Raw genomic sequence first — 71,934 nt, forward strand, 5'->3', positions numbered from 1 at the left:
CTCTCGGCAGAAACCTTCTATAAAAGTTTGTAGAATAGAACATGCCTAGATATCGCCGAAGATCTTTGGCTTTCCTTGGCATTTCGTATTGTCAAATAGCTTGCACTCACTCGGGCAATGGCCGAGTTCCTTCTCTTGTACCTCACTAGGTACCCGAGGAACTGTACTTCTGGCTGTCCAAATACGCATTTAACCGGGTTAATTACGATTCCATACTTCTGCCGTCGCTCAAACAGTATCTTTAGATGCTCTTTGTACTCTTCTTCCGTTGATGACGCGACCAGTATATCGTCGATATATGCAAAACTAAATTCCAGACCCTGAAGAACTTCGTCGATGGAACGCTGAAAGGTTTGCCCGGCATTGCGTAGCCCAAACAATATGTACGGAAATTCCTACATACCAAACGATGTTGTTATCGCAGTCTTTAGTATATCCTCTTCTGCTACCGGGATCTGATGATATACTCGAACGAGATCTAATGTTGTAAAGATCTTTCCCTGTAGGTCCTGTGTGTAATCCTGGATATGACGCACCGGATAGCAATCAGGGATCATTCGTGCGTTGAGCGTCTTGTAATCTTCGCAAGATCTTCATTCTTTTCCTTTCTGAGGCACCATATGCAAGGGCGAGGATCAACAGCTTTTAGATGGTCGTACAATTCTGAGTTCCATCATCTTCTGGAATTCTCTCTTCGCGGCTACCAACCGCTCCGGCGCGAGTCTTCGTGGCCGATCAACCACAGGCAGACCTGGCGTCGTTTTGATAAAATACCGCGTATCATGCTTGGTCTCTCTCGACCGTCTTTTTGGTCTTGTCATGTCAGGGTATTGCATCAGCAACTCGTGATACTGAATTGCTCCGGTTATCGTTTTAATGCTCGGAGTCTTGCATTGTGAACATCGTCCTTTCACTGTCCGACTCATCATTGCCTCTAATGGCAAGGATCAACTTGCAGCTAGCACAGATGTCGCGTCGTTCTGTCCTGCGCTGCGCAAAACCGAAGAAGACGCCGTTTCCGCGACCTACAACAACGGAGTACGTGTGCCTCTATAATCGTATCCGCGATATTTGCCATCTGATCCAGTGAATCTTTTGTTTGCGTCACTAGATGCGGCTGAATATGAGCATGTAGACGACTCAGCCAAATCGTTTGCAATACTTTATCGCCGACAACGTTGCCGGCGAGACTACGAAGATGACGCAAAAATTGTGATGGCTTGCGGTCACCGATCTCCTCATGCTCGAGTAAGCGACGCGTCTTATGCTTTTGCGACGAGCTGAGGCATTTGATCAGTTCCAATTTTAATATTTCATACGCACGTTTCTCCGGCGGATTCAATATGATGTCTCGAACCTCAGTATAACGCGAACCGACACGTATCCGAACTTTGTCGGGTCGACTGTTATTCCTGTGGCTTGAAAACTACGGTCTATGATGCTAAACCATAATTCAGGATCCGTGGGCGAAAACTCCGGCATTCGCATGCCCACGCGGCTCACCTCGGGTCCAGGGGTGTATTCTGTACTTGGCTTCCGATAACTGTCGGTTCGGTACGGTAACGACAGTTGTCGCTTGCGCGACCGACGGAGACAGATCAAGGCTATTCTGTAAGTTGCTCCTACCAACACTTATCGTTGCAAGCGATAGTCATCGGTATGGTTTTATCAATAAGGTACAGACAAATTAAAAGTTAAAAAAAAATTTATTTCAGCCAATAATATTATAGCTCTAAAAGAAACGCGTTTTAAATATGGTAATCTATTAATTTATGATTCATGACTATGTGCATGCTGTCACTAGCTGTCACATGCTGTCACATATTGCTTATTAGTGCGCAATAAGTATAATAGTTGTGCAATAATTAATTATAGTGCAATAATATATTAAAACGTGGACTCACAAGAAACGTAAGTATAATACGTAAGTAAAAAATATAACAAAAGACAGAAAAATATATAGCATAATAATTATAACTTTTTTAATCATCACTAATGTAAATTAAATATTTAAATATAATTAAATGCTAATTTAACCCTTAAACACGTAAGTGGGTCTGAGAGACCTCATATGAAGTTTTGAACGCTTGCTATGTGAAGACGGAATAAGATGGGAGGTTCGGACCAAGACGAAAAAAAGGTTGAAATCTCCTCTTTCGATTAATATGGTTGATCAACTTTTTTGGTCAACTAGAATTCGAACGACGCGGCAGCAAAGTTTTGTTAGGGTCAACCCATATAGTGTGTAAATGAAACTTTTTTGTGAGTATTTTACATAAAAAAGCTGGACAAAATACGTTCGAACAGGTCAGTTTGCGGATGTTACTCGCATATACTCTGTCTAAAGTTGGAATATTATGTGTAATGCTGTTGAAAAGGAAGTTTTTCCGAAATATATCATGAAACACATCAATTTTCAATTTTAGACACGATTTAATCAAAAATACCTTATATTCGCCTTGTTACATAAGTACATTTTTTAATAGAAATGACAATGATATAATTTTTTTTTTGAAAGTATGAATCTTTAGTTTTAAAACGCCGTATTGTAAAGTTCTTCAAAATTTTTTGTTGCAAAGATATGATTTTTTAAAAATATATTAATAATTTTTCGTTTGGAAGAGAGAGCCTCTCAAATAATAAATATTATAATTGTTAATCTTAAGATGGAAATTAGAGACCCAATCGATGAAATAATATTTCACCTAAGGAATGTGTCAGGATAATCTGAATATCGTCGAGGCATACCTCTGAGCCCAAGGAAATGTTGGGGGAAGAATGTTAAATTTACTCCGATGAATATAGATAAAAATTGAATATTTAAGTAGAAATTATTTAGAGAGTAACCTGAGATTAGTGGAAATCAATGAATAAATCTAGCGATAATAGCAAATATTCTCCATGTTACATAATTATACTTTTTAAAAAGAATGACTTTACCAAATTTTATTTTAAAAGTGTAACTCTTTAGCTTTAAAACTCCGTATTTGAAAGTCCTTAAATGTGTTTTGTTGCAAAGATATGATTTTTTGAAGGAAAAGTAGATTTTTGATCATTTTCTCATTTTTGCTTAATGGTTTTGCTTTTATAACTTTACAATAAATTATTTTTTGGCAATGTGTAGTCACACTCCGATTGTGTAGTCACACTTCTGAGATTTTGAACTTTTGTTAAAAAAAAATTGTAGAAAAATATTGCTTGTAATCAAAGTTATAACTTCTCAAAGTTGAAAAAGTCTTCCAGACCCAAAAATGTGTTTCCGTATTTTACAGGATCGGTGTGTTTAAGGGTTAAAATAAATATTATAATAGCATATTGTAGTCTCTGCCTTTATGGAAATATATTATTGCATTCGCGAAAAAGCTATTGGAATCTATAAAACCATTAGAAAACTAATCGCATTCAATAATTTCCACTATTAAAAATAATTGGAAAATTATTCACAATCAATAGTTTTCAATAATTTTTTCACGAGCGCAATAGTATTTTTTCATAAGGGTGAGAACATATTTAATATTGTACAAAGACAGTATATAAATGCATCAACTCTTGAGAAAAATTTCAAGAAATTGATCTCAAGAAATTGATAGCAAAAGCAAAGAGAAATCTATTCTCGTATACTATATGATACAGTATAATAGATTTTACTTTGCTTTTGCAGGACCTACCAAATGTGGTTATGGCAAACCACAAAAAAGTTGTAGCAAGTACATTGAAAATTCTGTTTCAACATATCATGCAACATATAATGGTAATAATTTTAAATTTAAAAAACAATTTCTTTTTATATATTATAACAGTTTTATGTGTTATAATATATAAAATATGTTTTATATGTTATCTACGATGTTTACTTTTTATAAAATTAAATATAAAAATATCTGTTAGTTCAAAAAAGAATCGTTCTACGCGAATCACAGCAGTTTAGTATAAAGAGCTTATGAAGTACATGGAGTTGCACACAGAGTTTGTCAAAAACAAGTTTCTAACAAAAGAGAGCAAAGTGCATCAAACGCAACAATGGCAACAATTAGCGACTATGTTAAATAGCTTGTCCAATGGTGCTGATAAAACAGTGAAGCAATGGCAAACTGTAAGTATTTTATTATAATATATTTTATAAATCTATTGTATATACAGTATTTAATAAGTGATCAATTTTATCGACAGATTTTATGAACAATTTTATAATCACTTTTTCACATTAATTAGAGTGAAGATTATCGTGCTGTGCGACTTTTTAATTTTCAAAATATTAATGTGTATATATGTGTATATTTTGAATAAGAAAAGGTTTAGCCTTAATTTCCAAAAAAATCTGTTTTCGAATATCTTATATGCTTGGATGCATACAACTGTAATTTTATTCAGATTTTCAGCAATTACAGTTAAATATTTTCTTGGCTAAAACGTATACACTTATACACATCAATATTCTTATATATTTATGTACATGTATATATTTTTATTGCAATTTAAACATATATATACTTAACCATCAGGTTTGGCGTGACTTAAAGAGTAACTCATCAAAAAAAGCTTCGAAATTAAGGAACGAGAGAAATAGGATTGGAAATTTTCCTGTCACTACAGAAGGCCTTGATGAGTTACAGAAGCGCATAATTGGATGCATAGGCCTAGAATACGTAGAGAGTAGCCATGAATGTGATAATAGTATGCCAGAGGAAGAGGTACGTGTTCATATTTTTGGTTTGCATTGTGTTCAGTTAATTTGGCTACTATATGGATTATTTTATTTCACTGCATTATGTTGTTTTTTTCTTTTATCAAGGAATATCAAGTTAGAAAACAGAAATGATAACGTTCTAGAAATTCCTCCAACAACGACGTCCATCTCAGAAATAATAAATCAGGACACGAATAGTAGTAATGATGAGAATATGCATATACATACATTTACAGGTGTGTGTATGTGTGTGTGTGTGTGTGTGTGTGTGTGTGTGTGTGTGCGCGCGCGCGCGCGCGTGTGTGTGCGTGTGTGTATACACCATTTATATATATATATATATATATATATATATATATATATATATATATATATAAATGGTGTATACACACATACACACACCTGTGAGTGTATGTATATGCATATTCTTATCATTACTACTATATATATATATATATATGGGAAATCGGGGCAAATCGTTAGACGGGGTAATTCGATAATTGGAAATATCTTTTTATGGGTACATATTAAAAATTTACTTGAAATACTGTAAACACGTCCTAATGTAACAATGTTGCTAACAAAGATTTGTTGATAACGGCGTCATATTGAAGTCGTAGTAATGAAAAATGTGTTTTGCGACAGTCGAAGTAATTTCTGATAGTCAGCATTTCTTCGAAATTTAAATAAGATAATAAGGTTTTTTTGAAAACTTTGAATGTATCGTGTCCAGTTGAACATATTTGAAACATTTCGTGTTTACTTTTTGCTGTGTGATGTCTATTTTTGTCGATCATACGCAATAACGCGCGCAGTTGATGTTGGGGCTATTCGTAATATCGAGCACCGGGGCGATTCGTTAATACTGATTGCAGCACCTAACCTAAGTTGGGTAATCCTAATCTTTCGGTTGTGTTACAAATGTCTGCGCTACGGAGAGTTAAACATTGAGGTAAAGTTCTTCATTGATTTAGTTCAAACATGATAATATTGTGTCTTTTAATACATAGAACATGAATATGAATATAAAATCGTCGCTCTTAAGCAGGTAAAAAGTTATAAAGCGTTAAAGATTGACACTTGTAAGGTTAGGAAATCTGTCACACCGATGGCATAAAAGAACATGCGAACGTGAATGTTTGCATTTGTTTTTTGTATACCTACATCCTTTTTTAAATAAAAGAAAGTTTAACAGCTTTTTTACAGACTTTCAACTTAAAATACAAATTTTGGAATATTCCCGGACTAGTTACGAATTATCCCGGGCTTGGGGCTATTCTTAATTCTTGACATTGGTCGACATTTTTATATGTACTTTAAAGCAAATACATTTGCATGTTCTATTTATATCGGCATTGTGAAGGGGAAGGTTCAACCTTTCAAACCGGCTCATGGTTTTTTTTTTATTTAATATAGGACTCAGGAGACACAAAAGTAAAAAAGGTCTAACGATTTGCCCCGGTTTCCCCTATATCTAAGTATATGTACACTCTGCCACCCCTTGAAAAAAGTTATATAGGCGCCCATGATTGAAATGTATCTTACACTTTGCAAAATAAGTAATGGAAATGCATTCTACATTTTTGCAGTAAAACAGAACAAATGCATTCAGCGATTTGCGCTGTTGACGTGCGGGCATGCGCGTGCGCGTGTGTGAGTGTGTGTAATATAGAAATGTACGCTCGGCTCACAAACCTGCATTCTGCATTTTGTGCAGTAAACGTTATTACATTAAAGAATTTATCATAAAATGTTTATATAAAAAAATTATATCTTGAGTCAAAGTATTTTTGTGTACAATATACACATCTAACGTCGTCCCATGCAGATATAATAAAGCTTCTACTTAAGTGTGCGCATGGGCGCATTTATATTTTATCATTACAGTGGAAAATTCATATTCTGTGACAAATGTAGTTGCAGTACGTGTGTACAATAACTGAGTAACAAATAACTGGAAATATTAATGTATTATAATTTTCAAAGACTTTTATACCTTTATACCGCTGACATTGACGACAGAAAACAATCTTACTTAAAATTCTTTGAATATAATCAACTAAATATTATTTCTGAAATACTCTTTTTAAATTTAAACTACTTCAGAAATAATATTTAAATTTATTATATTCAATTTATTTCTACAATCAGTTTAAATTTATTATGTTTTTTAAATTGTAAGAATACTTCAGAAGTAATATTTAAATTTTTTGTATTCAGAGGATTATGATCAGCAATACTTGAAAATGATTTCAGACTTTTTTTTATAACTTTTTAGCAATATTTCTGCGAGGTTATAAATGCAAGAATCGCAGATGTTTTGTTATCCCAGCAACATCTTTGAAACGTTGCAAACATATTTCGAAACTTTTCTAAAATATTTTATTTTTTTAATTATAAAATATTTTTGAGACATCTCTAAAAAATTGTAGTATTGTTTGAATATATAAACTCGTTATTACGAAATGCCAAAATAAAATGATAATACAATGATTTATTTATCACGCGAAATTTGCGGGAGCAAAACCCATGTGTCATCTTTACCATACGATAAGTATGAGAAAGAGGTTATAATTTCTACAGCGTTGACGATGGCTACTATGTTGCTACCGTCAACGCGGAGTTTGCAGATGAGGAGTCAGTCATTAAGGCAATTATACATTTTTTCAATAATACATATTAACTTAATCTATCAGTTTGAAACAACCGATATTTCGTTAAGCTGCGCTGGTTTAGCTCGCGGCTTGGTTTAACGCAATAGGTTCGTGGCGAGAAACAGAAAATAAATCGGTTTTCGACAGCACATGAGTTTGAGTTTATTACTAAATAGTACGTTTCATACAGTTATTTCTCACGATAATATAAATTAAAAACGAACAGAGTGCGCTACAAGAAGACTGCGTTGTGATACAGGTAATTTAATCAAAAAATGAGAAGCACGCGGAAAAAAATATGATGTCCTGATACAGGTATATTTCGCGGCAGTACAATAGAAGAACGCGGTAAAAGAATACAAAGGTTTCGGACGGTAGGCTATTTACGAGATATTTACAGACGGCCTTGACCGCGAAGCCGAGCGGGAATTTCGTGATTCTCGGAAACGAGGCCGGCGTTCCTAAATATTTTGGCTGGCCGAGTTTCCGGTCGCGGTTGCGCTGATATTCGGCGGGGTGCGGCGTATGGCGCAAACGCGCGGGCTAGCCCGGTGCGCTCTAATGTCTCGGAGACCGTGCTCGTGACGCGCATGGTGGAAGTAATAAGGTGTGCTTATGCGCACGTTTCTTGCAATATCCAATCACAGAACGTGACAGAAGTCCGCCATGTTTTGCACTTTTTACTGTGTACTAACTCACGGAAACACATCGACACAAGAATCTGTTTGTATGAGTTCAAAATGGACGATTTTTGTCACGATGCGCAGAACAGACGAAAATGTGTCCGCAATACGAGCACACCTTATTACTTTCACCATGGTGACGCGTCTGACTCATGGTGGAAGGATAACATGGTATGTGCAGTTCGCGCGTGTCTCTCTCTAAAAATTTGCCCTCTTCGTCTATCGGTGGGTTATAATTGACTAGACAGCCAACTGTGAAAAGCAAAATTAGCGTCAGCCTGTTGGTATGCCGAGTCATCTGTCCTTGTTTCATGCACTTATTCAAGTATCTGCTTTTCTTTCTATCGGGAACAGTTATGCACATGAAGTATTACACTAATTTTTGACCGAAGATTCGGTTCATTCGGTTAGTTTCCTCCATTTCCTCTTCATCGCGAGAACACGTGTGAAAGAAATAGGAAACAGCACAAGAGTTTGCAAGAAATTGACAAGCCTTTAATATGTTGTAAGTTGTAATACAGATAAAAATATGGGACACGTATTTTTATATATATTACAACGGGCCTACATGATTGTCAAGATGATGAAACACGCTCTTGAAATAAATTGATTTTTAAATTTCTGAAGTAATACCGTCGAAATGGTAAAAAATATAAAAAGAGTTTCAAATAAAAGTTTTATGTATTTCTATGTATTTTATAACACTTTGTTTAGATTTTTTTAAAATGTCATTTTTCTCGAAATTCTCCTCTCCTAAATTTCTGAAAAATTTAAAATTTATTTTATATCAAAACTTATAGCATATTTAACAACAAATTCAAACATGTATGATAAAGTTATAGTTCGAAGACACATTTTTCAGAAATAAACTAAAAATATCTATATCGCTATACACACGCCCCATCCATATCTGCTTTATGGCGTCTATTGTTAATATATACAGGGTGTCCCAGACCAATGTATAAAGATTATCACGATGAGGTAGAAGGGATCAAGATAAATAAAAAAGTCTAATATCATTTTGCGATATTTGCAATAATTTTTGAGTGATAAAATATTAAGTTCAGCCGAATAAGAGCGCGCGGAGAGACAAGCGGTTGTTCATCTGAGCCGTAGGATCGCCCACTGCGACCCGATTGTAGGCGACGGTAAGTGGCGCGCGGCGAGGGAAAGGATAGCTTGGCACTGCACCGCATCGAGCCGGGCAGTCTTATGGCTCAGACGACCAACCGTTTTCCTCTCCGCGCGCTCTTATTCGGCTGACTTTAATATTTTATTACACGAAAATTATTGCAAATATCGCAAATTGTTATTAGACTTTTTAATTAATTTCGATCCCTTCTACCTCTTGTAGTAATCTTTATACATTGGTCTGGGACACCCTGTATATTTTTTTTCATGACTACAAGACTCGTATTATTATATTTTTATATGTTTTTTAGGTTTAATTTTATTGTCTTTTTATTTTTTATTTATTTATTTATTTACTTACTTATTTTTTATCTATTTACTTTTTATTGCTAAAAATCTATACAATAATGAGGACGCTCAGAATTTAACTGAGCGAAAATAACTGTATTTGCTTGTCTTATTGTTAAGCCTTTCCAATTTAATATTTAATTTTGATATAACAACAAACTTGTTCAATTGTAAAATATTAAAAAATATCACTTACATGCAAATCATACCTTCCTTCTGACGTATGTAAATCGAGCCATGGAAATATACATACAAGGATAGAAAGAGAAACTAACATGAGTGAAACAAAGAAGGTAGATCCAGCATACCAACAGGCTGACACTAAATAATTTTACTTTTCACAATTGGCTGTCTGGTACATTGTAGCCCTTGCAGAGCAAAAGTGGGCGTGGTTTAGCCGAACTGCACACACCATGCTATCCCTTCCACCATGGTCTGGCTTAATACCGGTGCGGCGGTTCTAGCGTGCGTGGAGTCGCGAGCTTTCGGTCTGGACCGCCCGGAGCCACCAAGTACCTTGGTGGCGGCAAAGAACCTTTACCACCTTTAGTCTCTGGGGTGGTTGTGCGAAAGGAAGCTGTGCTCTCTCGAACGCCGGCTCAGTCGAGTATCTCGACAGCGGCAAAGTACTTTTACCGCTTGTTCTTGCCGGAGGAATTTCGGATCGGGATCAGGATCACGAAATGGATCCTGAGCGTGCGAGCGGAGGTCTTTTATACCCTCTGGGTCGCGCGCTCAGGTGTTTCCGTGCGTTTTCGTTATCCCTCGAGATTTCATCTCGGGATTCCCGTTTCTTTGCGGCCGCTGGTACAGGCGTGCTTTCGCTGATGATTTCTTCTCGCGGCTGGTCGGTGATGCGCGTGCGTATGGTCTTCTATCGCGCAAGGAATTGTCTCGTGCTAACGGCCGCCTTCGGCTGTTAGAGGCGTTGTCCTTATGGCAGCGTGTAGGCGCGAGCGCGTTTTCTGTTGTTTGAAACTGAACAGCTGCCTCCGGCTGGTGTTCGCCGGAAATGCAACGTGCATGCGTTGTTACAAGTTAGAGTAACATAAACGTATTAGAGTATAAAGTGTTCACACATCATTACAAGGGATCCAGTTTACAGCAGTCGTAGATGTCAAGCATCGTCCTGCATTTGTGTGATCCTTATTACGAGCTAGCGAATTAAATCGTTTTTGCTCGGGATCGGACCAAGTGGAATCTTGTTCGAGCGAAGGATCGGAGATGGTTTGATTAAATTAAAATTAGCATGGGTTAGATAAAAATCATAAATTTATTTTAACATTGAAAACTGAATGATTATAAAGATATCAAAATTATCATAAAGATTGATTATACAATTATCGATTATAAATTTATGTATTTTAAATTTACAATTGTGATTATTTCAAAGAGTATTTTGTGTAGGTGTGTGTGTGTGTGTGTGTGTGTGTTCTTATATGAAAGTATATCATGTATGTGTCGATTGAGAGGTAGCATTGGCGCAGATTATTTCCTCGGTTCAAGATTAACACGTCACTTTTTCGCATAATAAAGTTTCCAATGGAATACTGCATAAACGATTATATGGAAACAGAAAATCCAAGAGCTAAGTATTATCAAAATGACGTAAAACGGCATTGTTGGAAGGTCCATTGTTGAGAGAATCTTATTTGTTGAACTGAAGTAACAATAAATTTCAGAGCACGACAGATTAGGTCGATCAAGGTAGATCGCCTGCAATGTTCCTTCAAACATATATCTGCAATAAAATTTAATGTGTACTGAAAAAAACATGCTAAATTGAAACTATAATAAGGTACGTCTTTGCACATAAGCAACAATTTTAGTTTAATAAGTTTGTATGTACCTGTAGTAGCTTAGAAATGTTAATGGTTTTATATACATCGGCAATTCTGTTATTTTCACAAAAAATCCAGCAAGAATCATTAATGGTATATTAATTCCCGGTATCAAAAATACACCTAACTAAAAGAAATTATTTTCGATTAACTATAATATTATCTTTTACATTAAATAAGAATCGAAATAAAATTTAAATGAAAACCTAATCAATGAACTGGTATGTTTGATATATACAGGGTGTACCAGTAGAATCCGGAAAAATTCATTATAAGTTTTCAGAATCATTTATTTTGTTAAAAAATAACAATCGTATAAAAAATATTTTTATATTTGGTATATATATTTGGGTTAGGGCATTCCTAAAAAAAAACAATTTTATTCTATATTGTCCCCCTCTACTTCGATGACCGCTTCAATTTTGGGCCGGAAGCGCGCGCATGCTTTTGTCAAAAATTCCTTCACCATACACGCGAACGATGAATCAATAGCGGCTTTCAGCGGTGCAACGTTAGGATGTTAAATCTTGTTGGAGTGTTCCTCAAACACGCAGCACACGAAATAATCTAGCGGATAAAGTTCAGGCTGTTAGCCAGCCAAAATATCTTACTCCAACACATTTTCATAGTTTCGAAGAGCCGATTCGGCACTAAGTGGCCCTCTAAGAACCTTCTTCGGACCGTTTGAAAGCCGTATAGCGATGAATAATGTCGTAAACTGTTGATTTCGAGTAATCGGAAAACTTTACTATTTTTGACACGGTACGTCCCGCGCGAAGATTTTCAACAAACACGGCTCTCCGGTTATATTTTGGACACTGATTAACCAGCTCAGCCATGATAAAGTTATGTTTTTGTTCCCAATAAATGAGGCTTATTTGAATGCTATCTAGTTGCCGGCTTACAAGCTATTATATAGCAAAAATTTTAATTTGAAAATTGTCCGGATTCTACTGGCACACCTTGTGTGTGCGTGCGTGCGTGCGTGCGTGTATATATTATATATATATATATATATATATATATATATATATATATATATATATATCAAACATACCAGTTCATTGATTAGGTTTTCATTTAAATATATAATAATACCTTAATTTAATACTAGAAACATGTCAATATAATACCTTTATTTTAGAGGAGAAGAGGGTAATATGACACCTATTTTCATTTTATTGAATAATTTTGTTTATAATTAATATTTTCTATTAAAACTTGAACGATTACATTCGTCAAAGTATTGACAGATTCTAGGCTCAAAGTAATAAGACATTTATTATTTAGAACGTGATTTATAAAAATCTAATGCCCTGCATATTTGGTGGCAGAAAAAAAATGGTTGTAATATGGCTATCTATAAAAATAATTTTAAAAAATTAGTTTAATTTAAAAGAAACAGAGTATTTTGTTACAAAATTATGTATTTTTAATTTTCCATTGTTTAGAATTTTCTTGATTTAGAATTTTCCTGCGTTCAGAAACTTTAGAAATACCATTAGAAATTTTGTTAGAAATATCATTTTATCTCTGTTTAACATGAAACAACAAGCATAAAATGATGTCTTCAATGTTTCTAGAATGACGATCGATTTATCAAAGAAATATTTCGATATAAAAATTTCACTTAAAAAGCCATATTAAAAAATTCTATGTTATTGTTTTAACTTTGTATAACTCGAAATGTGTATAGTCGATTAAAAAGGTAAATAACAAAAAAACACTCAAGTGTATGTACATGCATTTGTTTGATAATACACTCAAGTTTAAGAATAATGAGAAAGTATGAGTAATTAAAAGATAAAGATGTATGTTGAAAAAATTTAGAAGTGCTCAAAAGTATAAATGCCTTATAATAATTGTCACTCATTATGTATTGCCATATTAGCATCACAAAAATACGGCGGGCTAGTAATGAATAACTCCATAAGCAATTATTAGAATACGTCACTTAATAACGGAGGTAATAGGGGTAATCATATTGTCGACAGTAACCATAATACCCTCTTCTCCTCTAGATAATAAATAAATCACCTGTTGATTTATTAACTTATTAATATTATAACAATTTTATTTAATTTTTTCATAATATTGTAATATATAATGTTGAATTTTTAAAACTTTCTAATACCGTGAATATTAATTAAAATAATAAAGGAAAATTCGATGTTTAAATACCTTGGTGCCAAAAGCTGTGCCTATAAATATTCCGAACGTTTGTCCAAGAATCACAGTTAACAGACAAATGCTCCAAACCTGTATAATTCTATTAAATACCATTGGCTGTCCTGTCATGTAATATGTTATTAACAAGAAAGATGTTGTGCAAAGTATCTAAAAATCAAACAAACTTTTACCTAATTTGTAAAGACAATGACATTTTTGAACTGACACTATAATGGGTTCACTCTTTTCAACTGAATTTTTTGTGTTATACGTTTTCTTTCTAACGAGAAAAAGAAAAAATATATAATTCAGCTGGAAAGTACTTTATATTTAGACTAAACTTTATGTTTAAACGAAATAATTAGCGACAAAATTGTGCATTACAATTTGAAACATACTTGCACCGGAATATCCGTTAATACTTTTACGCTATAGTAGGCTTTGAAAGAGTACCAATTATTTAAATGTTCCTGTAGAAATACCTTCGCTTCCGTGGGAACTACAATGAGATATGTTTAACATGTTATAATTATAATTTATGAACTTCAAAACTTATTTCTTCTTATTTTAAATAAGATAAATTGAAAATATTGCTATTGAGATTGCATTTTTATCGGTTTTTTTTTTTAAATTACCAGACTGTAGTAATATTTAATATAATTATTTACAAACATAAAGTACAACTGTTTATATATTATGTTTATATACAATATAAAAAGATACATATATGTATACATACATATAGTCATGTATGTGCATATGCAAGTATATATGTATATAATATGAAATATAAAGTATATTAAAAGAATCTATGTCACTTACTCATCTGCACTGTCTGTAGGGCATTTATTATAAATAAATACATTTGAACGATAAATAAGCAAGATATATTGCTTTGTACTTTTATGGCGTCGTCACCAAAATTATAAAATATTAATCCGAATAGAAGCCCAGCTGTGATGTGCGCTGCAATTCTTAGTTTTGTAAAGGTCTAAAAGATCGATCAAAATAACATTCTGATTTACCTAACAAATCATTTAAATATTACTTTAAACATTTGTACTTACATTATCTCGCATGATACAGATTAGAGCTCGTGAACATAAAATCTTTTGCTGCTGCCATGTTGATTTTTCGGGTCTTCTGATTTTTGTGGATGTGACTGTATTATCTGTTTCGAAATTTTGTTCGAAATCAATCGATGAATTCTGTTCTGTAAAATATTTATTAATTACGAGATGAAATCATAGAGTAAAATGAACTTATTTATTTTTCAAGCATAATGTTAGCAAAATATATACAACATTGTTTTTCAATAGCAGTCCAAAGGACCACGCACGATTTTTATGAAAAAAACTCGTTTGGTCGATTTGTTTGAATTTTTTATATGGTGTAATACTTGCATTCCGAATAAAAAAACCTCAATTTTTAAATTTTTAGAATAGGGTCCTTTTACATCTGTGAGCTACTCTTTTTAGTAGAGCAACTTCATGATCTATGTGACCTATGTACGTATAAGGTGTAAGAGAAAAAGTATAAAATGAGAAAAAATATGATTTAACCTTTTATTAAAAAATATGATTTAACCTTTTATTAATAGGGATAGGTGTTAAAACTACGAACAAATTAATAAGAAAAAGATTAATATAAAAATTATAAATTTTCTAATAGAATTCAAATAAAATACACATATAAACGTATGATAAAATTTAAAAAATAATATAAATAATATAAATATTTGACATTGCAATGATTTAGCAATTTTTTAAAAATTAGTATTATAAGAGGACAAAGATAATCTTAAATATTGATCATGATGTTCATTAATTAAAGAAAATATGTCTCTTTTTCAATTAAAACAGGTTTTAACTTTCTTCGCAGTATTATAATTCTATTCTATTTTAATAGTTTTTGCAATGCTGTAATTTTTTTAAATTTATTTGACTATGATCAACTAAAATAATAATTTTTAAGGTTTTTTTAATAGAAATGCACTACAACATATAAAAAATTTAAGCAAATCAACTGAGCACGTTTTTTTCATATAAATTGTGCGTGGTATTTTGCAAAAAATTTCCTCAAAGTTACGTGACACTTATTTCATTTTATTTTTTTAGATGGCATTAGAAGACTTGTAAATCCTTACACAAAATTTTTTTGTAATGTCTTGGACGATTATTGAATAATGTATAGATTTTGCTAACATGTATTGTTTATTAAAGAATAAATAAATTTACTTCTTTTCATATTGAGATTATTAGTATAACAATTGAATATTTTCTTTTTATATAAATTATAATTATAAAGGGCAGTATTAGTATAACTATTGAATATTTTCGTTTTATATAAATTATAATTATAAAATTATTTTATATAAATTATAATTATAAAATAATCATTATGAATAAAATGTTTAAATATTCAATTATATATAATATACGTAGTGTGTCTGGTAAGTAACGAGACTGAATTTTTCCTGTCAATAAGAAAAGGTGTAGGATTGATGGGGGCAGGGGATGTCACGCGAGCTAGGAAATTCGGTCGAATTGCCTTCGAGACTTTGAAATGTGTAGATGGCGCCTGAAGTGAAGGTGTGTTTATGATAAAAAGACAAAGGTAGAGGAGAAGAGGGTAATATGGCTTCCCCATTTACATTTTATTGAATAATTTTGTTCATAATTAATATTTTCCATTGAAACTTGAACAATTACATTCGACAGAGTGTTGTTTGACAGACTCTAGACTCAAAGTAATGAAATATTTATTATTTAGGACGTGATTTATAAAAATCTCATGCACTGCATAATCGGTGAAAGAAAAAAGTGGTTGTAATATGGCTATCTATGAAAATAATTTTAAAAAATTAGTTTAGTTTAAAAGAAACACAGCACCTTGTTACAAAATTATATATTTTTAATTTTCCATTGTTTAGAAATTTCTTGATTTAGAATTTTCCTGCGTTCATCACTTTGATGTCATTTTGACTTATTGTTTTGCTTAGGCCAACGTGCTCGATGGTTTGCTGCATTTTAAATCTCTACGCTAGCGTTAAAAACATCTTCATTTCAGATTTCAAGCGCCATCTAAACATTCCAAAGACTTGGAGGCAATTCAGCCGGATTTCCTAGCTCATGTAACATCCCCCACCGATCCTGCCCATAGACTACCCTCCACTTCTTCCTATTGACAGGAAAAAGTCGGTCCCGATACTTACCGGACACACCATGTACACATCATACTTACTACTTTTATATGTACTGCGCGATTTGAATTTTTCATATTCATCACGACAGATCTTATGTAAATTTTTTAAATCTTCATCTTTCTGTTCAGTTATCACCTCAAGAACTGCAATCAAAAAAGTACAATTAATACCGCAATTGTTCTTTGTGGTTAATAAAGAGTAATAATTTTATATTTTTTAAAATTAATGACAAAATCTACCTTTTAATGACTTTAAAAAATTTGCAGTGCAAAAATTAATAAAAAAAATTTATTTTAAAATTATAAAGAGATGTGTGAGTGAAATGTATATAGATTTCTAAAATACTTTATATCAATTTACTTTTCTTAATTTTAGTTTTCTTATAATTTATTTATCAGAGAGTGGTACAAAAAACATTACCAAATTCGGCTATGTTGTAAAAGCTAGGACGCGTGAATCCGGCAATGTTGTACGTGCTCAAGATCTCGCTTTTTGGTCCGCAATACATACATTTTCCTCGATTAAGTACCATGATGTCATCGAAAAGCGAAATCATACGACCACTAGGTTGATGTATTGCACAAACTACAGCGCAATTTGCTTTTGTCATATTGTGCAATATGCTAATTAACTATTTAACAGAAATTATATATTTCCATACAGTATATTAAAAACAATATTATAGGTAAAAGAAAATCATAACGTACAGCTTTTACAGACCAAAATTGCGTTTGGGGATAATGCAATTGATCAATCGATAAATTAAAAAACTTGCTTTATATTGTAACGTTACTGCCGTATAATTAGAATATTCTGCACTTGTACAACAGTGCTATCTAAAAGTTTTAAATTTGAATTTTGTATCGATTACTTAATGCTATCTTTTAGAATGCAGTAGAAATAAAAATCTTTGACATGTGTATGTGTCAATGTGTATTAATGTGATTTCAATACTGATTAAGGCCAGACTTTTCGAAGTTTATTGGTTATCCCTTGTCGCAACCATGAGATATAGATGTGCACCAGAAAATGTGTTTGAACGACTTAAGGAGATATCTCCGTAAGCCTTTTGAAACAATTTGACAGTTTTCGAAATTGACAAGAAAGTTTTGCAAGAAAATTATATTGCCACACGTTGGTCTTCACATTCATCTCTCACAGCGTACCGAGGAATATTTCTATTACGTATAAGTTTTATTGCATACCAGCATTAATTACGCAGTTACACAAAAAGTGTCATGTCCTTGAGATTAGACCCATGTTTTACTTTAGATTTTAGATACGTGGATGACATTGTATTCTCAGAGCCGTAGCCACGAGAGCGCCAGAGGGTGCGCGGCTCTCTAACATTCTTTTGGCACCCTAAACTAAAGTCCTATATGAAGAGAGAAGCGACATTGATGTCCGAAGCTCTGATTGGTAATCTGATTGATACTTGATTGGCTAAGCGAGCGGCCATATTGTGACCACAGCTGTTTGCAGAATGATACGAATGGTGTTTGATGACGTTAGAGCGGTCCCAAAATGGCGGTAGAGGACTCAATTGGATACTGAAGGTTGTGGTGCGGGTTCGATGTTGCTTCTCTCTTTATATAGGACTCTACTCTAAATAGAACAAATAACGACTAATGTACTTTTACACAATCTATTGCTTTTTTACCGTTAAGAGTGTATTATTTTATTTGTGTATTTAAATACAATGGAGGACGTTTTTTTGTTTATACATAGATATAATACATTATTATTTTTGTAATTTTTATATTAATATATTTTGTTTTTAGTTATCTAAGAAAGCTTTAAATTGATATCTTAAAATATTATTTTGATTAAATTGTAAGCACTCTCTACTTTTTCTCAGGTACTCTCACATAATTCGTTCTAGATACGATTGTGTGTACTTTCTACTACGTAGGTCAAGGATAAATATGATATTGAATGTTTTGTTTAATGTTTATCATCCAAGACTTACGGTTAAGGTGGAAGAGGAAAAAATAAATTTTCTAGATATAACTTTAATTAAGAAACACAATTTTATGATGTACGATTGGTACCAAAAACCGATTTTTTCCTCTCGATATCCCAATTTTTATCGAAGCGTTTATTGTACTTTTAATAATTAATTGTCAATATATATACTAATTACACACAAACATCCAGTGTTGACTCTTACGGCATTAATTTATATTCTGATTTTAGATAGCATTATTAGAAAGAAGTAAATTCAGTCAAACGTTTGAACCGCACTGTGTATAGAATTATTAGCAGCTTATAACAATATCGATCATTTTGATAAAACGATTGTTATTGATTGATAGCAGTATTAATAATTTATATCATACCTGGTAAGACGCCGCACTGTCAAGACCGCTTGTTGGCTCATCTAATAAGAAAACTGATGACTTGCTGATTATTTGCACGCCGATAGACAATCTTCTCCGTTCGCCACCACTTAATTTTATTACTAACGTGTCCAAGCAATTTGACAACCAAAGATTTTCTGCGATATTGTTCACCTGACAGAAATATTTGATGCATTGTACATTTTATATATATATATATGTGTGTGTGTGTGTGTGTGTGTGTGTGTGCGTGCGTGCGTGCGTGCGTGCGTGCGTGTGTGCGTGTGTGTGTGTGTGTGTGTGTACATATATATACAGGGTAGACAAAAAGTATTGGACCCCCCAATATTTCCGTTCCCTTGCATTTTACAAGAAAATGTTTCAGACAAAAGTTGTAGGGTTTAAAAAGATCTATTTATTCATCTTATCAGTTTGACCTTGGATGGCGTCGCCAAGGTCAGATCGAAATTACATTAACTTTTTTAAATGGAACACCTAACATTTTATTGCATATTCTTGTAGCTTATCTCAAGATCTTTCCAAAACACTACAAGAAAGTTTATTTTCGTTGAGTACTTTCCGAGTTGTGAGGCTTGAAAGCTACAGTGTACTGTAGTGTTGGTCCAGCCAGTTAAGGCAAGAGTGGCGTGTGAGTCCGGCTTGCCTTAACTGGCTGGACCCACACGCCACTCTTGCCTTAACTGGCTGGACCCATACTACATTACACTGTAGCTTTCAAGCCTCACAACTCGGGAAGTACTCAACGAAAATAAACTTTTTTGTAGTGTTTTGGAAAGGTCTCGAGATAAGCTACAAGAATATGCAATAAAAAGTTAGGTGTTCTATTCAAAAAAGTTAATGTAATTTCGATCTGACCTTGGCGACGCCATCCAAGGTCAAACTGATAAGATCAGTAAATAGATCTTTTCAAACCCTACAACTTTTGTCTGAAACATTTTCTTGTAAAATGCAAGGGAACGGAAATATTGGGGGGGTCCGATACTTTTTAACTACCCTGTGTATATATATATATATATGTAATTTGTACAATCGCACTTAAAATTTACATACTTACAATTGAATTAATCTCTTGTTTGTTCTGATTACCGTCGAGTTGTAATCGAGCCGCTATGTAGAGCGTTTCGCTCGTTGTGAGGAACGGCAATAAATCAAAGTGTTGCGGTACGTAACACACATGTTTACGGAACATTGCTCGATTCCACTTAACGTCGTTTATTGTGATAGTACCTTTAACATCTAGGGGTTGTTTTCCCGATATAATTTTCATCAAAGTAGTCTTTCCTGCACCGGAAGGACCAATTATTACTGTAAACTTCCCTGATTCAAAATGCCCCGTGACGTTATGTAAAATTGTTTTCTCAGCTCCTGCAGTAAACATTCATTAATTGATATTAACTATTTCTACGTAACAATGCGTACAACGCAACTTTTCTCTCGCGCGTACGTATCGCATTTACGGCGAGTCTCGATAACGCACATCCCGATAGCACACAAACCACTCACAATGGCAGATGCCTAGAGATTTTCCGTAGGTTGTGTTAGATAAGTCAAGATGATTGGTTGGTAGGCTATCGGGATGTGCGCTATCGGAACCCTCCCTCGTATTTACACATTTTAAGATCTACATATTCTTGTAAAACAATGGCGAAAGCTTTCTTAAATTAGTATGTGTAACACAAACTTGCCTTTGCGGTTGCGAACCGAGTAGGAAAGATCGTTGAATTGGATATACATTTTTGATTTCCACTTCTCGGCTTCCAGCAGTTGTTTTGATTCTTGCAACTCGATCTTGCACTCATTATCCAACATCGTCGCTGCGTTATTTTTAGTATTGCTTTCCGGCATCTTTCTGAGCATTTTGTAAAACAGTTAGTCAATATTTGATTAATTTAAATGTCTGTTTACAATCTCGTCCTACTTATTGTATGTTCAAAGTAAAAATTGTCTTTCATCTTCACAAAACGTCTAAAAGATTAAGTCTATCTGTGAAATGTATCGCATATGGAGCTGTCAGTTGCGACTGTCGAGTTCATACAATGAAAGAAACGATTTCTCTTAGTGTAGAACTCATGTTGCGATTGACTACAATCTTTAATGTATTCAATTCACCTTAATGTATTCATGTAATGTATGATCACAGGAAATTAACAATTATCACCGCGTAGAATTTTTTGCATTGGAATAGTTAATTTGAATATTTTATTTTGAATCAGCTAATATGCAATAGATTGTCATCACACAGATAGAGCGTTTAATGTATGAGGTGTGCTTGCGAAACAAAAAATTCATTCTACTTCGCTCTTAGGCTGTATGTTTACATGTTTTAAATTGCAAAAAGAGACGTTTCAAACAGCATAAACTTTCTCTATCGTTTTTGCATTCGTGAATAAAAAAGAATTATTTTAAAACAGTTCTTCTACTATAACAACTTCAGTATTTAGTTAGGTAAAACATGTATAAAACCTTTTTTATAGACCTTATTACAAACTTCATTTTTTGTTTGACACATATTTTTGTAAAATAAAGATTTTTTGAAATAATTAAGAAAAAATGTTTTTTCTTTCTTTAAGTATATTTCGAAAACTAGACGAGAACACCAATTAGTTTATAAGGAAAAGTTGTGCAGTATCCTTGCCTCTATAACATATGTCAAGGTCAACATGATTGGAGCTGGGTTACTTACAGTGCACAATTACTAAAAAATAGACTTTTAGGCGCGCGCGCACGAAAAGAGGCGCCTTTTTTTTACCTCTTTTTGAAAATATAATATACTCTGTTTTATTTTCTGCTTGTTATATCGGTCTTATTTCTTTTTGTTGAACGGTTTTTATATTTAACTAGAACTGTTTAACTATTTGTTAAATAAATCATCACAATATTAGTATACAAAATTACGTTTGTATTTATGATGAAAATATCATACATAAAATCAGTGAGATAGATAATAATAAATGATAATGAGGACTTCCGGTTGGACGGCGTTGGCGTGCATTCATGTAGACAACGCATGTGAGAATTTGATAGCAGATTGGTGTGATTGCGGAGAGTGGAAAAAGAGAAAATAAGAGGCGAGGGAAGAGGACGAAGGAGAGGTGTCGAGACGTTGGTAGAAACAAGAAATTGAGCAGGAGTGGACCACAAGGAAGGATCCAAAAGCTGACCAAAGAACAGGTTAGGAATCAACCGGAAGGAAAGAGAAGAAAGCGAGGAGAAGGAGCAAGCACGAAGAGACTACAGAGATAGTAAACAGATGGCGCCACCGGGAAGACCGGCAGGATGTAAGGTGAAAGAGGAAAGTAAATGCAATAGCATGGAAAAATACGTGACAGGAGGAGAAGAGATAATAATAAAAGAAATGAAAAAGATAGGAAGAGAGATTGAGGAAAATATAGGCAAGAGGATGGAGAAGATGATAATACAATTTGAACAAATTAGAGAAGAGTGGAAAGAAGAAAAACGGACAAGAGAAGAGGATAGGAAGAAAGACAAAGAAGAATGGAGAAAAGAGAAAAAGAACCTGGAGAAGAGAATAGAAATCCTGGAATGGTAGAGTGAGAAAAAAGATAGAGAGAAACGAAAAAACAACATAGTAATTAGAGGAGCGTTCAAATGGGAAGATAATAAAATGGAACAGGAAACAAAGGACTTCATAAGGGATAATCTGAGGATAGAAGCGAATATAAACAAAGCATTTAAGGTACAGAACAGAGGAGGTAAGTGCACAGTAGTAGCAGAAGTAGGAAGCTGGGAGCAAAAGAGAGAGATAATGGTCAAGAAGAAAGAGTTAAGGGCTGGAATTTTTATCGATTACGATCTGACAAGAATGGAAAGGGAAATGCAGTCGCAATTGAGGGTAAAAGCGAAGGAAGAAAGAGAAAAAGGAAAAAAGGTCAAGATGGGATACGGAAAGATCATGATAGATGACAGATGGTACCGATGGAGCGCAAGAGAGAAGAAACTGACAGAGGAGAAAAGAAGAGGAGAAGAATGAGACGCAGGCGGCGGGGATGGAACAGGGAAGGGAGGGGGGTTAAGAATTGGTTTTTGGAATGTAGCGGGATTAGCAAACAAATGTGAGGAGGCGTGGGAATACCTGGAGAGCTTCGACATATTAGGACTAACAGAAACGTGGGTGGACGAGGAAGGATGGAAGAAGATGGCAGACAAAGTCTCAAAGGAATACATCTGGAAATGCATACCGGCAAGAAGGGAACACAAAAAAGGAAGGGCAAAAGGCGGGATCTTGAAAGCAGTAAGAAAAAGTTTGGAGGAGGTGGAGATTAACGAAATAAACGGAGAGATGGCAGAGACTAAGCTGAAATACAACGGAAACAGATGGAGGATCATTACACTCTACAGCCAAAAAATTGAAGAAACGATGAAAACACTAACGGAATGGATACCAGAAGAAGAGGAAAACTATTTACTGATAGGAGGAGATTTCAACGCGAGAACTGGAAGCGAAGGAGGCCCGATTGAAGAAGAAGAAGCAGAAAAGAGAAGCAAAATCAGACGGTCCATAGACAAAGTGAGTAATAGAGAAGGACGAATATTGCTGAATAGAATAGAAGAAAGAGGTTGGTCAATTTTAAACGGAAGTTTTGACAAAGAAGGAGGATGGACATATATAGGAGGATCGGGGATGTCAGTCATAGATTACATAATAGGAAATGACAAAGCGTTAGGGGAAGTAAAATCGGTGGAAGAAGGAGAAAGAACAGAGTCGGACCACATGCCATTAGAAGCAGAATTAGTAGGAGCACAAACAAAGAAGAAAAACGACAGAAACAAGAAAAGGGAAATAGAGAAAAGCGTTTGGACAGAAGAAGGAATAGAAATGTACATGGAAATCTGCAAAGACTGGGCGAGCACACAGGAGGAAACGGAAGGAATATGGAAGGAGATAAGTGACAAGATAAAGAAATCCATAATAAAACAGATAAAGAAGATAATTCCATGGAAAATAGGAAAAAAACAGTGGTACAACAAAGAGTGGAAAGTAAAGAAAAGAGAATTAAGGAAGACACTGAGAAATATAAAGAAGAAAAGAATTAGCAAAGAAGACTACATTGCAAAGAGAAAAGAATACAAAGAGTGGTGTAAAGAGCAGAAGAAGAAGCATGAACAGGCAGAAGAAGAGGAAATCCGAAGGATAAAGAGCGAGAAAGAGGCGTGGAAGTATATCAATAAATACGGAAAGAAAAGAAAGGAGGGGATATGCGACAACATAAAGATGGAAGAATGGAGAGATTATTTCATAGGACTCGGAAGCATACAGGAAAAAGAAACAGACATAGGCGAACGAGAAAGCGATACAGGCACGAAGATGGAGGAGGAACCAGGAGACATAGAAAAGGAAGAACTAAGAAAAATATTAAGGAAACTAAAAAATGCAAAAGCCCCCGGAGAAGACGGAATAGAGAACGAGGCGTGGAAATTTATGTCAGTAGAAATAGGAGAAGAATTTTGGAAACTTATCAACAAAATATGGAAAGGAGGAGGACTACCAAGAGATTGGAACAGAGGAGTAATTAGCCCAATTTACAAAAGAGGAGAGAAGAACGAGATAAAGAATTACAGAGGAATAACATTATTGGACTCGGCGTACAAAATATATGCAAGCATACTAAATGAAAGGTTAGAAAAAGAAACAGCAGATAAATTGAGAGAAACGCAGTTCGGATTCAGGAAGGGAAGAGGAACTATGGACGCAGTCTTCACGATAAACTACATCGTGAACAGAGAATTGTGCAAGAAAGGAGGAAAAATATTCGCATTTTTTGCGGATATGAAAGCAGCTTTCGATAAGGTGAATAGAAAGCAGCTGATAGAGTCGATGGAGAGGATGAATATAGAGACAAATCTGAGACGGAGGATCACGGAAATATATAAAGAGACAAGAAATGTGATAAAAATAGGAGAAGAGAAATCTCAAGAGTTTTGGACAGGTGGAGGACTCAGGCAAGGTTGCCCATTAAGCCCAGCACTATTCAACATATATATAAAAGATCTGGAAGAAGAGATGGAAAAAGGACAGGCCGGAGGAATAGTAGTTGGCAAAGAAAAATTCTGGACGATAACATACGCAGATGACATCGTTTTGTTGGCAGAGAGAGAAGCGGATCTGAAAGAGATGATGGAGAGGTTCAGGAGATACCTAGAGAAAAAAGAATTGAGCCTTAGTCCGGATAAATCAAAAGTGATGGTATTCGAAAGTGGAAGAGGAAGAAAAAAGAGAAGAGAATGGAAATGGAGAGAGGAAAATGTGGAAGAGGTCAAAGAGATAAGATACCTAGGATATATGCTACAGAAAAACGGAGGTGCGGAGAAACATATAAGAGAGAGACTGAGAAGAGCAACAATAGCGATGAAGAGGACTTGGAGCATAGGGGAGAGAATATTCAAAGAAGACCATAGAAGAAGAATGAAAATGTTTGAAGCACTTGTTGGAAGCGTAGCGTTATATGGAGCGGAAGTTTGGGGCTGGAAAAACGAAAAAACGTTAGACGGAGTAAAGAGGAAGTACGCGAAATGGATTCTAAACTTGGACAGAGGAACACCGAATTACATATTATTGGAGGAGACAAAGATGGAAGAGATTAGAATACAGGCGATCAAAAGAGCACTAAAATACGAGGAAAAGGCGAGAAAATCAAAGAAGAAAATAATAAAAGAATGCATAAAAGATTTAGAAAAGTGGCGACCAGGTGCAGAAGAAGGAAGATGGGAAAGAAAGAGAAGAGAGGTGTTGGAGGAGGCAGGAGTAAACAAGGAACAGCTTAGAAAGGAAAGAGAAGCAGGAAACGAGGAGATGGCAGAGAACATCTTGAAGGAACTAAAAATTAAAGAGAGCAGAGAGAGACAACAGAAGATAAACAAATCCAAGTACAACACCAACTACAAGATGATTGCACAGGAAAAGAAACCAAAATACTTGGAGGGGAGGATGAAGAAAAAGGACAGATGCTTGATAGCCAGATACAGATGCGGGAATGAAACGAAAGGGAGTCAGTATTGGAGAGAAGAGGAGGAAAGGAGATGCAGAGTATGCAAGAAAGCAGAAGAAAGTTTGTACCATATAATGAAAGATTGCGAAGCAACAAGAAGCGAAATGTCGATAGAAGAACTCACTGGAGAAGAAGGAAAGGGCCTACAAGTAATGAAAAAGATAGAAGAGCTGAGGAAGGAGATAAACAGGAAGGAGAAGAAAGAAGCAGAAGAGAATAAGAAGGAAGAAGTTCAAACAAACCAAAGATCTAATTGTAACGCTAATGTTAATGTTAATGTTGAGGGTGATATTGATTTGTTAGCTGTTGATGATGTTAACTGTAATTTTAAACTATTGAATTTTAAACTATTGAATTCTAAACTTTGAAGTTTAAGTTGAATTTGTAATGTAATATAAACAAAAGTGTATGTAACCGGAAGCCATCCTAAGCCGCAAGGCAAACGGATTAAGAACAATAAATAATAATAATAAATGATAATGATTGACATTAAACATTACATATTTGAATCACACTATTAATCAAATTACAGATCAATAAAACTGAACAAAGAAGACTCAGTTAAATTTGCGTCATTAACAACCGACATGGATGAAGATGATTTTCGGACAATTGGATTCTGGATGTACGTCGAACAAGAAATAATTTTTTAAAGAAAGGAGAGAATTTAATATGGTTATAAATGTTGCAACGACAGAAGAAGTAATGCAAGCACAAGGAATTGAAAGAATAGAATTTATTGAATACTGCTGAAAGGAATTCTATATGTAGAATACACACAGCTTAAAGGAGTTCTATATGTACTGTAACGACATCGCTCCGCGCACGGACGGTGATCGGACGGAAACGACGTCGCGAAGGGTCGCCGAAGGAATTAGATTCGTTTTCTAGTTGGTACAACGATAGGTGTTTATTTAATAGACATTAACGCGTAAAAACAGAGCAAGTGACAATTGTACGACGTGAGCGTAATGAAGTTATACAGAGAGCAAAAGAAATGGAATACTAATGCGTGGCGAGAAAATATAATCTACGTTAATCTAAGCGCGCAGACGGACAGACGTAACAATGTGTTTTTGCGGACGTAAAAACGGATCGGATATTTACAATCTATCTACAGCGTGCCCGCGTCGCGAGACGCGTTTTGCGAAACGACGTCGAACTCGTTTCTTGGAATTCCGACGTCACGGCTCTCCGAGACGGCGACCTTGTTGCGGCCGTGAAATTGTTTCATGGCGCGGTGCGTAGTGCGGTACAGCGGAGACGCAGCGCGTACATGGATCCGTGTATGTCAATGTTCGACTGCGCGCGGCCCGTCGCGAGAAAGTTAATATCGCTGGTGTAATCGCTGGGTGGCACTACCTCACGCCAAGTGCGTTTGGTGGAGGCACGGAGCACCGTACCCCCTTACGTGTAGTAGCACCGGACTCGGGTTGCGGTAGGGAACGCCCTGCGTCAAGTGGCTTGACGGGGCCCAAGCTGTCTTGAGATCGCTGCGGCGTATGAGGATGGCGGTTCGGATCAGTGGCGAAAAAGATCGAGAGTCAAGTGTTTTGACTGAGACTGAGGCGCTCGATCTCGTTCTCGACCTGGGAATCTTTTCGGCACGCCGATCAAAAGCGGACAACGTATCTGGTATCTTTGGAGGGCAAATACAAAATACAAGAATATTTGAAGGAGTACGTAGAACGAGTAGAAGAACATTGAAATTTGCAAGTTTGTAAAATAAAGTGTGACAATGGAAGAGAATGCGTGAATAAAGATGTTTTATTATGGTATAAAAGAAAAGGAATTGTATTGGATACAATACCCAGGGGCGAATTAACAAATTTTCCGCTCCTAGGCTGTTTATACACTGCCCCCCCCCCTTCCACATTAAATAGATTATCCATCGATTATGCACATCAATGTAACATGCAGATTTGATACAGATTCACAAATTTATTTTATCTTTGAGTTTTTCTTGCGGCGCGATCCTCACTATCTCTTCTTAGAAAACTTCAATTTTTTTTTAGTTTGCAGTTTTTGTACAGTATAAGGTATAAAATGTGATATATATGTAAAATTTTTTTTAAAAAATATTTTACTTTAATATACACATGCTTACAAATTTATACAATACATTTTCGGATCTAAAGATTTTATTTAACAATTTTTTTTTTTTAATAAACAACTTTCATCGCTCATTTTGTGCCGGTGTGAAGTTAGCATTCCATGTTTAAAAAATAAATATTTTAATCAGAGTTCCATTTGCGCCCATAATACTTCTACAGTTCCTGGTAGATTAAAACAATAGTACTGTCAATTTGAATAAAAAAATTTAATTTTAAAAATATGGGGTGCCAGCTTCCCGTAGAACCCCAAGTTACGAAAGAAATAAATAAAATTACAAAACTTAAGAACTATCGCAGAACTATCGAAAAATATCAAAGAGCCGTCCAGAACTCGCAATGAAAAGATACTTTACTCTTGTAATTTAAACCAACGTTTAGGTTTAAAAATTGTTTATAAAGAAATAGCCGATATAACTCTTTTTGAAATTGTCAAAAGTATGCGACAACTACCGAGAACCGCTATCAAATCTATCGGAACTGTCAGCACTATGTTCTATGATGGGATGGGTTGCCAGCGGTCAGATTAAAAATGTGTTTTAAAATATTAGATATGCAAAACTATTTTTAAAATTTATCAGAAACTATAGAACTTTTCAAGAACTGTAATATTTTGTGATTTTATTAATTTTTTTCGTAACTTGGGGTGTCAGCGGTCAGTTAAAAAATGTTTAAAAATACTAAATATGCAGAATTATTTTAAAAATTTATTAAGAGCTATAGAACTCTTTGAGAACTATAAGATTTTGTGATTTTATTTATTTTTTTTTGTAACTTGGGGTGCTACGAAAAGTTGGCACCCCATATTTTTAAAAAAGAATTTTTTTGTTCAAATTGACAGAATTATTATTTTAATCTATCAGGAAATGTAGAGCTATTGTGGGTGCAAATAAAACTCTGATTAAAATATTTATTTTTTAAAGATGAGATGCCAACTTCACACCGGCTCATTTGGTCGCATCCTAAAATTTGTTGTCCTAGGCCCGGGCCTAGGTAGGGAATGTGGCTCCGACTATACCATACATAATTCAGCAGAACGGTAAAGCAAAAAGGTTGAACAGAACCTTATTGAATAAAATTAGAGTACTCTTGTTTGATTTAGGATTTAATAAGGATATGTGTGGTTATATTGTTCTGTTTATATAATAAATATAATATTGTTTTGTTTATATACAGGGTGTTTAAAAAATACCTAGCACTAAATACGTTACGAGATTTCTTACATAAAAATAAATAATAAAGTTTTCAAAAGAAAAATCGAGATATCAATAGTTTTTGAATGGTGAGCTGTTAAATTTGACCAATTACGGAGCGTAACCATCCGGCGCTCAGATACGTCGCACTCGGACTGTCTTATGATTTTCATGTCTTAACTTTTATGTATTAACTAAACAAATAAAAAAATAATGATATTCAAACATTTTGTTAAGTTATTACTTATAATTTAAGAAATAATAAGTCGAGTCTGCTTTATGTCTTTAAACATTTGTTTATTGGCTATTTTTAGGAATAGTTTTTGTCATAGGCGACGTTGATAAAGCTAACAAATTGAAAGGATTTCCAGTTTTTTGGATAGAAAAAACGTACTGCTGCAGTCCATGGAATTCGAAGGTCACGGGCGCGTTTGTTTGAGTGCGACGTGCCTGAGCGCCGGATGGTTACGCTCCTTAATTGATAAACAAGCTCATCATTGGTTCAACAGCTCACCATGCAAAAACTATTGATGTTAAAACTAATGATATTACACAAATAAGAAAAATTAAATTTATTTATTAGATTGAAATAAGGATGAGGAAAATAAACATGAAGGTTGTGTGAGAAGATGCAAATAATGAAAACAAAAAAAATTGATCTTTAGTCAACAGAAAAAGACAAAAAGGAAATTTAAATAATAACCAAGAAGAAAATCATGAAGACTTACAAAGGGAAAAAACGTGTAAAAAATCCAAAACACAGAGGAAGTGTCCGTTTTCAAGAATAGGTAATGTTTACTTATAAAGAAGCAACAACAGGATATGATAAATGAAAATGGTAAGAGGCTATAAATGAAAAAAAGAAATTACTAGATGGAAATAATACATGAGAAGAAGTAGAATTGAAGAATGAATAATATAAAGCAGAGAACGAGTTATTTTTGGAGGTTTTTTGAATTACAATTCATCTTAATCTTAACAACCAAGATATAGCGGAACGTTTTGAATGTACTTGTCTTTTAGCTGCATTAATTTACATTTTTAATGTCGAATTACTATACTTAAATATAAATTTCTATAACTATGCTGATTTTGCTCGTTATATAAAAATTAGCATAGTTTTATTCGTCGATGAAATGCGAGAACAGTCTGAATCTATGGTCCACTGTGAGGCAACGTCTCGATGTTCCGAGCCTCTTTATTAAAATGTAATAATTTAAATAAATAATAATTGTTCAAATAACTAATACTAATTTAACTGAATAAAAATAATGTAGATGAATAAAATGATTCCAAAATGTAAAAATTTTTAACATGTCCTCAATAATTTAAACAGATGAATACATTAATAATTTAAAAACTTACGAATAGTATAGCGCATGTATAAAGTACTGTGCTCGGTTGTGTATCTGTTTCGTGCGGAGCTAACTACAAGACTGAGTATGAAGATAGTCAAGTTATGCGCTCATGTAGAAATTTATATTCAATTATAGTTAGAGCTGTGCACCAATGTTATAAGTATCGGCGGCGGGCGCTGGTAATTTTTGTCACGGCGGCGCGGCGGCGGCGTCAATCGGCATGTATTTTGTATATATATATATATATATATATATATATATATATATATATATATATATATATATACATTTATATATATACTTTATATAAATATATAAATATAAATATATATATATATATTTATTTATTTATTTATGTACAGGGTGTCCGGAAAATCGCCCGAAATATTTTGGGACGTGATTCGGGTCTTCAAACGAAGAAAAAAGAGCTATATAAACATAGGTCCGGAAACCCAGGTAGCAAAAGGAGAACGTACAACTTGTATGTGAATAATGTTTGACAATTCTTCACGCATAGTAAATTAAATAAAGAAGCTACCTGTTTCTTCGCTACATTATTGTTCTACAAAATTATCTCAATTCTTGCACGATGAGTTGATCAATAATTTTCTGCCAAAAGCATTCTACATGTATCCTACTGTGTATAACTTTTCGAAGTTTCTATGTTCTTACTTCAGTTTGAAATATACTAATCCAATAGTGTGTGTATATTATTCGTAACATTTGGAGAGCATACTAAAAATTGGCTACAACTTAACTAATATAAAGTAACAGTATCGAAATGATGTAGCACTGTCATAGTGACTACTTGTTGATGGCATCTACCTGATTACAGTAGGATTATATTTAATTTCATGCATACGTGTTTTACGGAAATATAAGATTTCATTATAATATCATGCTACTGTTGTAGTTCAACGGTGAAACATTTTAATTACTATATTACTGATGGAATATATCCAATTATTATAGATCTATGCGCATTTATACGTAATGTATGTTCATCTCTAGCATATAGAGAGTTTAATCATATTATCATGCTACCGTTGTTGACTGATGAGGCGTCATTTTGTCCAATATATATTTTATATAGAATATATATTATGTATCATCATTCTTTGTTTTCATATTTCTTTGTTTTTATCTGTGTGAGCGAAAAGAAAGCTAGGTTTCAGTACCTCCCCAGTATCATCGAAGAAAGCATCGCAGAGGTTATGACAGATTTTATTAAATTAAAAAATTATAGAACAATGAGTAGCGCCGATAAATTTCCGAAACGAAGCCGGAAAAGTTTTGACAAATTGTCAGACAAGCAGAAACGACTTCGCCAGCAAGCTCATTATAATTCGATAATTAGAGCTGTCGAATGTGTAGCTACATCTTCAAATAGAACAATCGAAGATGATAAATGTAGTACTGCAACATCAAGCAGTGTAAATATTGAAAGTGCAAGTGACAATAGTTTTCAAGATGAAGCAGGTATTGCTACCTAGAGATAAGTTTATGTTAAAAAAATTACTATGTACGGCAGTAGCCACAGACCATGAAGCCGCGGACCAAAAATTTGTACTATCAATTTTTATAAAACAAGGGGTAAGAGCCAAACGCAAGTTATTGATGCAAAATAATCTGACATCATATATTTAAAAATTAATTTAATTTAAATTTCGGTCTACATGAGACCATCTTCAGTAAATGTAAAATACACATCCACCGAGGCCACGCTGGTAAATAAATATATATATTGTGTACATAGTTTCGTAACTTTTTCAAATGAGACAAAGACGGTGTAATGATTTGCGCAATTTAAATATAAAACTTTTCAAGTCTAATAAATTACAAAATGTTAACAATCATCGTTTATACATACGTCAATAATAAAAACAAATTATATGGCAATACAATTATTCTTCAACATTATCGAAAAAGAATTGAATTGTAATTATTGTCGCTACATTGAAAAAATGACATCAGTTTAAAAAATTGTTTAAAAAATTATAATTAACATTATATTTAAATATACATACTGAAATCTTTAATTGAGTATATTCCTCGTTGGATATGTATTTTACATTTACTGAAAATGGTCTCATGTATAGACCGAAACATCTAAATTAAACTAAGTCAGATTATATTATTTTGTTGCACTAATAATTTGCGTTTGGCTCTTAGCCCTTGTTTTACATAAATTGATTTTAATTCTCATGAGCCTATATTGTTCAATCTAATTTTTACTAAGTTTCACGTGTGAAAAACAATAAAAACTTTTATAATTTCTTCGTGGTCCGTGGCTACTGCCGTACATAATAATTTTTAATATAAAATTTTCTCCGTTTACTGATACTGGTATCGATCGATGTTTCTTTTGATCCAACAGATGATGATGATATTTTCTACAGTAGTGATACTTTGGATAGCAATTTGGATGAATATGAAGACAATAGTGATGACAAGCAATATAGCAATGACGACAATTTTAAAAGTGGTAACAATTCTACAGATGCGTACCCGAATACTGACTTTATTACGAACTTTACTAACGTGTGCGTTGAAACTAATATGACTCACGTTCAGATAAATAGAATATTATCTGTTCTTAGACAACATGAGTGTTTCCAGCAAATACCAAAAGATGCTCGATGTTTATTAAAGACTCCTAGAAAATGTGAAAATATAAAAGTTATTGAGCCTGGCCGATATCTTCATATCGGTATTGAAACAAATATTATAACAAAATTAAAAAATATTGATACAGAAATACCTCATGTATTACTTGTAGATTTTTCTACTGATGGCGCTAACATTTATAACAATGTTCAATGTGATGTATGGCCGATTCAATTTCGAATTATAAATATATCTGATAAACGCCCGATGATAGCAGGTCTTTATCAAGGAACAAAACAGCCTGCTAATTTCAAAGATTTTTTTGCTGCATTTAAAAACGAAATTATTAAATTAATAAATACAGGCTTCATGTATAATGGAAAAAATATTAAATTACAAATCAACGCATTTATCGCTGACACTCCAGCAAAACATCATTGCCTCAATATTAAGGGTCATGGTGGCTACTACAGTTGCCCTAAATGTAAAATTCCTGGGGAACGTCATAAAAACGACCGGACCCACATTTATATAGGAATAGGCTACGCTCCCAGAACCGACGAAGAATTCATTACTTTTCAAATTAATGATTCTCATATTCAGAATAATGACGATCGGCATCATAATGGCATTTCGGCATTTCACGATTTACCAATGGGATTAGTAAGTCAAGTCCCCATCGACTACATGCATTTAGTGTGCCTTGGCGTTGTTAAAAAAATTTTAGTGGCTGCATGGATTGATGGAAAATTTAAACCAAGAGCACTGAATATGGAAACACAAAGACATATTTCCGAGCGTTTACTAACAATAGCTGCATATAGTTGTCCAAAAGAGTTCGCACGTCTTCCGAGAAGTTTACATGATTGTCATCGATTCAAGGCTACTGAATTTCGGCAGTTCGTTTTGTATACTTCAATCCCAGTACTCTTAGATTTATTCGGAAAAGACAACAGAATATTATATTTTTTAAAACTACACTGCGCTATTCGCCTCTTAATTAAGCCAAAACTGAACGACGTTGAGATTAACAAAGCACAAAAATTGTTAGAATCGTTCGTTTCCGACAGCGTAAATATATACGGAAGAAATTTTTTGTCATATAACATTCATTGTTTAATTCATCTCACAGAAGATGTTCGAAAATTTGGATCTTTAGATCATTTTTCTTGTTTTCCTTTTGAAAACAACATGACATTTTTTCGCAAGATAATAAGAAGTCGCACGAAGAAACTGGAGCAAATTTATAAACGTTACGAAGAAAAAAAAATTACCAATAAGATCTTTCATGTTCAATTAAACTCAAGCAAAATAATTACTGCTTATCTTGCAAAAAAGATTTCCGAAAACAATTGTCGACCTGTTGTAATAGAAAATAATTTATTACTCCAATTTAATTAAATAAGAATTAACAATTTTACTTACAGTTTAGATGATAAGAATAACTGTTGTATATTACACGATGGCAGAATTATTATCATTGTCAATATTTTAAAATACAGCGATAGCACCTATCGTCTTGTTGGGAAAATGTTTTATAAAGTGGAGAATCTTTATGAAATTGATCAAGATTTCAATTCAACACACGTTGATATTTATAAATGTAGCGAACTACGACAAATATATTTTGATATTTTACCGTGCGATATTAAATGTAAAGCGTATAAAATGCCTTATTGGAAAAATTGTGAAAGATATTACGAAAATGATATTTCTGTTATTGCAGCGATATATAATGCTGAATGGTTGCATTAAATAATATTTAATAAAGTATGTACGCATATGTTTACGAATAATATATATTCATTCAAAATTACTCAACTCTATTATTTGAAAACGTGAATGACACTTTACTATTACAAGTATTGCGCGGGTACACGCGTCTGCTAGTGTTTTAATTACTCAATTTACTTTAACATTCCTCTAAATATTTCTTGAAGAACAAATTATCTATATATATATATATATATATATATATATATATATAGATAGATAGATAGATAGATAGATAGATAGATAGATAGATAGATAGATAGATAGATAGATATAATTTGTTCTATATGGTTTTATTTTGTTATTGTCTTTTTGTCAAATATGTACATATGTATATGCATAATATTTTTCATATTTATTTTTTATTATTTTGTTATTATGTTACTTCTTTGAGATATTGTTATATTGAATATTGATTGAGCTGCATTGCAGAGTTGTGATTACGCAGTGATGCCATTTTGAGCTCAAAGCACTATCACGCACACAAGCGAGAACTGCTACATCATATGTTCGTGCGCACTCCGAGTGTACATCATTCGCTTCGAGCGCACACGACTATCACGTGACCCCATTTATGGCGCCTAAGACCATGGTTTTTGCGCCTCGAAAATTCGAAAGGTGTTGCGATTCAAAGCGTGTGACTTCTTGTTGAGAAAGATAGCTAGTGTCCGGAATCAGCAGAATACTTCCAAATCATCATCTCAAGTTTTCACTCTTGACATTGGAAATTGTTTGAAACGAGGAGACAACAGGATTAACGGGTACGGTATGTAGTCGTTGTTGGGTGAATGATCTTTTGCAACGTAGTACTCACTCAGAGACGAGAGCCTCAAAGATCAAGCATACATAAGTATGTAGACACATAATTCAATATTGTTCAAGGTATCAAGATTAACTTTGCAAACAAGTGTATATACTTTCATATGTAGAACCTAACCTAACCTAACTATACAGAAAGTATACATGTATTTTTTATCACAAAAAATTAATAAAAATGCATCCATTACTGTTTATTAAAATAAGCTTATATCCTTACGCTTAACAAAAATTAGTTTTCAAAAAATATTACTTTTATTATTAAACGTTTTAACGTATTTGATATATTAAAATATATTATTTAATTCATCCCCACATAGGTAACAAAGTCTTATCCCATGGATCCTCCAAGTCCTCAAACCATACTAAAAAAAACTCCGGTTGCCAAGGATTTTATGGCAAGGCTAGAGTCTGATGAAAATCGGGAACTACAAGACATCTCTAATTTTACTCGAAACTTCAGAAACAATAATAATGAAGAGATCCTTAGTCCAAAAAGAAAAAAATATAAAATGCAAGGTATTAGTATACGATTAATATTTCCTTATGAAAAAATACACTCAATCATACGTTGACGGTCCGAAATAACTACCTAATTGAATGTAAACCTTCATGAAACACCCAAATTTTAGTGTTTATTCGATTTGTATTTTCTCGTAAGAGTTATTGATCTCTGAATTTTCTTGTGTTAATACTACAGCATTAAATTCATAGAAAATCTTTCCCAGATTGCTATGTCATATTCTAAAATTTTATAATCCTAATTAATATAATAAAATAATCTCTAATTCCTTTTGTAATTCTGTAGCTCGAGTTTAAGTGCACAAGCAGATATAATTTTCCAGAGATATTATACTATTATAAAAAACGTTATCTAAATTTTAGAAAGCAAGAAATAAAAAATTTGTATGGAATACACATTAAAAAGACTGTAATCCCATTTTACATAGTTGCTCTTCACATTTTTCATTCGTAACTGTCTTCTAAGAAAGAATTTTCACCAATTTAATAAATTTTATTTCTATCAAATAATGATATTTAATTTATTTATATTTATAAAATAAAATTTCATAATAAATATATACGCATTTTACATGCAAAACATAAAAATCACTCTACGTCAAATATTAATGTTATTTTTCACAAGTTTTTTTTTTATCAGTTATATTTGTTCGAAGCACCATTAACATTGAATTTATTAGTTGAATAAAATCTTCAAAATTCAATTAATGTGTTTACAATTTCTTTACACGAAGGAATAAGAATATGATTGACAAACTTAAGTTTCCAAATTGTTCATAATAATAATTATATATATTTAAAGTTATAGTTTTTGTACTTTAAAAAATTACATATTAACATTTTATGTAAAAAGTTTAAATAAATCTACAGGTATTATTTCTTTTAAAATATATTTTTGATAATTTTCAGCAACAAGTTCCCCCAAAAATTATGAAAATGTCTTAAACAAGGATTCAGAAATCGAGGAAGAAGAAAATGTTAATATACCAATATCAACTTTAAAATCAATATTATTTGAAATAAAGTAAATATTATTTATTTATTTAAATATGAAACTTTAAAAGTACCTTAATGTTCGATTGTTAACTTATTCATAGCTAATATTTTAATTAGCAAATATATGTGTGTACGTGTATATTTACATGTATGTATATGTATGTGGATAAAACCTTTCTAAATTTTTCTAGAGAGTTAAAAAAGGGACAGGAAAAAATATTAGAAGTTATAAATCAATTTGGAAATGCAAAAAGTACTAGCACAGCTGTCATAAAAGAAGTTCAAAAATTGAATCTTCCTCTGCAAACAGTTGAACAATTTCATAGCCTTATAAATGATGAGAAAGCATTGACTATTTTGGTAAGTTAAAATAAAATAACTTCATACCAAGTGTGTGTACACACACATTTATATTATAATCATTCTTTAGTGTACTTGTATATAAAACTCGGAAACTAAAGTAGGTCTTAAACCTTTTCTCAGGAAAAATATTTTGTTCTCCTCGGAGGGTTCAACATATCAAATGCCTTGGATGGTTTTTTAAAAGCAAGCGTGACAGACAAATTAATAAAGTCATCTTTCACGTGGAAAGAGGGAGATAAAAAAATTCGATTCCGGGAAACAGCTTTGAGTCTAAAATATTATGGTAATTATGAAAATTATTTCAATTATCTTGGATTGACTTGACTCTTTGATTTAAAAGTTAATCTAATGTTATCACTTGCCGAGCACTAGATAGTAACATACCCGGGTCGCAATATGTACGTTCATTTAAATTGAAAAAAGATTATTTTTTAAATGAAAGAATATATCTATGTACTACAATAAATACATTATCTCTTCAAAAAAATAAGTAATTAATAATTATTCAAATTGTCTATTTTGTTCTGCTTGTATTAAAGTCAGTTTTCCGCAAGGCAACTAGCCATAATTTGTATCCTTTGGCAGATACAAATGCACATGTGATTTGTTTGAGTCGTATTACAACAAACTTTTTTACACTTATTTTGCAAGCAACAAATTCAAAACTCGGATATTTTGTGAGCAACAAATTAGCAACAAATTCTTACATTATTATTATGTGAAATTTTATTTTTATATGTATATTGTTATGCTACCTTAATCTTCCTTTAGCGTAATATCAATTTAAAAAAAAAAAAACAGTAACAAATTTTTTTACAACAAATGAGGAACAAATAAAAATATTAGTTTGAATCGGTTCTGCTCTTCTTAATCTTTACGACAGTGATAGTGATGAGGAGTAGTTTCTCCATTTTTTGAGCAGACCTACTACTATGAACTTCTCTCAATGTTTGACAGAAGCAAAAGGTTTTGTGGTAGAATTAAAAAGTGGAACAGAAAGGTCAGTTTGAAAATTTGGAGACGTCATTGTTCTGAATGGTCACTGTCTTAAAGTCTTGCTGTATGTTCATTAACGTGATGATGCAAACAAGTTGAACTAATACGAGTAGACTAGTTCACTCTCTGTGCTTCTGTGCAGTCGAAAATTTAATTATTATTTTGCTGTTGATGATATTTACTCTTTATTTCTAAGCTTAGTTCTAAATTTATTTTATACATATTTTTATTGTAGGTGCTCTCCGGAAAATTGAAAATTTCAAAAATATTTCAGTTAAAGACTACGAATTAGAGATGTCAAAGATTATAAAAAATGCACAGCAGCGACATTATATGTCTGAGCACAGAAAGGAGCACGGAAATGTCAATGCTTTGGAGAAGTCACGCGCTGAAAATCTGCTTGCTGCTAAGTATGCGGCGGCTAGCATGACCTGATTACACGTAAATCATATAATATAATTTTTTGTAATAAAACAATATATATTATCTTATATAATAAAACATTAATACATAGTTACTTGATTTCATTATTTTAACATATTCCAAAAATTTTTTAACTATTGATACTATAGCAAATTAAGGATCAATCAAGCTAAAGATCTATGACATTTATTTTAACTTTTCGTAGACAATTTCCGTTGAAAATATAATTAAAAGTGTACATAAATAACATACAGTTTAATTACCTATTCATTTTATTTTTTCCGAGAGACTGCTTTTGCATTTTAAATAATTTTTTTTACAAATAAGTGATTATTTAGGTCATTATCAAATTATCAATATTATAAACAATTTATATTAATTTAATGAATATAAATTAATAATATCTAAATATAAAATTTTACGGAAATTTATAGAGGACTGTTAATATAGTATATAGTGCATAGACAGACAGAAATGTGAGGTACATTCAAAGAATTGTAGTGCAATATAAGCGGGCATAAAATACAAATTACTTTCAATCTACAGTAGTGCGATAGAAGCGGGCATAAAATACAGATTACTTTCGATCTACTGTAGTGTGATAGAAGTGGAACTAAAATATTAATTACTTATGATCTACTGCAGGTTAAAGGAAGCATAGATAAAATACTAGCTACTTTTGATCTACTGTAAAGCGATAGAAGCGGGAGCGAAAAGTACAAATGATTTTGAACTACTGTAGCGTAGTATATGCTGTCACAAAATGTGCGTTATGCTCAATCTACTATGAGGCAAAACAATTAAGAAAATGTGTTCGGATACAATTTAGATATTGTATGAGCTAACAGGCTTCCTCATCAAGAATAACATTTACCCTTCCAGTGTTGATTACGACTTGCTAGCATTGAGGAACGTAGGGAGAGCGGTTGTAACTGCATTATAGTTTGTGGAATTTAGAATGCTACAATCGATCTACCGTGCTACCTGGGAAATAAGTCGTTTTCGAGTTATAGCCACACAAATTAAATTTAAACAATATTTACTTAATTAAAGAGTACCAGTATTTATTTTAAAAGTTGGAACTCTTAATTGAAACAATTTGTATTAATTTAAAATAAATGTTTTAATAAGACAAAATAATTTTCTTAAAACAGAAAAAGAACACTTTATATTCTAAAAAATATATATTTATTTTTAAAAATATTGATACTTATTTCAATAATTCTAGATGTTAATCAAAAAATTTTCTTTAATACAAGTAAACTATTGTATTAATAACAAAACGTCTTTTTGAAATAAATAACATTTTTTTATTAATAAATAAATATATTTGTTTGCTTCAATAAATATATTATCAATGTTGAAAACTGTTTAATCAATACAAAAACATAATTCTTTTCTTTTAGATTATATTTTTTTAATTAATGAGTAATATTCTTTGTGTTTTAATATTCGTACTATTGTGTAATGGGGTGATTTAACGAACCTAGGAGAGAAGCACCAACTAATCACGTTACTATTAGGGTATACATTATTTCGACCAATCACAGAATTATTTGATTGATCAGTGTTATTCATACTGCAATGGTCACCTGATCAGTCGGCAACTCTCTTCTAGACTTGCTAAATTACTCAATTCTAATAATACGAATATCTAAGCATAAAAAATTTTTTTAAGTTCTCAAGATGATATTCTTATCAAAATAATGAATTTACCTTGTATATAAAATAAAGAAAACATTTGAGTCATATAAAACATTTTATTATAGTGCATACTTTGTTACTAATAAAACATTTTATTATAATGCATATATTGTTACTAATAAGTAACAGAAAGTATCGCAATTGTGAACATACAATACTAAAAAAATAATATTAGTAGAAAAAGAGGAAAAAGTACGTTATAACGAATCTAAAAGCTTTATACTTATATATCAAAACTTTTAACATATAATAGTTATAAAAAAGAAGGAATATAATATTTATTATTTGACATAATGTGAGCATTGTAAACTTTGTAATCTACAAGATTATTTATTTTGAGCAATAAATCCCCATTCGTTATATGCTCCATAGTTCTTTTTCATTATATGCTCCATAGTTCTCGCAATAACACAAATTGATGTACTTATTAAATAAGAAAAATACATTTTTACATTTATTAATTATAATGTACTTAATTTTCCCAAAAACTAGAGACGCATATGTTTTTATATTTATAAAATTATTGATTTCATAACGAGTTCCATATAATCTCGCCCATAGAACACAATAGTAATCGTCAACATGTCCTGGTAATAGAAATTTAAAATTATTATAATCATTTACAAAATTTAATTTTGAAATAGAAGATCTATGGGAAAGTCGTATTGGGAACTTTTTGTTACAAATAATGTTAATTAAAAATAATGGGAACACATAGACAATTTAAATCGGAAAAACGCTTGACATCGGAATTTTTCACAAGACAAAATGTAACGTAATTTTAATTAACACTAACGAATTCTGTACTTTAAAAAGTAAAAGAAACATTCTTTTTACTTTCTTCGAGTAGAGCAAAAACAGATCTTTTCATAATGCCCTTCTTTATAAAAATATCAAATGTATTTCTTAAGTAATGGAAAATTATAGGTTTCATATAATAACTTTAAGAATCAAACATTTTATTTTATTAAAAAATATATAATAAATGTTACATTGTTACATACAAAATAATGTTGAAAACCAAAGACATTAATGGATATATTTTACAACATTTTTATTTATTTATGTAAATATTTTTTTAGTTAGTTTTTTCTCTAGTTTTTTATCTACATAACTATTTCAATGAAATCATAAGATTTTTTTGTTTAATTCATTAAACAAAAAGATTTTATAATTTCATTGAAAATGTGTCCATTAACATCTATCGTTTTCCGTATAATTTTGTATGTAATAATCTAATATTTATTATATACTTTTTAATAAACTGCATATTACAAACTTGGTAAAACATGACAAACGATATTAACAATTAAACAACTTACTTTCAAAATTTTTAATTTGATTTGAGATTTTCCAGCTTTAAATCTTTTAATATTTTTTGAGTCTCTTCATCAGCCATGTTACAGAACCTATTTAAGGTACTTGAGGCAAATAAGGCCCAATACTAAATAAAGCCCACTTTTAAATTTACCATTTAAAAACCCGCTTTATGTTTGAAATATATGCTTAAAAGATATGTCATAGGAAGTAGATAAAGACTGAATAGGAAATTAATACCGCTGACAACACGTTTATTCAGTGCAACGAAAGTTTGTAACAAAGTGGGTAAATCAGTCGTTTTTATAAAAATGTGTTGTAATTTTAATAAGTATACATTATTTTATGGTTAAATTAATACCGCTGACAACACGTTTATTCAGTGCAACGAAAGTTTGTAACAGAGTGGATAAATCAGTCGTTTTTATTAAAATGTGTTGTAATTTTAATAAGTATACATTATTTTATGGTTTATGGCAACATATTATAATATTATTCAACTTTCTAACTATAGGAAGAAACAAATATGTATATCAATTTTCTGGAATAAATATATTTTTTTATAAATAATGTATTAAGAAATAAGGCTTTCTTGTACATTAATTGTTATAGCTATTGTCATTTGTTTATTATGTATGTAGCTTGCAACAGAGAATAACGATTTTCAATGATATTAACTTTCCATAAGCTAAAATTGCACTAGAATAGCCAGAATTTTTTATTGTTAAAATATTAATTACAGACAAAATTAAAAATAATTGTGATGTTTTACTAGTATAATAGATCTTAAAGGATTTTGTATTTATGATTGTATTAATAATCATTTTAACAGTTGAGTTGTGTTACGAACGTTTGCGTTACGCAGAGTTAAGTATTGAAGTAAAGTTCTTCAATGGTTTAGTTCAAACTTGATAATATTGTGTATTTTAGTACATAAAACATAAATATGAATATAAAATCGTTGCTCTTAAGCAAGTAAAAAATTATAAAGCGTTAAAGATTGACACTTGTGAGGTTAGGAAATCACACCAATGGCATAAAAGAACATGCAAACGTGTATGTTTGCATTTGTTTTTTGTATACCTACATCCTTTTTTAAATAAAAGAAAGTCTTAACAACAGCTTTTTTACAGACTTTCAAAATCTGTGAAAAATAGAAATTTCGAAATATTCCCGGACTAGTTACGAATTACCCCGGGCTTGGGACTATTCTTAATTATTGGCATTGGTCGACATTTTTATATGTACTTTAAAGCAAGTACATTTGCATGTTCTATCTATACCGGCATTGTGAAGGGGAAGGTTCAACCTTTCAAACCGGCTCTCTCTTTTTTTTTTTTTTTTTTTTTTTTTTTTTTAATATAGGACTCAGGAGAGTTACAAAAGAAAAAAAAGGTCTAACGGTTTGTCCCGGTCCCCCCTATAATAAAGACGCATTAGGATTTAATGTAGCTCGAATCGTAAATGTATAACTTCAATATAATTACAGCAAAATAACAAGTCTAAATTGCAGGAAATTGGACTCCAAACGATGAAGTAGTACTCGCACGCGGCCGTGGTACCACACGATATACAGAACACAGGATAACAGTAACGGACACGAAACGCTTGTCGCGCGTGATAGCGACCTCCGTGAAGTTGGCACCCGACTTTTACGAAATCGAATTTCAAAGTGTGTTTCTTGTAAGATTTTGTCTGTAGATGATTGTAGTGAATATTATTTTGTTTGTAGTTAAAAATAAATGCGTATCTTTCTCTGTTAAAGAGATTGCGATCTTAGAGAAGGAAGCTTTTACGTGTCCGTTTATTTACTCAATTATTTATGTATTTAATTTATCTATGTATTTTTATGATCCGACTTTTTAGTATTTTTTAAATAATTATGTATTAATTTATTTACTCAATTCTTTTTGACAAACTCTATCAACGGACACATTTCTTCACGGCGGAATCACGTACTTATGTTTATATTCTCCACGACTTATACTTATTGTTTTAAGTTGCTTGTCTATATTCTGTTAAATCAATGTATCTCCGACCTGCTTATGTACGCTTAACGACTAGTCGAGTCGATTGGAAACATCTTGTACTGACTGCGGCCTTCCCTAATTCCGTTCGATAACTACTATTGTCAAATGCCTTATCCATGGCTTCGCGAGTCGTCGTCGATTTTTAATGGTAAGTTACTCAAATCTACAACTCTTTAAAGTTACTTAAAGTTTATTACATAATATCAATTGTAGGGTGATCAAACTTTCCCCATAACACGTTAAAATAATTTTCACTTCGGAATCGGCAAACCGGCAGTGACAATCACATGGAATCGGCGATGACTCAAGCACTGATTCGTTAAGAGGATAAGATTGTTTACGAATTTCTGATTTATGTATTCAAAATTTTTTGCTGATGATGCCAAAGAGAGTTGAAACGTTCAAAGATTAATGTCGATTGATTAAATGAATCTCAGTCTATAAATAACTATTTATTTCAGCGCAAAATCAACCGCGCTACACTCTTATTAGCCCTACGCATTATATTTTTATAAAGATGTATAAATTCATTATATTATATATTATACACTGAGAAAAAATCTTTTTTGATTAAATAAATACATTACATTGAAATTAAATGTTTTAACTTAAATAAATATTTACTTTATTTAGAAAAGCGTTACATTTCATCTATTAAATTATTCGTTGAATTAAGAAAAATATTATTTTTAAGATTAAATATGAAATATTTAAAAATAAGAAAATATTTATTTAAAAATAAAAAAAAATTTATTATAATGAAGAAAATCTGTTTTTTTTTTTAAACAAGTCGCCAAAAACAGAGAAATTATTTATTACTTTAATAAATTCAATATCTTTTAAATTAAGAAATCGAATGTAGATAATATCTCTAATTTGAAACAAAAAAATATTTATTTGAATTATGTGTCTACACTTCATTGGCCGTAAAAAACACATTTGTGGATACGATACCCTATGCCGACTAGTGATAATACTTTTGAATTCTACACAAAAAAAAGGTATTTGAAAAATTCTATTTGCGTGATATAACAGTATTATTCAATAAAAAATTAATAAAATAAAATTAATGGTTTTTAATTGTACTAAATAAATATATTTACATTTAATAGTATTATTAAACGTTCAGTAGTACTCAAATAAATATTTATTAAAATTTACTAATTTTTCCCCTCAGTTAAAAAAAAATTGTCTAATTAAGGAGAATAATTATAATCGATTATTTTCTTCATAATCAACCTGGATCAATTTACTCTTTTTAACGGAACGGTCTTTACCAGTGCGATCACTGGATATAGTTCATCGCATATTGCGCAACACGTCGCACATCGCGCTAGTGTATACGGTCCTTAAGTTATAGCGAGCAACAAAAGACAAACGCTATCACACCTCCGTGAAGTTGGCACCCGACTTTTACAAAATCAGATTTTAAAGTGTGTTTCTTGTAGGATTTTGTCTGTAAATGATTGTAGTAAACATTATTTTGTTTGTAGTTAAAAAATAAATATGTTATCGGTTTTCAAAAAACAGTAAAAAATTATTTAATAGCTACAGCTCAAATGGCATCAGATTTCAATCTGAAATCGTTTGTAGTTGTTTGTAGTTCAAGAATTTTTGTTTATAGTTTAAAAATAAGAACGTTATTAATTTTTAAAAAACAGTTGAGAATTATTTTATAACTACAGCACAAATGGCATCCTACTTCTATATAAAATTGTTTGTAGTTGTTTGTAGTATCAAAATTTTTGTTTGTAGTTAAAAAATATGTTTATAATTAACTTTTAAATAACAACTGGTTATTAAATAACAATAAAAAAAAATTACATCATGTCGTCGTTAAAAATCGTTTGTAGTTGTTTGTAGTGTAAGAATTTTTGTTCGTAGTTGATTTTAAAAATCAATAATATACTTATCCTTAATTATAAAATAAATTTTGAACTACAAACAACTACAAACAATATTAGAATGAAGTCTGATGCCATTTAAACTGTAGCTATTAAATAATTTTTTATTGTTTTTTAAAAACCGATAACATATTTATTTTTCAACTGCAAACAAAAATTCATAAACTACAAACAACTACAAACCATTTCAGATTGAAATTTGATGCCATTTGAGCTGTAGCTATTAAATAATTTTTTACTGTTTTTTAAAAACCGATAACATATTTATGATTGACTGGTATCACAAGCCTGCTTTTTCAGGTAGATACCTTAATTTTCTTTCGGCACACCCACTGTCACAAAAAAGAGGAACAATTATGGGAATGGTTGACAGAGCATTCTTATTATCGAACCCTAAATTCCAGAAAAAGAACCTTGAGCTTATTATTAATATACTGTTACATAATGTTTACTATGTAAAGATTATCTTTGAGACTATTAATAGCCGGTTGAAATCACTGATTTATAAACACACACACAAAAAACCAGAGATGACGAATGATTCCACTGTAAGAGAAAAAAACTCCGTGGTTCCTATTACCATACATTCCCAATATTTCTGAAAAACTTTTATCTATTACGAAGAATCTACATGTAAAACCGGCCTTTTTTAGTCTCTACAAATTAAACAGGTTTATTAAAGGACAGAAGAATACTCTCCTAATGAGTTCTATGAAAAATGTTGTATACAAAATCGCTTATAAAGAATGCGATGCTTAATACGTTGGCCAGACAAGCAAGAAACTGAAAACATGAATAACGGAACATCGCAACAACATTAATTGGAACCCCTCCGTAATTATTGAATACCGTATAGAGTTTAATCATGAATATGAATGAGAGAACATCAAAATTCTTGATTCTGATCGTTTCCTTGGAAAGCGACTAGTGTCCGAAATGTTGCACATTTAGATGCAAATAAATGGCTTGAACTCACAATCGGATACCGAATATTTACATCATGCGTATCTTTCTCTGTTAAAGAGATTGCAATCTTAAAGTAGGAACCTTTCACGTGTCCGTTTATTTACTCAATTATTTATGTATTTAATTTACCTATGTCTTTTTATGATCCGACTCTTTAGTATTTTTTAAATAATTATGTATTAATTTATTTACTCAATTTTTTTTGATCATATCTATCAACGGACACATTTCTTCACGGCGGAATCACGTATTTATGTTTATATTCTCCACGATTTATACTTATTGTTTTGAGTTGCTTGTCTATATCCTATTAAATCAATGTATCTCCGACCTGATTTATGTACGCTTAACGACCAATCGATTGGGAACCGCTCGATTGGAAACATCTTGTGCTGAGTGCGGCTTTTCCTAATTCTGTTTAATAATTAATATTGTCAAATGCCTTATCCATAGCTTTGAGAGTCATCGTCGATTTTTAATGGCAAGTCACTCGATTCTACAACTCTTTAAAGTTACTATTACATAACATCAATTATAGGGTGATCAAAACTCCCCCCATATCACGTTAAAATAATTTTCAATTTGAAATCGGCAAACCGGTAGTGACAACCACATGGAATTGGCGATGACTGCAGCACTGATTCGTTAAGAGGATAAGATTGTTTACGAATTTCTGATTTAAGTATTCAAAATTTTTTGCTGATGATGACGCCCAGGAGAGTTGAAACATTCAAAGATTAATGTTGATTGATTAAGTGATTCTCAGTCTATAAATGACTATTTATTTCCGCGCAAAATCAACCGCGCTGCACTCTCATAGACTTAAACATTATATTTTTATATTTTTGTTTCGAGAGTCTTTATCATATTGTTCATACAGTTTTATAATACAATAATTTATGATAAAGTATTTATAAGTTCACAACAGTTTTCCATAATTCACGTTTGCAGATTTTAATAAAAAATTATTAAAATTTCCAAGAAAGTAAAACAAACTTCATTAAATTTATGTAAAAAAGGGTGAAAATCCGTTAATCAATTAATTTATTATTTAATAGATTTCGAAATACTTATGTCAAAGTTATGCCAAAATAATAAAATTAATGAAAATTAAAGATGAATAAATTTGCTCGAGATTCACGCTAAGTGTTGTACGCAATAACAAAGAAATAAATTCAAATTTTAAATGGACGTTTCGACGTTTTAATAAACGGTCTTCTTTAGTACAAACAAAGCAAGCATCAGTAACAATAATTAACAACAATGTTTGATCCTAATTTTTTAAATATCAAACCAACCAATAATTATAACAATTACCAAATCTATGGAAATCCGTAAATAAAAATCGTCCAGTGATTGTTAGTTATAAATTAACATAAGATGATCATGACCTCTCGGAAACGTGTGTAGACACATATTTTGGAAATTAAAACGACTCACACTATAAACTACCGAGCGCAATAAATAAGTAATAAATAAGTGTCCGAGTTAATGAACAGGTAAGGCCGTGAAAATTATGGATGAGATTTAAATATATAAAACTTGGTTTTCAATTAAAACCCTTTGTATTCTTGGAAAACTAGATTATTTTATTAATAGAAACTTTCGCTAATAATTTTATAATGCTATACATATTCAATAAATAACGAATATATTGCTTCATGTAAATGTATCTACGAGTAACCGTTCGATTTTGCTTTGTCTCAATTAGTAACCTATGTTTGTCCCAATTAGTGAAATGCAAACGAAGTGTCAAGTATGGATAGGTTAAAATGAATAAATTTGCGACTTTTATGCAAAAATTGATCTGGACATGAGAAAAATGCAATTTTCGGTAAGAAAAAATAATTTTGTGAAAGTATCATTTCGAAAATATAGTACATCTTAAATATGTCAATTATTTTTATTAGAGATTGTGAAATCATTTACTGTGCGGATTTTTTTAACGTTAAAAAGCTGCAAAACAAGCTAATGTGAAAATAAACTAAAATTTAATAATAACATGAGATTATTTCCTGAAGCAAATAAAAAAATCACATTAATTCAATCTATTTTATCTAGTCGGTCACTATTTTGACACGTATATTTTTCGGTACATATTAGTAATCACCACCATTATTTTATTTTTAACTAGCCATGTAATACATTTGCATTTACTGTTAATTTCTTCTACGTCCAAATAATATAAGCGATCACTTTTATCACCATTTCTGATAAAATATATAATCTAAATACAATCATTAATTGACACAAGTGCATCATAAATTTCTCGTATCTTAAAAGCTAACGTCACACATACGCCTGGGTGACATGTGCTCGCATTTAATATGCTTAAACTAATAAAATAAAAGAAAAAAATGATAAGAACTCATATAAACATGTACTACTTTAAAATTAGAACGTTAAAATGTTAATACTAAAGATGTGTAATGCAAAATTTCCTTGCAATTCCAATAAAATGTATGTGCCCGTTCACTAACTAGGACAGGTTACTAATTGGGACATTCCCATTAAGTAAAATAAATTAAAATAAATATTAAAAAGATTTTTTGGGGTTATAAATGTAAAAGGTTATAAATCAAAATGTTGTATTAAATTATAAAAAGAAGTTAAAAAAGCGTGATTAATAGAAAAAGTAGTCAATAAATAAAATATAAAAAGATAAGAAAATTGAACGGATTAAAACTAAAATTAGTATTACCTGTAAGTTTTGAAAAGTTGTGTCTTAGTCACGGTAGAGTCTTAATTTAAAATAAGAATACACAAACGTCACTTTCGAAGTGCTTAGAGGCAACTGATTCGGAGCGAAACGGGGAAATAATTACAACCGACAGTCAAGATAGGAAAGAAGGGATAAGGATTTAAGGAGGGGAGTTTTGGTCAAGGATAGGAAGATATGCTTTAGAAAGTAGTTCGGTGTCGCTTTACTTGATGTAGCTGGCAGACAAATCTAGCATAACACGGGAGCTAGAGGCGAATAGGAAGCTGGGTGCTCCCGGAATTAAAAAACATTGAAATGCACCTACATCGTACGCATACGCGTAGAGACATGAAAAAAATCACGGATACTCTCGTAGTACAGTACAAAACGATGGCTTTTCCCGGGTACGGCACTCATTTTTTATTAAAAAAAATATATATTTAACTTATTATTAGGAAGGGTTTAGATGTTGTCGGGAAGTGAGTCAGATAAATTTAACTTACGCGTTTCCTGAGCTCTTCTTAATAATTAGTAAATTTATTCAAAACGAGCCTACGAATTTTAATTGTTAAATAAAATTAATAAATTTAACAATTATTTAGCAGCTATGTCGTATACGAATTGTGAGTTGAAAAAAAAATGTATTTATGTTTAATTTTTTTTTTAAATATGAATACATTTATACCGCCGTCATTTGGGTTATCCGATGTGCACCACGGGGAGGTTGCACAGTCGGATTTTGCATATCATGTTTGTCTTTTGCAGACATGATGTCTCTTATAAACATGATGTTTCTTTTTTACATATTTAGTTTTTCAGACATGATGTCTCTTACAGATATGATGTCTCTTATAGACAAAGTTTTTTATTACATACTTCTTTTGATGAGTATGACGTTTTTCTCTTTTGTTGCCCAGTCTGTGGTTGTGGCTTATCACTTTGAATTATTAAGTGCAAAAACGCTGGAAATTTGAATATACTTATAAAATGGAATGGAGCACTTTCTGATTTTTTCAAATATTTTACAGAGTTCTTAGTTGTTAAGTACTGCTCGTTATTCAATAAAATTAAATGTCGTTTTGTAACTTTATTTTCCATTCGTTTATCCGAAACTTAATTTGCTAGATAACTTGCTATGCCTTTACGTGCCACACTCATATCGTCTTCAGTAAATTGTGTGAAGGAACAGGAAGCAATTATTTATGCCCATGTGCATACGTGCACTCCACAATTTCCGCCTACATTGTTATTTTTTATTTGCGAAGGAACGTCTCGTGGAGTGTGTAGTGTATATTCATTCCACGAGGTAATTCCAACGTGTTCTTGAATAAAATTGCAAATTCCATTTAATATTCTTTCTTCTGGACTTCCGTGTAATGAATCTAAATACACTATGTTTTGCTATGAATGGACTATCACCAGAAGTGTCCAATGAGCCGCAAAGTGAATTGGTATGAACCACATGGGGTAGTCCCACACTGTGTTTTGCGTTGCCCACTTATTATACCCGACACTAACGAACCCTCGCGTTAATATATTTTGACAAATATGAATATCAAAACATAGCAGTTGAATGTTTTTATTTTTTGCTGGGTAACAGGATGAAAAATGCATTAATAATAGTGTCGCAGGTATTGATCTGGTAACAGCGATCTGAAATTTTTACTTTCAGTTATGTACCCGTTAATATCTTTTCTTAGGTCGGAGAACTCATCAGGGTATCTGATATTTGTATGAAATAATAATTTGTCTGCTGCTGTTTCATAATATCCTGATTTACATTTTTCTGGAAAATCGTAATCTTTACGTGAAATTGTAATCTCTTGATTTGTAGTCTCTTGATTTTGTTGAATCGTTTTGTTGTTTTTTAGAAATTTAGAATATATTAAAAATTTGTTAGGTTTAGATTTTTTTCATGTCTCGACAGGATCATTTTTGTCATCACTGATCTTTTTTTTTTTTTTTCTTTACAACGCGTAGTTTTTAAAGAAAATTTTCGTTCTTGTAATTGCCCTTCAATAATTTTAAAATTTGTTTGTATAAATCTAGGTGCAGGTAAGCGTGTTTCTTCGTCCAGTATCTGATGTTTTAAAATTTTAAAATAATTTTTGACGGGAGCATTGCTGTCCCGACTTATGGTAAGTGGAATTGTGCAATGCCCGTAGCAGACCATAAAGGGAAATATGATATTAGAAAATCCGTGACGTAATCAAAAATCTCTTTAGACAAAAATCGGTTCAGTTTTGAATTGATTTTATTATTTTCTTGTGCACTTTCCTCTATTTTTTTAAATGCCTAGTAATACAAAGAAGATTTCCTGAAAGAAAACATTACAGCTTGTTCTTCTGGTGGTGAATATCTATCATCTGAGATATTGTTAATATCTTCTGTATTATTTTCACGTATGGTATTACGTGGTCAAAGTCATTTATTTCGTGATTATTTCCAAAAAGTTTTACAAATACGCTATAAACTTTAGCAGTAGCTGATACACAATTACAATGTAACGTATTTGCTAACAGCGATGCTGCTATAGAACGCATTTGTTTTTGCGTTTTTTTATCCGGGTAACATTTCTTTATTTTTTGTATAGGCGTCTTTATAAAGTAGGAAAAACATATATGTATAATATAATTGTCACATTTTTTTTTATTTATATATATATATATATATATATATATATATATTTCATATTCTTCATACATGCGTTGAATATAACTTTATTAATTAATGTCGTTAAAAGTTCTGCAGGCCGACTGTATTAATGTTAGACTAAAATCTGTTTCGGTTTTTTTTATTTTTTTTGTTGTTATTTCTCTTTAAGTTGTCATTGAATACATCCAAAAAATGTTTAATTGCAGTAATATCATGCTTCGACTATAAATTCTGCTATAAGCAACATCCCAACGTCTATATTTTTTGGCAATAGCCGTACATAATAATAAATCGTAGTTGCAATACGAAGAAGTTTAGGCTGTGCAATAATTGAACTAGTGCCATCCAGGTGTAAATGTCACAATTTATTAGCAGCTAAGTTTTTAATTTGTTTTTCACTAAATAAAATAACGGTATTAATGAAAATTTTTGTATGTAAGCGTCTAGTACTTCACCTCGGATCTATTCTTGTTCTTGATCATAAATTTAACAAAATCTTTATCAAGATCATGTTTTGCTCGATTTTCATGATATTTTTTGTAAAATATCTAAACTCGGGAACTTGTTCAAATTTTCCGGCTGTAATATTTCTTTATCAACTTTAGCAAGCATTTTTAATTTAATCTCTATTGCCGATCGTTAATTTTTTCTGTGAGGAAAAATTTAAATTTTATACATGTTGAGTGTTAGCATTGTCCTGATGCAGCTCGAAAGAAAAAATTACCTCTATTCAACTTGTTCTTATATTTTCATGCTATGAGATGGCTAAAACGCACAGAAAATATTTTTTTTCAAATTCGATATTAAAAGTGTCTGCCCTTTCCCACCTTTTTCGTTTTGTTCAATAGAAATATTCGGAGATAACTGCTTAAAATTTTACGCAGACACGTTTGTTAATGAATTTTTGTTATTCGCAATAACTTTTATACGCAAAGAGAATTGACTACTTAATGATGAATCATGATCATTGTCAATTCATTCATTTGTCAGAACGAAGAGATTAATAATCTGTAATAGTTCATTATGTATGTTCATCAATGATCAGACTTTGTAAAAACATCTCTATTGTTGTTGCTTCTTTATTCACATCATTGTGCAGAAAATCCACATTGTAATTATTCTTAGACACATCTGAGGATGTTACTTTCTTCACGTGTTCAGTTTACTCTACGTATTGTACAGGTGAACATACATTAGAAGTTTTTATACTCTCAATAATGCTTCTAATGCTATTTGTATATTTTTTAAAGATGTCTTTACATTTTCCATGATGTTTTTCAACTGTACGTGGATCCCCATTTCCTAAAATATTACTGCAAATATGTAACCATAAATATTTACAGGGGTGATGTTGCAAACGCAAAACAAAATTGTAAAAGTTATTACCGTATTTATTATATATTTGAACAATAACGTTATAAATAGCATCAATTGTAATCAATTTTGCGTATGCTGCTCAAATATTATATATATATATATATATATATATATATATATATATATATAATAAAAGGTACAGATAGAAAAAGATGTGTGTAAAGTTGGTGTATGAAAACTCACAAAAAATTGTGATTTTTGGCTTTGTTAATTATACGTCAACTTCACACAGTCGCGACTGTTTTTTCTCTTCTGAGTCCTACTTCTCAGCGTTTCCACTTTCGCTGATCATCGAAGCACGTATCTCCGCGATCTCCGTGGCACACACTGGAAACGGGACTTGCGATCACTCCTTTTCACTTTTGTCTGAACCAGGCTTTTCTGCAAATGCTGTAGTAGGTGTCAAGGTAGACGTAAGCTTAACGAAAAAAGAAATCAGTTTTATTCAATCGTTTTCTTTATTGTCAATATTTTTTAAAATTTGAGCAGCATGAAAACATACGCGAAATTAATTACGATTGATACTATCAGTGACGCTATTATACAGATATATAATAAATATGATAATAACGTTTACGATTTCGTTTCGCGTTTACATCATCCCTCTAAACATGTATGGTTAGAATTTACAATAATATTATAGGTAATAGGGACCAGCGTACAGTTGAAAAACATCATAGAAAATGTAAAGACATCTTTAGGAAATATACAAATAGCATTATAAGCGTCATTGATACCAAAACTCATAATGTAATGACATCTGCACAATACGTAAAGCAAATTGAACGCGTGAAAAAAGTAACATTCTCAACCGTGTCTAAAATTGATAACGATGTTGATATTCTGCACAATGATGTGAATACAGAAGAAACACCAATGGAAATGTTTTCACAAAGTCTGATCATCGACTAACATACATCATACTGTTACAAACGATCAATCTCTTCGTTCTGATGTACGAATGATAATTGAAGATGACTATGATTCATGATTAAGTCAATTCTCTTTGCGTATAAAAGATATTGCGATTAATGAAAGTTCATTATCAAACGTGTCCGCGCAATATTCTGATTTATCTCCGAATTTATCTGAGTTATCTTCGAATAACTTTCCTGGAAAGAAAATTATTGGTTGAGAGAAGAAAGTTTCAATACGCGGAAGCTCTTTCGTTCTCCCTAAACACTTTTGGGAAGAATTCTGGATTGGCAACGGTGAACCTTTATGAAAGAGTTAGGTAGATGCTTTCAATATTGAATTTGAAAAAAAATATCCTCTGTGCGTTTTAGCCATCTCATGGCATAAATGTAAGAATAAGTTAAATAGAAGTAATTTTTTCTTCTAAGCTGCAGGGCAATACAAACATTCAAACACATGTATAAAATTATCAGAGCTAATGCTTCCACAGGTTTATAAGAAATGACGTTATTATTTTTCTTAGCAACACTTTAAGCTTCATTAATTTTTTTTGAGTGTGAAGGCGTTGTCATAACTACTTCCTTTATCAATCTTCGAATTTTCGTTTAAACGTAAACTCTTTTCTGCAGCATATATTATCCGTTCAGTATTATTTTTGTTACAAATTTCACTAATTTTCCGCTTCTTACTTCGTTCACTGCACAATCCGAATTCTTTTTGCGGTCGACCACCTCGATTTAATTGAGATGATATAGAATTATTATGTGGGATTGAAATTTTAATAATAGTATCGAACCAATCTAAATTATTTTCCATAAAACGTTTTTGTTTTGATTAGAATCCTCCCATTTCTTCTTAATTTTAGAGTAATATTTTCGCATCTCAGATTTTGTACACGTACTCAAAACATCCATACACAATATACTTTTGATGAAAAGATCTACAGATTGATACCGCGAATTCCAGGAGGCTGAAGATGATGACATCAACGTTTCAAACAGCTCACGTCGCATAATTTCAAAAGACATGTTTAATTAAAATAAGACACCAAAGTGAGAAATGTCAGCAAACCACCATAAAAGAAAATTAAAGTAATACTATAAACGGGAAGCTCTTTCGACTGAAACGCAAGACGCGACAATAGGTCGACAATTGCTTGAAGCAAAAACAAATGACTATCAATACAGGCAACATTCAGCCGAACAATCGAATGGAAAGATATTTTCTCGAGCAAAGCATCATCGGCACGCATAATAATTTAAAAACGCTACATAATTTTGTCCTTTAATATAAGTCATTTTTTTAAGAAAACGTATTGATTAAAATGTTGTAGTTCTTTAGTTTTTGAAATAAAATATAATATTATTAAAAGATATTATTTTTTATAATCAATGATATCGTACCCAGACAGAAATAATAAAAGAATCAACGTAGATTTGATTGCCGATTTGATCATTTCGACATGGAATCAACATCGATTTCATTATCATTTCTAATTGGGTATGACTAAAGTGTATGACATTCAAATAAAGAAAAAACCTATGCTGGTCAAAACGGATCTTAGTGCTCAAATAACAATTTCCTAGAAGATTTTATATACATTAATATACATATAATGCTCCCGAAATAGAAAATGTATATAAATTCATCTAGGAAATTATTTGGGCACTAAGACTCGATTAAGCATTAATATATTATCCTTCTTTCGCATTTACCGTCTAAACATTTCATGTGCGCGATGTGTTTTTTTACAAAACGCCATGTCTCTCTACAAAAAAATTCACTTTTCTTGAAAAAGAGCAAATAAAAGCAGAGCACATACTTTTGTTTTTACTTTGAGAATACTATCAACTTTCTATTTATAAGAAAAACAGAACAGGGTCTTATAGAGCTTTTTTTGTAATTCCCGAGGAAGTTTATAATATTGCTATGTGCATCAATATAACAGAACAGAATTTTATTCTTTATTTCTACTCGATATTCTAAATTATTTTATAATTTTTTAAGAGGAAAAGGTTTAATGAAACATAAAAAAATTAAAGTTTCTTTATTGTTAATGTTTTCCAGAATTGTCAAACAATTGTATTACTATTACAATTCATAAAACGTTTTGCAGTTTCCTACAATCTCGGACTTAGAGCCATTTTACCATTATTCTGGCGATGATTCTTAATATAAAATCAATTTTCATACACTTTAAACATTTCTACATAACATTATAGCAGTCAGAAGCTCTTACAATAAGTTTCATTTTTAAGGTTTTGTCCACGGAAAGAGGGCTTTGGTCCCACTGTGCGGCGTAGCGCGGCGACGTACAGCTCTAAGTATAGTAATTTGACATTAGAAATGTAAATTAATGCGGCTAAAGAAGGACAAGCACGTCCGAAACATTCTGTTAACTGTATCTTGGTTGTTAAAATTAAGATAAATTGTAATTTGGAAAACCAAAGAACAGCTCGTTCTCGGTCTTATATTATTCATTATTTATTGATACCAGCGTAAAAAGATTGATAGAATTGAAGAACTTAAAAGAAGAAAAACCACTACTTCTGCTAAAGTAATTTAAATTTTCTTTATATTTTTCCACATAAAATTCTATTATAATTTAATTTTTAAATATAGTCCTTTCGTACAAATATCTTTATATTTATTATACATAGAAACCAATCTAGCTCACGCCGATTTAAACTCAAATTATGTAAGATTTTAAAAGTCGAAGAGACTTAAATATTAAGCTCCTTTACTCAAATTTTATCTTAAATCAACATCGAGGTCGCAAGCGGAAAATGGGTTTTTAAAATAAAACAAGACAGAATGTATAAAGCTCGACTCGTAATACGAGGATGTGAACAGGAGTGAGTTTTCAAGAAACGTTTAATCCAGTTATAAGTATAAGTGCGTCAAGAAGTCTATTTGCACTAGTTGCTATTAAAAAGTAGTAACTAGACATAAAGACAGCTTTTTCTTAATGGAAATGTTGAAGATATGTACATATATCCGTCTAAAAGATATGATAGTAAAGGAAAAGTTTTTAAATTAAAGAAGACTTTATATGGTTTACGGCATGCTTCACTGAGATAGAATATACGCTTTATAGATTTTCTCGAAGAAAAGAATTTTAAGCCAATGCGAACAATGTATTTTTAAGAAAAGTAACAAGTATATAATTTTAGGAATATATGTAGATGATGGAATGCTTATTGGAAATTATACTAAAAAAGACATTAAAAATGTAAAAAAAACGTTAAGTATATTTTTTTGTAATATATTATTAAGGTTACAAAATTTTTTGCAAAAATTTGTGAAATCTGTCTAAAAAAACATTAAAAATGTAAAAAAAGCGCCATGTATATTTTTTTAAATAAAAAACCAAACTAAACCAAACCAAAACTGCAATGAATGAAATCAAACATAATACCATCAAAAAGAAGTGAAATCAAAAATATTGAAAGTATATTTATTACCGATGGGGTGGAAATCTTTTGACCACGTTGCGATTTATCACCAGCCACTTACAGTGTTAAACAGTGGAAAAACTCTAGGCATCGATCGCTCTAAATGACTGTTCAATCGCAACGTGGTCTAACGGGACACTTCCGTACCAATGAGCAGCAAATTGTGTGACAGATAAAATCAAAGATGGGCAAAATCTCTAGCAGCAGCATACTTAACGCGCCCGTTTTCTTTTATACAACTAATACCGTTAAAGTTATCTTTTATAACGATTTAGTAATAACGTTTTACGACAAGTAATAACTTTTTACTACAATAATAATAATTATAAAATAACGATAATCTTTACTAAGATTATTAGTGCAGAAAATGTCATATAAAGTTCATTTAAATGCACTAACAAACTTATTAAATATTTATTCAAATTAAGATTCATTGTAAGCCTAAAATTTATTTAACAAAATCTTTTTGAAATATTATGTTTATACTTGTAATAAAGTTTATTTTATAAAAGAAGAAATTTTATAGTAAGCAAGTTGTTCACACATTCTTCTTCATGCTTTATTCAGTAAAATTTATATTATTTAAACTTTGTATTTAATACAAAATTTTGTATTTTGTATAAAGCAATATAATCCACTTAAAAAATAGAAATGTTATGTCAAATAATAACTTCTATTGTTACCATAATAAAGTTTATGAATGAATATCTTTTCAATTTAGACATAAAATGATGGTCATTCTATTTTTCTTGTTATTTAAGGAGTAACAATAGTAAAATGAGCTGTGTGTGTATGTGTGCGTGTATGTTGACTTACATTACAGGCATGTGCACATACATATATACATATTAATTTAAAATATAACTTACACTTTAATCATTATTTACAAAACTTGTTAAATAATGATTAAATCAATTTTCAGTACTGGCATTGATTGGAACATAGTTCTAATAATAACATTAATATTTAACAAAATTAATCCAAATTCTGGTAAAAATGACGTTATAAAATGCAGTATGCTAAAATATTATTAAAAAATTATTATGTAAGTTTAACATAAAGATAAGCTTGTTGAATGTACAGAACAGTTTAGTTTAAATTTTTACAATATTTATCATTACATTTAATATTAATCGTCAAATAATGTAATTTAAAAATCTTGTGATTTACTAGAGCATTACAAAAAATAATAAAACAGTACTTGTTAAGTTCTAAATAATTATTATTGTTATAAAAAATTATAACGTTATTACTAAATCGTTATAAAAGATAACTTTAACGGTATTAGTTATATGAAAAAAACGGGCGCGTTAAGTATGCTGCTGCTAGAGATTTTGCCCATCTTTGATTTTATCTGTCACATAATTTGCTGCTCATTGGTACGGGAGTGTCCCGTTAGACTACGTTGCGATTGATCACAGTCATTTAAAGCGACCGGTGTCTAGAGTTTTTCCACTGTTTAACACTATAAGTGGCTGATGGTCAATCGCAACGTGGTCAAAAGATTTCCACCCCATCGGTAATAAATATACTTTCAATATTCTTGATTTCACTTCTTTTTGATGGTATTATATTTGATTTCATTCATTGCAGTTTTGGTTTGGTTTAGTTTGGTTTTTTATTTAAAAAAATATACTTGGCGCTTTTTTTACATTTTTAATGATTTTTTTTAGGCGGATTTCAAGAATTTTTGCAAAGAATTTTCTTACTTCAATAATATATTGTAAAAAATATACTTAACGCTTTTTTTTACATTTTTAATATTTTTTAAAGTGTATTTCACGAATTTCTGCTAAGAATTTTGTTATATTAATAATATTACAAAAAAATATACTTAGGGGTTTTTTTTTATTTTTAATATTTTTTAAGTGAGTTTTTCTATCTGTATAAATAAAAACTCCACGTACGGTACGAAAACACTTTTATAATGCCATTTTATCCAAGCTATTGTTTCAGATTACTTAAGCTTGATCGGTTTAGTTGTTATTGAAATATAATAATCTTACATGCTTGGAAATTTATGCTAAACTTATGTAGAGATACTTCCACTTGTCTATTTTAAGAAATCATAAATTAATCACAAAACGGTATGTGATATTTCACGAATTTTTGGTAAATATTTTGTTACAGTAATAATATATCATAGACATAGTAAGGTTATATAGACACAAAAGAAAATGTATATGTTTTGTAAACAGTTGCAAAAGTAATTATCTGGACACAAGGAAAATGAAAGAACAAAAGAGTGCGGTAGAGAGCGAGGGAGACCAATAGAGAGCGAAAGAGAGCAGACGGCAAAAAAGAAAGCAAGGGAGAGTGATAAAGAGCAAGGGATGAGGGCGTGGAAGAGTAGAGAGTGATGAAAAACGAGAAAAAGCAAAGAAGAGCGGTAGAGAGCGAGAGAGGAAAGCGAAAGAAAGCAAATGCAAACGGTAGAAAGCGAGGGAGAGCAGTAGAGGGCGAGAGAGAGCGGAAGAGAACAAGGAAGAGCGGTAGAGAATGAGAGAAAGAATGGTAAAAACGAGCGAAGGAGAGTGAGAGAAAGTAAGAGAAAACGATAGACAACGAGAGAAAGCATGGGGGAGCGAAAGAAAGAGCGTAGAAGAACGGTAAAGAGCAAAAAAGAACGGTACAGATCGAGAGAATAGAAGAAAAAGAGGGGGGAGAGAGAGAGAAAGAGAGTCGAAGAACTAGAGCAAGCAAAGGAGAGAGTGAGAAACAGAGAGAGAGACCAAGTTTTTGAAATATTTTTTATATATATTTATATAGCTTTTCAAAATTATCGCCAAAGGGGATAATTCTGAAATTTTGCGAAGAGGAAGACGACTACGACTACGACGACAACGTATTTGAGTGACATAAATCGGGCTAAAAAATACATGCATAATTCATATCTCAGAGTCAAATGCACGTAGGGTGAATGCACTGATTGTGGCCACCTTAACCATTTTTACAACTTTTAAAATAATTTTTTTAAAAATAATGTATCACATGAAGAAACTATTTACTTAAATACATTATTTAATATCTTAATTTTTAATTTTACAAATTAATTTCAGAATAAAGCTTAAAAATAATGAAAAAGTTAAATAATTGCAAAAATTTCCTTTTACACTATTTTTGGCTACCTGTATACCTGTTATGGCCATGTAGTTTGCCTATTTTGGCCACTTGTGCACCAATTGTGGCCTACATGGCCTACATGGATGCCAATTTTGGCCATCTAAAAAATTTAACATAACAGCAAGCTTTTGTTCAAAATAAAAGGGATAGTAAATAACAAAAATGTAAAATATCATATTTTTTAATGTTTATTAAACAAAAAAATTGCACTTTGATTATTTAACATATTATTTCATATATATTTATATGTTTCTTTAATCTTTGCAAATCACATTTGTGGGTACTAATCACAAAATAACAAAATATTTTATAAGTCTTATTATTAAATAAACTAAACACATTAATTTCATGTTTTATTAATAAGTACATTAAAACCTAAACTTTTATTTTAATAATTTGTACTTTTTAGTATTAAATATTAAATTATATTTAGCTTTCTTTGGCTCAGTTCTTATCAGACTTTTTTATAATTAAATGTTGAAAATATATTAGTATTTAAAGAAAATAATTAGTAATATTAGTAAATCAGTTTTAACATGTCAACACTAATACAAATCATTTTAGAATTATTTTTTTTCCTTTTTTTCTAATTTTATTCTTTTTGCTGCTAATTTAATTTGTTTTGCTTCTTCTCTTTTTTGTAATCTAATCTTCTTTTTTTCTTCTTTCTTTTCTAATCGCCTTTGTTTTTCTTCTTCTTTGGCTTTCATGATTTCTAACCATTTTTCAGAAGTAAGCACAGAAGGTAAACGTTCTGTTTGTACTCGTTTCTTCTTGGTATTTTTGGGTTGAGGCCATACGAGAATGTCTTTTAAAGCATTTTCTGGAGATTTATTAAATACTATTCCACAGTTAGGATCTGTATAGTTTACATCACTGCTACCATTGCGTGGTTGACTACTAATTACTTGATGATTACCCGAATTGTCTGCTACACTTGTGTCACATGTAGTTATTGAAGAATTAGTTTCTTCACTAATTTCCAAAGCGACTGATGCAGATTCTGTAACATCCTTATTTTTATCTTGTTCGAGACTAGACTTACCTAATTAAAAATAGTTACTTATCAATTAAAATATATAATAATTATTTATACCGCATTAGAATGTCATTTTTATAGTCTGTTAAAATCTACAAAGCCTTAATAAATATAATGAATAAAATAATAGACAACTGTGTGAATACTTGTATTTTCTGTCATGGATAATCTAGTTGTAGTCTCTGTAATCAGAATTCGTATTGATAATTTCAATAATAACAGGCTCAATTTCTGTGATACATTGTTCTTGACCAAAAGTAGTTGTACCTAATAATATTATTTAATCATGCATAAGATATATATATATATATATATATATATATATACATAGTTATTTTTAAGTAAATTTAATAAATTCTTTAATATACTTACGATTCAAAATATCTTCCGATTCTTCGATGTATATCTCCAAACTATTTACATCAATAGGAGTTTGATTTAAAGTAATATTTTTATCGTAAACATCATCGTAAATTTTGCTCCAAATATCGAATAAAGCTGAATATTCAGTTTCTCCATTCCAATTCAATTTGTTACTCTTCAATTCTTTGAAACGTTGCAAAATGTTTACATTAATGTTTTTTTCTAGTTCTTGTAATAGTTCTGTGTTTATTGAAGTTAAAACAGAATGTTGATTCGCACTCTTAATTACATCAGATGCAATTTGCGTTTGCGTTACACATTTATCGTACTTGACAGCGTTTGGATCAAAGGGATAAAGTCCGCAGCATTTGAAACCAGCTTGAATAGTTTTTGAAAAGTCTTTTTCTTTAATAATTTCTGATAATGCACCGGGAATATCAAATTTTTGTATATCCATCCCATCATGACTTGAACGCCAAGTTTTCACAAACTTTTGCCAATGCTTTTTTAATGGAGCAAATACTGCTACATCTAGAGGTTGTAAAATATGTGTGGCATTTGGAGGGAGACAGCATAATATAATTTGTTGCTGTTTACAAAAAGAACTTAAGCAGTATGACATATGTGATATGTGTCCATCTAGGAACACAATAACTGGTGTTTTTATGTTCTCATCTTGTAAATATTTATTAAAAACATTTGCAAAATACTCGTAGAACGCTATATATGTCATCCATCCATTTTCACTTTTACCGATGCCCCAACCAGGTGGAGCTTTGGCTAAACAAGCTTGAGGCAAGCGTTCGTACTTAAAAACTGTTAGAGGTGGTGCTATTTCTCCTGCAGCATTCACAGTAAAGAGCGTAGTAATATTTTCTTTATCACTGCTAGTAAAAACATCATACGTTGGTTTTCCCTTCTCTGCAATAACTAATCCTCCTTTAGGAGCTAAATACACTGCTGTCTCATCCATGTTGAATACTCTTTGCGGGTCTTCAAGAACGTCTGAATTATCCTTTAGTAAAATCTGTACTTCAGAAAACCAATTACGAATATATTGTTCAGTAACAGCTGCTCTTGTCTTACTTAAGTATTCAGCTTTCTTCATAGATAAAGCAGGGTGTCGTTTCATAAAGTTCTCAAACCATTTACGTCCTGGCGTGTTATTTGTAAATGGAGTTTCTAAATTATCGGTTTCAACAAATTTTTTAACTGAATTCAATAAAACATCTTTTGTGATAGGGAATCCCATTCGACATGTTTCCAACAGCCAATCCACCAAAATAGCTTCTACACGAGAACCTAATACTGATTCACGACCTACATGTCCAGTGGTCACTGGTGCTTCACCTCGAATTTTATATCGCAAAGTTGTTCTTGGTACTTAATAAATTTTACTTGCTGTCGAGACTGGTGTACCATTCTGAATAGCAAGTAAAGCTTCTCGTACCTGTGTTGGTGAATACAAAAATAATTTCCTCTTTTGCTGATGATTTTCCTTGGTTATGGAAAACTTCTGTTTCTTTTTAACGGATTTATCACACTTTCTTTTTAGCATTTTAAACTGAGATATAATAATAAAATAATAGTATTCAAAAAAGCTTCATAAGGCTTAGTATCTCAAAGATTAGTCAGTATTTTTAAAGTTATCTTTCTTTTTATATTAAGTGGCCAAAATTAGTGCAAACGTTATCCCAGTTCTGGCCATCTTATGGCCACAAGTGGAAAATGCGAAAAAACATGCTCGGTTATTGGCCAGCTTGTTTATTAATAAAAAGCAAATTAATTTTACAAGATCGCATTAGCAGATTATATTTTAAAAGAAACTTAACCTATATACGTCTGATTTCTAGTGTACACAAGTATATACTGTCACGTTTTATTAAAAAATACACTACATTCTATTTACCGAGTTTCTGGGATTCTTATCTTTTGTTAGAAGAAGACTGTGTCTTTGATATACAGTATAACAAACTATTTTTTTGTAATATAAAAGAAAAACGTAATGTTGATTGTCGCACTCACATGACCGAGAAAATAGTTGCAAAGTGAATATGTCGCGGTTGCTGCGCACTGCAGCTAATGTTAAACTAGAAAATTTTAATAAACGACGAAGGTGGCCAAAATGGACGTAGTGGCCACAAACGATGCATTCACCCTACGGGCATCATTCTTGTGCCATTGTGCTCGGAAAAATCGACAGTTACCTCCCCCCCCCCCATTCATTTTTTAATAACATTAATTTGTTTAAAAAAGACAACCATTTATTTGTAAAAAACTGAGTTCCTTCCTGTAAATGATACACGGTAGCGTCTTTTATTTACTTGGTTAAAAAAAAATTAAAAAAGAAATATACTTAACGCGAGACGCTACCGCGTCTCTTAATACAAGAAATAGAAGAGACAAGTGATTATCACGTCGTGAGAATAACGTAAACTTACGAATTGTTGGGTACTTGACACTCGATTTGGTATTAAAGCTGTGATAGTGGCTGTGATTACGATTATGGCGAATAGGATGATAATCACAGTCACGAGACAAACGTGTGTCAAGGCGCATTCGATAAAGCAACCTTCTTGAACTTTATACGCGTACGAAATCTTACGAAATCGACAGTATTATACTTTCGCTCGAATTAAAGCAGCGTACATTACAACAATCCTTCTGCAGCATGTGTGTACACGTTCTAATCTGTTCTAACCGATATTGATGGTGAGCCGTGAGATCCGTGAAATGTAATGGCTGCGACCTGCACTATAGGATGCATTCAAAAGCGCAACCGCTCACTGAGCGGCTAAGTAGAATTTAAAAATGATTGGTGATATCTCTGAATGTAAGCAATCATTTTTAAATGCTACGTCACTCAGTGGCCGCATTCATCCCACATAGAAATTGACCTCTAGTGGATGTCCATCGCCCTTCCATAGCTCCATAGGACGTCTATCTCCATGGTGGAAGTCAGATGGACGTTAGAAGTCCATTAAACCTCCATAGCTCCATGGGATTTTACTTCCATCATGGAAGTTAGATACGTCCATTAGAAATCCATAAAACCTCCATAGCTCCATGGGATTTTACTTCCGTCATGGAAGTCAGATTGATCTCCATTAGACATCCATTCAACATCCATAGCTCCATGGGATTTTACTTCCATCATGGAAGTCAGATAGATCTCCATTAGACATCCATTCAATCTCCATAGCTTCATGGGATTTTATTTCCATCATAGAAGTCAGATGGACGTCCATTAAAAGTCCATTAAACCTCTATAGCTTCATAGTATTTTATTTCCATCATGGAAGTCAGATGGACGTCCATTAGAAGTCCATAAAATTTCTATAGCTTCATGAGATTTTACTTTTATCATAGAAGTCAGATAAATTCCGTAAAGCGTATAATGCGCATGACGTTATTCTTGTTGATTACCAGAAGTTAAACAAGGATAAAATATTATATTACGTACATCATGCGCTCTCTTTATGGAGTTTGGTCATTATCTCTTTATCAAGACAATTATGCAACTAATTTGTTTATAACAATTATAACAACTATGACAATTAAAAAAGCGTCATATGTTTTTTTAGTAATTTTTCTCGGTGAATCGATTGGCGCAATCAGTTCTCCTCTACACTCAGTTTTGACAATTTGTTTATAACAATTAATTGCAAATTTAACTTTGGCAACGAACTTTTTACGTCATTAATGTTTTTTCATGCTTCGATACTATTTCTAATTGTTTTTTGACTGATTTGGCCATGGACAGAAACAGGTTTTAATTATTTATATAATTTATATTAAAAATATCTAAGGCTAAATAAACAAAAGGTTAATAAGAGTGTTCGCGCGATACCCAAGACGCCAGTTTCTTCTTGTTCAAATCAGCTTTACTTCAAATATAACTTTTTATTAACAATCTCACAAGTGTACGTTTAGCTCAGTGTTAAGATACTAGGTTATCGTTCCGAAGATCTTAGGTTCGAATCCCGCCGGCGCCGATGCGTTTCAAAAATTTATAAAATAATTCGTAATTGTAATTAGTGAATTAAAATGTTATATGTGAAACAGTGAATACAGATTAAGCTATAAAAATAATAAAATTTGTTTAAAAAAAATTCTTTTTACCGTCCATTAGACGTCCACTGAAGGTCCGAACCTCCACGGTACACGTCCATTAATAATCTAAATAACGTCTGCTGAGACTCCATAAAGCTTTTACTAATAATCCACGTGACGTCGGTTTGTCATCCACTAAGGCTCTATGAATCCTTTATTAATAATCCACGTAACGTCTAATGGACATCCGTTGTTAACTTCTAATGGACGTCCAATGGACATGCGCAATGCGGAACTGTGGATGCCTAGTGGCCGTCCATTGGATGTCCATGGGACGTCCACTGGAAGATCCGAACTTCCACGGCAGACGTCCATTAGACGTCCATTGGAGGTTTTAGTTCTATGTGGGATTCTTTTGAATGCATTGGTGCAGGTCACAACCATATATATTTCTTATGGCTCACGATCAAGACCGGTTAGAAGGTTAGACGTGTAGACACATGCTGAAGAAAGATTGTCGTAATGTACGCTGCTTTAATTTGGGCAAAAGTATAATACTGTCGATTTCGCAAGATTTCGTACGCGTATAAAATTCAAAAAGATTGCATTATCGAATACGCCTTGACACACGTTTGTCTCGTGACTATTATGGATAGAAAAACCAGATAACTGGAACATTAAAGAATATATTGATACTGTTGATAATTTCTTAGCAAAAGTGAAGCCACCTGACACATTTAATCGTTTATCCAGAGAATTAAAAACAAGTACATTTTGAAAAGCGTATGAATATTTATATTAAGAACTATTCTATTCGGTTCTCGCTGTTAAAGATTATTTGCCCGATGAATACTTTCAACATTGGCTATTATTTGTTATATGTATAAATTTCTTACTGCAAAAAATAATACGCATTGATCCAGATTTGGAAAAGGTAGACAGTTTACTTACAAGATTTGTCTATGAATTAGAAAATTTATATGGAGGGACAGAATTAACTTACAACTTACATCAGATGTTACATATGATATTAAATGTTCGACGGTGGGGTCCAATATGGAGCACTAGTACTTTTCCCTTTGAAAGTTTTAATGGAATTTTGGCCAAAATGTTCCATGGATCAAAACATTTTGGAGCGGAGCTTATAAATAAAATAGAAATTTTTCAAGGAATTCAGATCATGAAACATAAAATCTTATTTCAGTCACTTCTTCAGCCTGATAAATGTATGGGTAAAGGTATGTCTATCAACTTCACTCTACATAAGAAATATTTAATAGAGTCTGTAGACATCTTAGAAACAGATGTAACAATCTTTACCCGAGCTAAAATTAAAGGCCAAATATACGAGTACACGTCTTTGCTCTATAAAACTACAAAAACAATAAATTATTGTATATGTTGTAGAGTCGGAGAAAATTCTGTTCTTTTTGGGTCAATAAAATATTTTTTAACATGTGAACAAAGCGTTTGTTTTGTACTTGAACCATTTAAAATAGATCATTCTAGGATTATATTTCATCGAGAAACGCGAACAAAAGTTGATCACATCTTACCTATTGCAAAAGGAGGGTAAGACGTTCTGTCTTGTTTTAAGTGAATGAAATCATTTTAACGATGAAAGTTTTTTTAGTGATTGATTATATATGTGTTATTCTAAAAGTATTAGAAAATACTTTCTTTAATGATATAAAGACGTATTTTATTTTATTCATTTCTTTAAAAGATTTGAATAGAATATTAAAAATAATTTTTTTAGATAGAAATGAACAACGACAAAGTTCATAACTACGTAATTATATATAATTATAAAAATGTTGGGGTTCTAAATGTATAAATTTTTATATATCTGTTACAGTCAAACGCAAGCATTCCTAGGATTGACTAGTCAATCCTCAGGAACGACCAAGCGTCTTATAATTTTTTGTAATCCAAGTCTCCTTATTTATAAAATGTTGAAGAGAACAAATATTCTAGTTGAATCATGTAGACCAGTAAATAAATGTTTAACTTATATTAATTACATATTATTTTCTAAACAAGAAATTAATATCTTACAACACCGTAATTGTTGTTATTCTTTAGTGTAGTGTCGTTTTATTTTGTAGTAAATGTTTTTTTCAATGTCTGCGTTTTCATGTTAGACACAGACTGTCCTCCAAATGTTTTTGTCATCTTATGCGAGAAAAACATGCATTCAACTTTCATTTAGAACATTTTTCTTTATCTCTTATAGTTTCGACGATACACGCTTCGAAAGAAAAAACCCGATTTTCTTCAAAGGGGTGTTTCACCCTTAAAAGTGTATTAGGACACGTGTAAAAAATACGTGTCCCTTATTTTAATCTGTACAACATATTAAAGGCACGTCGAAATCGGAAGGAGTCACTTCCGTAGCGCACGAACGCGCGGACGGGTGCGCGTACCGTGCGTATAGAGAGGTTTTAAATTATTTTTGGAAAATGGGAATGTTGTATCGTAACTTTATCATATACCGTTGAATTCGTAATAAAATAAGCTTTATTTTGCTTATAAAAAAAATAAAAATTTTGAAAAAAATAGGTAAATGGTGAGGGAAAGTATTAAAAGAAATTTAAAAAAAAATTTTCCGTTGTTATAAATTACTCTTTGAGCCATTCAACTTTTATTTAAAACATTTTTTCTATCTCTTATAGTTTCGACGGCATACGCTTCGAAAGAAAAAAACCGATTTTCTTCAAAGGGTTGTTTCACCCCCTTAAAGTGCATATGGGCACGTATAAAAAAATACGTGTCCCTTATTTTTATCTGTACTACAACATATTAAAAACTCGTTTTAATCTGAGGCGGATACTTCCCTGTGTTTCCATGTTAGACACATGACACTTGCGTGGTAAATGGCAGTCAATTAATTTTATGATATCTTGCAAAGCCACATCAGTAAGATGATGACGAAGAGCCGCACTCAGTATAAGGATTTCACTTTCTTCTTTTGTAAAGTCGCAATCATCGTATATCACTTCTCGCAACTGAAAAACAAGTAATCTTTATTTTAGTAATAATATTTGCCTTTTAAACACATAATAGTATAATTTAACAAATAAGTGTTTTCAATTTTTGTTTCCTTCAAAGCATTCTTGTTACAGAAAACGTGATTGCAGAAATATTAATGTTTCTCATTTTAAACAACTTCCGTTCTTGTTAGATTATATAAATAAATAGTGCAAAATCATTAGAAATCTTACAGTTGCAGCTTTTAATATGTTTTAGAGGATTTTTTCTAATATCTTTTTCGTATAATTTTCAAACATTTTTGGAAAATATAAACATTTTGAAGAGCATGTTTTACCAATTCTAGTATTTTTATACGCAATTAATCCTTCTTAAAATTTCTAAATCTGATTTCAGATTCGGATTTAGCAACTCAGAAAACCTATCAATACTAAAGCTTTATTGAATTCTGTATAAAAGAATTAAATTTTTTTCAAAGATACGCCATATGGTAATACTGAAGAGGTCCACATTTTTATTAAATAATATAAACATATTTATTACAGTAACTGTAAATATATCTGCACAAAGAAACTAAAAAGTGCACGAAAAGAACTGCTTTGACAAAATTTTACGAATTATACCTAATACAAAACAGCAAGATGACTTTTTTCCTTTTAAGTTTTTTGCACAAGTCTAAAATGTTCAAATCAAATTTTTCCAAAAAACTTATTTGCATATAAAGATTGTATGACTATGCAAAGAAAAGTAGACAAAATAAATTAAATGAAAGTTGAAACTAAGCTTTGAAATGCTTTTTACATATTTTATCTGTACAATTTTCATCTTCATAATAATCAATTTTACAAAAATAACAGCTATTTGAAATTAAAAACAAACAGTCCTTTTTTCATAAACTGTGCAGCTATTATAATAAAATCGGTTGTTAATTTCACAAACAAAAAATATTATATTTAAAATTATATCTATTCAAATGCATTATTTGGACGATTATTTTCATCATCGTCGCCATCAGCATTATAATTGGGAATATTTTGAAAACAATTGTTTTCGTCGTCTACCCTTAAATTTTCAAATGGGTGAACATTAGATGAAGTAGAATCTGTTTCAATATCTACTTCATCATCCATTTGATAACTTTTATGTGAAGTAAGATCGTCTGTACTATCACTACTTATTTATGCATTGCGAATGGAATCATCATCACTGATTCTATTGTGGTCTTCATCTACATCTGATGGGATTATGGTAGCATTCATCATATTAACATCGGCTTCAGGCAGTTCATTTTCATTATTTTTGTTTAAATCAGAGCTGTTTGGTTGATTCTGTAAGAATACAAAATTAAATTTAATGTCTATAAAAATATTTTCTAGCAATATTAGAGAAATTACAGATTATAACCATTTTTTTCTTATGGCCAATACTTCATTTTACCCTATACATGTATTATTATATATACTTTCAGTAAAAGTATCATATACTTTATTATAATGAAAAAATAAAAAACGTGATATGTATAAATGGAAACCTTATTATTTTCAGCAATGTTGTTGGAAGCCTGTTCTTGGCATTTTTTTTTTCGAGAATGAGCTGTAGATGTAGGAACTTTTTCAGATTCTGCCTCTTTCAAAATTTTTTGTATGGTCCTCGCTTTTGACCACTCATTATTATTCTCCAAAAATTGCTCGATTGATATAAACATATATGCTAAATATTTGAAATAGTTATTTATTTTACTACAACATTTATTTTCATCGAAGGTGATGAGATCTCTAAATTGTATAATTACTTCATTTTCTTTCAGCAGACACTGCGCGGTTTTTCACGTTATTTATTCTTATTGCTTTGCCCAGCTTTGCCTCTTTGTCATTCTTGCTCCGAAATCAATTCTCAAATGTTTATTTGACACGCACTCCTGTTTTGTTTCCCGGTTCTTTTCTTTTCCTTCGCGCTATGTGTGGTACACATCTGCGCACGGGAAAGCAGGAAAGGACGGTACGTATGCGCTTCGCGTGTGGCAGTCGCGCATTGTGCCCAAAAGCCCCAAGGAAAACTGTTTCTATTATGGTTGGTTTATAGTAGCTGAGAATAACCG

General features: G+C 31.7%; 5 protein-coding genes across 9 annotated transcripts in view; 2 read left to right on the forward strand and 3 right to left on the reverse strand.

Annotated features, from left to right (window-relative positions):
• Positions 1–10,757: 10,757 nt before the first annotated feature.
• On the reverse strand, positions 10,758–49,962 carry LOC105197333 (ATP-binding cassette sub-family G member 1). 3 transcript variants are annotated; one of them, XM_039446923.1, is made up of 12 exons: positions 49,866–49,962; positions 20,764–20,927; positions 20,133–20,443; positions 19,058–19,231; positions 17,139–17,349; positions 16,757–16,861; positions 14,581–14,726; positions 14,336–14,504; positions 13,912–14,012; positions 13,526–13,681; positions 11,353–11,471; positions 10,758–11,244 (listed from the first exon to the last, which is right to left on the reverse strand). In XM_039446923.1, exons 2-12 carry the CDS (start codon positions 20,921–20,923, stop codon positions 11,019–11,021), a joined length of 1,878 nt encoding a protein of 625 aa, XP_039302857.1. In that variant the 5' UTR covers positions 20,924–20,927; positions 49,866–49,962; the 3' UTR covers positions 10,758–11,018. The 3 variants fall into 3 exon arrangements, with proteins under 3 accessions (XP_039302857.1, XP_039302858.1, XP_039302856.1); XM_039446924.1 differs by lacking the exon at positions 49,866–49,962 and adding an exon at positions 30,755–30,901; XM_039446922.1 differs by lacking the exon at positions 49,866–49,962 and having other exon boundaries at positions 20,764–22,047.
• Positions 22,987–26,549, forward strand: LOC113006093 (LINE-1 reverse transcriptase homolog). The gene has a single exon (XM_026142030.2). The coding sequence runs from the start codon at positions 23,235–23,237 to the stop codon at positions 26,451–26,453; it is 3,219 nt and encodes a 1,072-aa protein (XP_025997815.2). The 5' UTR covers positions 22,987–23,234; the 3' UTR covers positions 26,454–26,549.
• LOC105202190 lies at positions 35,476–39,333 on the forward strand. Of its 2 annotated transcripts, none has more exons than XM_039446957.1 (6): positions 35,476–35,888; positions 36,264–36,462; positions 37,375–37,489; positions 37,653–37,821; positions 37,945–38,107; positions 39,056–39,333. In XM_039446957.1, exons 2-6 carry the CDS (start codon positions 36,282–36,284, stop codon positions 39,253–39,255), a joined length of 828 nt encoding a protein of 275 aa, XP_039302891.1. In that variant the 5' UTR covers positions 35,476–35,888; positions 36,264–36,281; the 3' UTR covers positions 39,256–39,333. The 2 variants fall into 2 exon arrangements, with proteins under 2 accessions (XP_039302891.1, XP_039302890.1); XM_039446956.1 differs by having other exon boundaries at positions 35,481–35,893.
• An 11,444-nt stretch (positions 49,963–61,406) lies between the features above and the next one.
• LOC120357158 lies at positions 61,407–64,350 on the reverse strand. Its single transcript, XM_039446977.1, has 4 exons — positions 64,191–64,350; positions 62,802–64,142; positions 62,155–62,435; positions 61,407–61,490 (listed from the first exon to the last, which is right to left on the reverse strand). Exons 1-4 carry the CDS (start codon positions 64,348–64,350, stop codon positions 61,407–61,409), a joined length of 1,866 nt encoding a protein of 621 aa, XP_039302911.1.
• Positions 64,351–70,875: 6,525 nt separating this feature from the next.
• Positions 70,876–71,934, reverse strand: part of LOC120357152 — a 1,102-nt gene continuing 43 nt past the window's right edge. The window contains exons 1-3 of one of the 2 annotated variants that reach the window (XM_039446972.1): positions 71,629–71,934; positions 71,368–71,546; positions 70,876–71,164 (exon numbers count right to left, since the gene is read on the reverse strand). The exon at positions 71,629–71,934 is cut by the window's right edge and continues 43 nt beyond it. In XM_039446972.1, the coding sequence (XP_039302906.1) occupies positions 71,015–71,164; positions 71,368–71,541 (324 nt within the window). In that variant the 5' untranslated portion in view covers positions 71,542–71,546; positions 71,629–71,934 and the 3' untranslated portion in view covers positions 70,876–71,014. Of the gene's footprint in view, positions 71,165–71,367 lie in introns of both variants that reach the window. The other variant, XM_039446973.1, reaches the window with a different exon arrangement.

The sequence above is a fragment of the Solenopsis invicta genome, chromosome 3 (genome assembly GCF_016802725.1).
Source record: "Solenopsis invicta isolate M01_SB chromosome 3, UNIL_Sinv_3.0, whole genome shotgun sequence".
Taxonomy (NCBI): Eukaryota; Metazoa; Arthropoda; class Insecta; order Hymenoptera; family Formicidae; genus Solenopsis; species Solenopsis invicta.

Bases quoted from the DNA above. Each gene is read 5' to 3' on its own strand.
- LOC113006093 (XM_026142030.2), top strand. From the start codon at position 23,235: ATGGCAGACAAAGTCTCAAAGGAATACATCTGGAAATGCATACCGGCA.
- LOC120357158 (XM_039446977.1), bottom strand. From the start codon at position 64,350: ATGCTAAAAAGAAAGTGTGATAAATCCGTTAAAAAGAAACAGAAGTTT. The intron at 64,143-64,190 runs GTAAAATTTATT...ATAAAATTCGAG, and splicing joins TACACCAGTCTCGACAGCAA to GTGAAGCACCAGTGACCACT. The intron at 62,436-62,801 runs GTAAGTATATTA...ATTTTTAATTAG, and splicing joins ATCGGAAGATATTTTGAATC to GTAAGTCTAGTCTCGAACAA.
- LOC105197333 (XM_039446922.1), bottom strand. From the start codon at position 20,935: ATGCTCAGAAAGATGCCGGAAAGCAATACTAAAAATAACGCAGCGACG. The intron at 19,232-20,132 runs GTAAGTATGTAA...TATTTCTGTCAG, and splicing joins AACAAGAGATTAATTCAATT to GTGAACAATATCGCAGAAAA. The intron at 16,862-17,138 runs GTAATGTTTTTT...TTTTGATTGCAG, and splicing joins TTACAACATAGCCGAATTTG to TTCTTGAGGTGATAACTGAA.
- LOC105202190 (XM_039446957.1), top strand. From the start codon at position 36,282: ATGGATCCTCCAAGTCCTCAAACCATACTAAAAAAAACTCCGGTTGCC. The intron at 37,822-37,944 runs GTAAGTTAAAAT...ACCTTTTCTCAG, and splicing joins AGAAAGCATTGACTATTTTG to GAAAAATATTTTGTTCTCCT. The intron at 38,108-39,055 runs GTAATTATGAAA...TTTTTATTGTAG, and splicing joins TTTGAGTCTAAAATATTATG to GTGCTCTCCGGAAAATTGAA.